Raw genomic sequence first — 72,089 nt, forward strand, 5'->3', positions numbered from 1 at the left:
ATAATGGGGAGGACACGAGTTATCGACGGAGGTCGAGAACCCCCCCAAGTGAAACATTTTCTTACGAGAAGGAACCACGCCCTGTACGAAAATATGAGAGCCCGTCCAGTAAGGGTTCGGGAAACGATGCTATGAATAGGGCACTAGACTAGATTTCAAAATCACCCTTCATGTACAGAATTGAAGGGGCTAAATTGCCTCGACGCTTTAATCAACCAGCGTTCACCATCTATAATGGCCGAGCAGACCCGGTGGAGCACATGAGTCAGTTTAACCAGAAAATGGCTATCTACTCGCAAAATGAAGCCCTGATGTGCAAAGTCTTCCCATCCAGCTTGGGACCAATGGCGATGAGGTGGTTCAACAACCTGAAGACAAATTCCATAGGCTCATACAAGCAGCTCACTCAGGCTTTCTGCTCCCGCTTTATTATAAATAGCAGAGTCCCTCGACCCCTCAGTTCGCTATTGTCTTTGTCCATGCACGAGGGAGAGACCCTGAAAGCATATTCGGATAGATATTGGGAGATGTATAACGAGTTAGACGAGAACCATGATGATGTTGCTATCAGCACAAAAGGGTGGAAAAAGATCAGCTACAAGGAAAGGGAAAGGAGAAGATCATTCCCCCCAAAGCGAATGATTTCAGGTCGGAACGATATAACCATAACCAGCCGAGGAGAGATTTTTTGAGACAGGCTGGACAGAGTAACATGCAAACGGTGAATGCTGTGTTCAAGGAGCCAGTACAACAAGTGCTGGAGAAAGTAAGAAACGAACCCTTCTTTAGATGGCCGGGAAAGATGGCTGGAGACCCTTCAAAACGTAACCAGAACCTGTACTGCCAGTATCATCAGGACCATGGGCATACCACTGAAGATTGTAGGAATCTATGGAATCACCTAGATCAGTTGGTACGAGAAAGGAAGTTACGTCACCTTTTGCACCCCTTGAGCGGCCATCCAGGTCAGGCAATGTAAGAGCCTCGAAAGGATATGTCATTAAGACCCCCCACCGGGACGATACACGCCATCCTCACCGAGCCAGGAAGAACTGGGCCATCTCTTTCCAGGGTACTGGCTGTTGGTCGGCTCCCCTCCGAGGACAGGCAGAGGGAACCTAAAAGATCTAAAAAGGGAAGCTCTTTGATACTAGGATTCTCGGACGAGGATAAGAGGGGAACTATCCAACCTCACGAAGACGCCTTAGTGGTTACTCTGAGAATCGGAGGTTTCGATGTGAGAAGGGTGTTGGTAGACCCAGGAAGCGCAGTAGAGGTAATGTACCCTGATCTATACAAGGGGCTAAACCTGAGCCCGGAGGATTTGACGGCTTATGACTCTCCCCTTATCAGTTTCGAAGGGAAGATTGTTACGCCAAAAGGGCAGATCAGACTACCCATACAGACTGGATCAGAGGTGGTGGAGGTGAACTTCATCGTGGTCGATGCCTACTCGCCCTACACAACGATAGTAGCCAGGCCATGGATCCATGCCCTAGAAGCTGTCTCCTCCACACTTCACCAAAAAGTAAAATACCCATCCAGAGGCCAAGTAGAAGAGATTCGTGGAGATCAGGCCATGGCCAGGCAGTGTATGGTGGCCGCCATCTCACATCGGTCCCATGCCGAGTCCTCGGCCTTTGAGAACTTATAGCAACCAGCCACCTCGGCAGGGCAAAACAATGAGCCAGCCGAGGAGATAAGGTGTGAAAGTTTAGAAAAGTTTATCATCGACAACGACCCGGAGAGATTTTTCCAGGTCGGCTCCGAGTTGCCTCCTCAAGAAAAAGAGGAATTGGTCGGATTTTTGAGAAGAAATGTCGATGTATTTGCATGGGATGCTTACAACGCCCCGGGGGTTGATCCTAGCCTTATTTGTCACCACCTGAACGTTAACCTATCTTCCATTCCAAAGAAAAAACCACCCCGACGCCCCTCAAAGGAACATGCTAGTGCCGTTAGAGACGAAGTGGCAAAACTGAAAAGGGCAGGGGCTATTAAAGAGGTCTTTTACCCCGAATGGCTGGCAAACACGGTGGTGGTAAGAAAGAAACCGGGAAGTGGCGAGTCTGCGTAGACTTCACAGACCTAAATAAGGCATGCCCGAAGGATCCATTCCCCTTACCGCGAATCAACCGATTGGTGGATGCAACTGTAGGCCACCCTCGAATGAGTTTCCTAGACGCCTTCCAGGGCTATCATCAGATACCCCTTGCATTAGAAGATCAGGAGAAGATGGCGTTCATGACACCCGTCGGAAACTATCACTATAAGGTGATGCCATTCGGACTAAAGAACGCAGGGTCAACCTACCAAAGGATGATAACCAGGATGTTCGAGCCACAACTAGGCAAAGTTATTGAGGTTTACATAGACGATATGGTTGTAAAAAGTAAAATGGTGTCCGAGCACGTGAAAGACCTTGAAATCATCTTTGCTATCTTAAGGGAGCACAAGTTGCGGCTCAATGCTTCCAAGTGTTCATTCAGGGTCGGATCTGGGAAATTCTTAGGTTATATGGTAACCCACAGGGGAATAGAAGTGAGTCCCGACCAAATCAAAACAATTAACAGCCTACAGGCTCCTCGGAATCCGAAAGAAGTACAGAAGCTCACTAGCATGATCGCAACATTAAACCGGTTCATATCACGATCTGCAGATCGATGTCGACCTTTCTACCTCTTGATAAATAAGTAGAAGGGGTTTGAATGGTCGGAGGATTGTGTCCGGGCCTTCCAGCAACTTAAGGAATACTTGTCGCGACCACCCATCATGTCTAGCCCTGAGGCAGACGAGGTATTGTTTGCATACATAGCCGTAGCCCCTCATGCTGTAAGCCTGGTACTGATACGAGATGACGACGGGGTACAACGATCAGTGTACTACGTGAGTAAATCATTACATGAGGCTGAAATGCGATACTTACCATTGGAGAAAGCAATTCTGGCAGTAGTGCACGCCACAAAGAAGCTCCCTCATTACTTTCAGGCACACACAGTCATCGTTCTAACCTAGCTCCCTCTTCGAGCGGTGCTTCGAAGTGCCGACTACACCAGAAGGATCACCATGTGGAGTGCACTTTTGGGAGCCTTCGATATTAAATATATGCCTAGATCCTCTGTTAAAGGTCAAGTCCTCACGGACTTAGTCGCAGAATTCGCTGAACCCTCTGTAGAAACGATAACCGAGAAGAAAGACATGGATGGAAAATCGGTTGGCACAATTTCAGCAGGGGAGACCTTGCGCTGGAGGGTCTACGTGAATGGCACGGCCAACCAAAGAGGATTCGGAATTGGGCTAGTTTTAATATCGCCCGACGGTATTACTATCAAGAAATCATTGAGACTCGGGTTCTCGGCTACAAACAACGAGGCCGAATACGAAGCCTTACTTCAAGGGATGACGGTGGTTCAAAAATTGGGCGGAAGGGTAATGGTAGCATTCTCAGACTCCAAATTGGTCGTTGGCCAGGTGATGGGTGAGTTGGAAGCTAGAGATGCTAGAATGCAAGAGTACCTCGGACGAGTCAAACGCCTACTGTCGAGTTTTGAATCCTTCAATCTGACGCATGTTTCCAGGAGTGCGAACACCCATGCAAACTTGCTGGCCACTCTCGCCACGTCCTCGGCGCATGATCTGCCGCGAATGATCCTTGTCGAAGATCTAGTCCAAGCGAGTCCCATTAGAAGAGACCCAGCTCAAGTCCATCAGATTAGAAAGAATCCTAGCTGGATGGATCCTATAAAGAACTTCCTCAAAGACGACACCCTACCAGAGGGAAAACTAGAGGCCGAGAAGATACGAAGGAATGCTCCTCGGTTCTGGTTATCGGAAGACCACAAACTATATCGTTGCTCCTACTCTGGGCCATACCTACTTTGTATACATCCAGAAGAATCCGAGTCCTTACTTGAAGAGTTACATGAGGGGATTTGTGGAAGTCACACCGGAGGGAGGTCGCTAGCGCACAGGGCGCTTACTCAAGGATACTGGTGGCTGAACATGCAAAGAGAGGCCCAAGAATACGCAAAGAAGTGTGATCAGTGCCAGAGATTCACCCCAAATATCCACCAACCCGGAGGGGTCCTCAACCCCCTCTCCAACCCCTGGCCGTTTGCTCAGTGGGGTCTTGATATTGTCGGTCTTTTCCCTAAAGCTGCAGGGAATAAGCGATATATAATAGTTGGAACCTATTACTTCACCAAATAGGTGGAGGCTGAACCTTTGGCCAACATTAGGGATGTGGATGCCCAGAAATTCATCTGGAAGAATATTATTACCCGCTTCGGAACTCCACACACACTCATCTCGGACAACGGTCTCCAATTTGATAGCAAGAACTTCAGGGAGTATTGCTGCGAGTTTGGGATCACTAACCGGTACTCCACTCCCGCCTACCCCCAAGGAAATGGAAAAGCCGAGGCCGTGAACGAGGTGATAGTGAATGGACTGAAAAAGAGGCTGGATGAGGCAAAGGGGAGATGGGTGGAAGAGCTCCCACACGTCTAATGGACCTATCGAACGACGCCGCGACGGTCAACCGGTGAAACCCCCTTTTCGATGACCTATGGGGCTGAGGCCGTGCTCCCAATCGAAAACAGCTTTCCCACACTGAGGTCTAACTTCTTTACCCCAAACAACAACGACGAGTTATTGGGGAGAAGTCTAGACTTAGCCGAGGAAAGAAGGGAAAAAACAATGATCCATATGGCCTATTATCATCAAAAGCTGAGACAAGGATATGATGCTAATGTTAAACTACGACCTTTAGGTCCAGGTGATCTCGTGATGAGAAAGATTCTCGGCAGCGCAAAAAACCCCTCTTGGGGTAAGCTGGGGCCCAATTGAGAAGGACCGTATCCCATCACATCTGTGGTTGGAATAGGTGCTTATTATCTAGAAGATTTGGATGAAAAAACTGTACATCACCCGTGGAATGTAAATAACCTAAGAATATATTATTATTAATGAAAACGGCTTTGCCCGTGTTTTGTTCCGTAATCATTGTGTACCCACCGATCCATTCCCATCTATACAAGTTTTAAACAGAACCTAAGTCCTGCATAGCTCCTCGGACCACAGACTTAGGGGAAATTAATACTTACGGCATTTATTCAAGTTTTAAATAGAACCTAAGTCCTACATGGCTCCTCGGACCACAGACTTAGGGAAAATTAATACTTACGGCAACTATTCAAAGTTTTAAACAGAACCTAAGTCCTGCATGGCTCCTCGAACCACAAACTTAGGGGAAATTAATACTTATGGCAACTATTCAAAGTTTTAAACAGAACCTAAGTCCTGCATGGCTCCTCGGACCACAGACTTAAGGGAAATTAATACTTATGGCAACTATTCAAAGTTTTAAACAGAACCTAAGTCCTGCATGGCTCCTCGGACTACAGACTTAGGGGAAATTAATACTTATGGCAACTATTCAAAGTTTTAAACAGAACCTAAGTCCTGCATGACTCCTCGGACCACAGACTTAGGGGAAATTAATACTTATGACAACTATTCAAAGTTTTAAACAGAACCTAAGTCCTGCATGGCTCCTCGGACCACAGACTTAGGGGAAATTAATACTTATGACATCTATTCAAGTTTTAAACAGAACCTAAGTCCTGCATGGCTCCTCGGACCACAAACTTAGGGGAAATTATTACTTAGAACTCTTGTGCAATTTCAAGGTACGTGCGCAGTATAGCATCATTACAACCATTATTCAAATTCGCTGCACGGCATTCTTCTTTCTTATTCGTTTATATTTATTTATATCATTGCGAACGTTAAATAGAGGGATAGTGTTAGTAAACATCCATAGAAAACGAAGAGAACATTCTATATTAATATTCCAAAGTCAATACAAAGAGAGGTCTTTACAAAAGAACAAAAATAAGACAACTCTCATTCCAAAAAAAAAAGAAGAATACAAAAATTAAAAACCTAAAAGCTAAGCCTCAGTAGGAGGATCCTTTTTCTGCTCTGATTGAGGAGGAGGAGCCTCGGAGATGGAGTCCTTGGCAGGATCCTTGGCTTTATCAAGCAGAGGGATGGCATCAAGCACAGCCAAGCCCTGCTCAGAAGCTGCTTGAGCGCCATCAGGATTCTCTCGGATCTCCTGAGGGTAGAAGACCTTCTCAGGCAATCTCAGCGCCGAATCTGTAGGAATTCCTGCATCATCAAGGGCATGAGCCCATGAGATGCTGCAGTAGTCCCTGCACACCTCGGGAATTTCCTCGGAGAGCCTGGCCTCTGTTTCTTGAATCCCGAGCTGATAAGCAGCTTTCTTTTCAGCCTCTGCAACCTCTCGGATTAGCTGAGCCTCTTCTTTAACCCGCCGTATCTCGTCCTCAGCTTTCTACAGAGCAGCCTTAAGATCCAGTACATTCTGCTTCTCAGTAGCAAGACTGGTCTCGGTTACGAACAACTTCTGGCGCCGATCCTCCGCTTGGGTTTCAGCACTCTTCAGGCCAGCCTCCGCGCTCCGGCACTGTTTCTCTAACTCTTTGAATTTCTTCGCAAGTTCAAGGTTCTCTTGCTTGAGGGACCCCACGGTCTTCTCCACCTCTATCCGAGACTGGACCTCAGCTTCAACCAGGCTGCGATTGCTGCGACAGAACTCCTTAGCCACAAACACCTGCTAAGTGATCTGCCAACAAAACAAAACCAAAATTGTGTTAGAATGCAACAATGTTTGATGACTTAATGAAAGGGTAGAAGAATGACTTACCATCGCAAGGTCCTTCTTAAGGGATAGAAAAAGCTCGGGCTGGGAGAATCGCCTGTAGACCTTCATGTCCCGAGGAAGGAGCACTAGCTGCTCCAGGGCCTCAACTATGTAACCTGCTCTGCCCCTGTTGTATTCTCGAACCGAGGCAGTATAGGAGATAGTGACCTCGTTTAACTCCAGCTTCGGACTCCATACGCGTGGATTAATGCGCACTTCAGCCCGATTCTCCTCATCTCGGCTTTCCACGAAATTAGCCCTTTTACTCCTTTGCCCCCGAGTGGTTTTTTGCTGCTTGGTCGGGCGGGGGGTCACTTCACCTTCCTCAGGAACGTCAACCGGCCTTTTCTTTTTTAGGTCCGGGTTAACCTTGAGGCCCAGGTCAGAAGGAACCTGAGGGGCGGTTGGAGGAGGGTCTTGGGCCTGCGACTTAGCAGGCACTTTCGAAGATTAACCCTTGCCTCGGTTGGACATCAATTCTCGTAAGGTTTTTCCCTTGCCAGCCATGTTATCTACTTCCTCGTCCGAAGAGTCGTCTGAGCAGGCTATAATAATCGGAGCACCAGCCACGGAGTTTCGATCTTGCTCTCCTTCAGGGTCCGAGAGCTCAATTAAGGGGGCTTTATCAACCTCCTCTTCAAAATAGAACTCGTCTTTTTGCTCCTCAAGGGAAAGACGAGATGATTCGGTCTCTCCTTCAACTGGCGCAGCAACTTCAAGGTTGTCTGGTGGAGGCAGTTGAGCGGCCGGTGGAGGATCCCGAACACCAGGTAGCACGACTGGCTTAAGATCTTCTCGGGCCAGAAACTTAGGCTTGGATACGTCAATCCTAGCCAACCTGGGACTACCAGCTCTGATGGCGTGGCCAATGGCTTGGAAAGAACGGGTTAGTGATCGATAGCCCAAAACTAAATGACACGCGCGTAGCTGCCCGTCCTCGGCAACGTAAATCTGAGGAGCTAAGCCCCTTCCCTAAAGGATTGGGCCTAAAGGCGCCGCACCTGGAATTCTTGCCCGAGTTAGACAATGAAAACCATCGCTCCATTCTCCTGAGGCAATAAGGAAGTCATCCTTCATAGTCTTATTGGATATGGGGAGACAGGAGATTAGCCTAACCACCTCGGATCGAGATTTAAGGTAATACCCTCCCTTCTCGACGTAGTGGCACTCGTACATGTGAACCACATCATGCCAGGTCAGGCCCAGACCCATTCGCTCGTTCAAGACATCTATGCAGCCCAATACCCTGAACATGTTTGGAGTGCATTGATGTGGTGTCAACCTATGGTGGAACAAGTAGTCTCGGGTAATCCTACGCATGGGAAGTGTCATTCCCCCTTGTATAAAGGCAATCATAGGAATGACCACTTCACCCACATCTCTATCTAACAGTACTCCTTCTGGGGGACAGTACCGCAGAACCACTCCCTGCGGGATATGGTATTTTGCCCTAAAGGCCTCCATGGCAGCCGGAGTGTCTACTAGGTCTTTGAATCTACCCATCTAGGCTGAACTGGAGGGACGGAAATAAAAACCGAGGAGAAAAGTAAAATCCGAGGAGAAATTCGAAGCGACGAAACGAACGGAACTTACAGGTATCTTCACAAATGACCGGTGAGATGCTTGAAAATCTCTTCTGGGAAGGACGCTTCGCGGAAACGATTATGGAAATTTGAAGAATGGAGGTGCTTGTGGACTTCTGGGCGCTGGAGTTCTCTGGAGTTCTCTAGACTTCTGATGTGCAGATAAAAAAGAAAAAATGAGCCTCTCTGGCGCTTTATATAGCAGGAGGGAGAGAGAAAATCCCTCCTGCTCAAAAATTCAAGGAACAATGCTGGCCGTCAGATCTACACCTCTCCGTTGGATAAAGGAGACATAAAGCTGCCTGGAGTAAATGGTCGCGCCTTGTAAATTGTGGCGCGTCAAAAGTAACCGCCCGCACGCACAGACCAAGACCTCATTAATTCCATCATTTGTAAATGTCAAAACCCCGCTTTTCTCTTCGAAAGGAGATCTAAACCGGAGTTTTGAGGGGCTATTGTGGGGACCGGCCCAGAATAACAGGTTGGCTGGGCCTTGGGCCGGTCTGAGGACCATTCTGTCCGAGGAGACGTCGCGGCCCAGAATCCTTGCTCAGGCCCATTGGAGCAATGAGAACACGTCCAAGAAGTAATTCCTCCTCGGACGTTCCAAAGTCCAGGTCAAAGATGCATCCCAGCTACTGTAGTCCTCACTCCAAGCACGTAAAAAGAAAGGAGACCCAAAATATCCCAGCAAAGGCTGTCACCACCATATTAAATGCACCACAGCTACTCTCCTGGCCACATTATTGAAGAGAAGACCCCTGAACAGTGCTACCTTGGTCACTGCAACTCACAAAGAACTGGTAAGGGTGTCTGATGAGACAAGTGCTCAAGTAGGGGTTTGGATGATCAACAAGTGTAAGACCCAGATGATAAAAGATGGCCTATATAATATGTAAGAGTCCCTCAAGAGAAAGGGACGGAGAGAAAGAAGAGAGCAGGAACAGAGGAGCAAAGGTTCATTGTATGAATGCATGCCCATGAATAAAATTCCACCCTTCACATCCACTTTCTTCATTCTTGTTTCTGTATCTCCTGAGCCCATGCAATGAACCGTTTAAACCAACTGGAATCAAGTTCTTCAGCCCACACTCTACAAAAATTCATTGTGTGGGACCTTTTGGGCCAAGGCCTGACCATCTAAGACCGGGTCAACTAAAATCGTGTCCCTACAAAATATATTTGAATCCCTGCAATTTCTTTATTATGGTTCATCTTTTGGTCCCCAAAGATAAAATGTTGATTCCATCCTTGCTTACAATATCTTTGCAACTATCAGTCTTCATCAGACAGTAATTTTAACTCCCTAGATGCATTGCATCCTATCTTTTGGTCCCAAAAAATCCATTGTTGTTGGAATCAAAATCTGTGTTACTTAAGTTTATAATTAATGCGTAATTTAGTTTAGAATTAGTCATAGAAATTTTTTGGGATTTCAAAAAGTATTGGATTTCATATTGATAAATGATTGAGTTAAAATGAAATGAGAAACAATTATTATGTTACTTTTCTTTTTTTCTTTTTTTTATGAAGAGGAAAAATTATGCATGATGGAGCTATCTGGACGGAGGTGGCACGGACAGACGTGGCATGTACAGACCGAACGGCCACATGGCATCCAGCCCATTATTATGTGGTCTCCAAGGAACCTTAAATGAAAAATAATTGCGACACACGATTAGCCCTGGTTTGTAGAATCCCAACATGAGTAGAATTCTAGAATATACACGCATTAATGAGTATCTTCCTCATAAGGAAAAGACTTGTTCCGCAAGCAAATGACTCTGGCCCTACGCGACTATAAAAACCCAAAGACCCTCAAGAAAAAGGTACGCACAATTTCTCTAAAGCTCATACTCTCTAACATTGTTGGAGCTCTCTTCTGACTTAACCTTCGGAGGGTCTTTGGCCGGTACCACACTGGTACCTTTTGTAAGGTCTTTTTGTGTGTTTGGCAGGTCTGGTATCGAGCGTGTTGGAACTGTGTGGCTCACTGGTGATTTTTGCGGCATCATCAATTTATATTTTATTAATAGATATAAACTAGTTTATATTTCATGCATTAATTTGGTCTTCATTATAGTATATTTTTATTTTTGGATCCCAGCATTTTTGTTGTTCATCTTTTGGTCCCCAAAGATGAAATGTTGATTCCATTCCCTGCTTACAATATCTTTGCAAACTGTCATCGGACGCTTAATTTTAACTCCTTACTAGATGCATTGCATCATATCTTTTTGGTCCCAAAAAATAATCTCTTCTTCGTTGTTGGAATCAAAATTGGTGTTAATTGACAGAAGAAAGAATGGGAATTAGTTTGACAGCACAATTTGTTAAGTACCAGCCCACACCACAGCGAAATCAAAATTTGATTGTCAATAGGGTACGAGATCGCTTCACACCTCGCGATACTTAAACCTCTAACCTATCAAGATTTTATGTATCTGAGAGTTTGGATAGAGGAAGATGAGGAGTCAAAGTATGTTATTTGTAAGGTTAGTTTTGTCCATTAGTTGGTGGGAAGGACAACCGTGCAGTTTAATTCCTAATTGTTACATGACTTGCACATAATAAACAACTTGAACCATCAATACGAGGGTAAGATGATATTTCTATTTGTCACGTTTATTATAATTGCATGCGGTGATGATTGCAAATTTTCATAGTTTAAGGTACAAGGAGTGAGTACCCCTGTAATTTTTTAAGGTGGTTTTTTGCAATTAATCTTAAAAAACCAATATGCAATATACTGTATCAAAAATCAAGAGTAATATTCTCCAAAATTAGACTGTATGTAATGTAATATTAAAATGAGAATTACAATTATGTATATTGTGTAAGAAGCCCAAAAATTCACACTCCTTTACCTAGTCACAAGTTTAAGAAGAAGACTAAAGCCGACACAATTCTGTATCAAGGTATGGTTTGAAAAACCATTAAGCTGGTTCCTAATTATTATACATCTATTATTGTGAAACTTTACAAACGCCTTACCTTATATATAACACCATAGAAGAAACCATATAATCTTAATTAGCATTAGTGGGTTACCCCTAGTTTTAAAGAATAATTACGTGTCACTTTCCAAGATAAGGCCTGCTTCAAATTTCCACAAGATTCACTGAACAAGCCAATTCCCTTTCACTTTCAAGAAAGTTACAAAACAAAATTGATTGAATCCAAGGAACAAATATTAAGATACCTTATTTAAAGACTGTCGATGAAGACACACACTATCCTTATCAAAACCCTGAAAGCATCTTTCACGTGATGACAAGTTCATGTTCATGGCCTTTGTTTGTGACCTCCTCAAGAAGGTATCTTTTGTCCAATTCTTATTTTCTTACCTCTCTCTCTCTCTCTCTCTCTCTCTCTCTCTCTCTCTCTCTCTTTTGGGTTGTCAAAGATGGAATCTTTTTAAATAATAGAGATAAGAGAATTAACAGTTTTTTGCAACTTTCTGAGGCTGGTCTTGTCATTTAGGGTTTGGTGTCTTTGTCTACTTTTAGGAGTTGTTGAGTGGCATTATTGTTGCTCTCTACCTTTGTCCTTGCAAGAATTCCACTTATTGGCCCTCACTCAAACCTACATCATCATTTTCTCTATTCTTTTCATCTTACCCTTCAAGTTTCAACTCTTTTGAGAGAGAGAGAGAGAGAGAGAGAGAGACAGAGATGAGTACTAGTTAAAAGGGCTTTTTTCTTTTTTCCAAATAATTACCAACTCTTTTTTTTCCCCATCTACAAAGTTAAAATGGTGATTATTCATTGTTCTCGAAATCTACTTATTCTGCTCAGTACTTAGAACTCCATCAATGTAATGTCATGATCTACAGTCATAGTGGCTTCAACTCCTTTAGTATCACATCGGTTCTTTTTAAAAAAAACCCTTTCATTTCTTTGAATTCAATTACATAGGAAATGTGCTCTAATTAATCATGAGTATACTGCATGTCCTCCCTTTTCCTACTTCATGCGCATCGATCGCCTACAGTATAATGATAAAACTATCATAAAAGTAATTCTTAGGGTTACATTCACGTTTGAGCTAGGACCAAAAAAGAATGTTACTTTGATATGACCAATTAAATGTAGCTGCTTGAGAGAGGGGTTGAAACATTGAGTTATTTTAAATGCTTTATGACCAAAATTCAACAGATACAAGAGCCAAAACAATGAAAACAAAATACTTTTTTACTGTAAAAAGCAATTTGCTTGATGCATTGAACACAACATCCCATCATTGAATTATGCATATTCTTTTATTTTCTTTTTAGAAGATAAATGATGCATATTCAAAATTATCATATCACACCACAGTACCATACTTATTTTGCATGGAAAATGTTGAGGTTGATTAGAATTTTTTTTTGAAACAGATGTTGATTAGAATTAATTTCTCATAACCCAGATTTTAGTTTTGTTTAGAAAAACAATAAAGCTAAGATCTTCAGTATTTCTAGAAGAAACATTTTGTAATCTTTGATTAGTTGATAACATTAATATTAGTAAACGCAATTAATTTGGAATGAAGAAGGGGTGGAATGCAACAATTGGTTTGACAATTTGACTTTCCTATATTTGCTTTAAATCATTTATGGTCACCTAATGTACAATAATGTTTCTCAAACCAAATCTTACAAGAATACCAACTACCCCACCAGCCTATCAGGCTATCACTAGCCTATTGACATCTTTTATTCAATAGATGATAGCAATCCTGTATAACTAAGATTTGTTTTGTATGCTTCTCAAAAAAAAAAAAAGATTTGTTTTGTATAGTATTTAAGTTAACCTTTAAAATTGTTTCTAAAAAAAAAAGTTAACCCTTAAAAAAATAGAGGAAAAACTTTGGCAACAAACTTGGATTTTCTTATTCTATCTTCTATGTTTATAAAATTTCCAAATAGAAGTTTTTATAGTCTAAAGTTATGCATAAAGAATAACTTTATAGATCGAATAATAAATAAAATTCAATTGACACTTATACATATGTGTTAAGAACATAAAGAATATACAATTCAACAATTTAAATTTTAAAATATGTAACTATTTTAATTATTTTTTAAAAGGAAGTTAAGGCTAAATCATGTTTGTAACCAAGCTTTGTAAAAATAATAATAATAATAATTAGTTTATATAGAAAATTTTAAAAACCATTTTCTAAATACAATTGTAATTGGAGAATATTTTTCTTCTTTAGTCTATTTATGAAATTGATCAGTACAATAATAGAGAATTTCCTTCCCATTCAAATATCCTCTCAAAAGCAAGAGAAGAAGATATATGCATATAAACAGCAAAAAAAAAAGCATAAAACTTAAGCAAAATTCTTGCAAATAGATACAACAAAACAAAAGATATATATTCCGACTTTGTTGAACAGAGAAATTGCATCTTTGAAGACCTTTTTTGAAATGAACAAAAAGCTTTTGTGGCAAATAGTTGAATAAAAAAAAAAGAAAAAAAACGTGGGACGGAAGTGTCAGAAGGGCGCGTGGGCATGACGTGTCAAAAAAAAGAAAGAAAGATGTGGGTGGAATCGGTTCGCCGCATATGAACGGCGGTGCTTTCAACAATTCGAATATTAGTGGATCCCACCCCCCCATAAGATTCTCTCTCTTTGACATTTTTCCACGAGATTATCTTATCTCTCTCCAATTTCTGGATCTGTCTCCTCCCATCTAATCTCTATTCTTATAGCTCGTTTTTCCAACCACTTTATTCATATCAACATTTCCACCCCAAGCCAAAAAAGTAAAAACGTGTGCCAATCCACAAAATCCAATCCACTATTCTTTTTTCTCAACTCATCTCTACCACTAGTGTAATCATAACCTTCCTTTACATTCAACCAACCTACACCCCTCAATAAAAGTCTCTCTTTCTCTCTCTCTCTCTCTTACTTGCAATGTTTTTGCATTTGGCTTTTAGCTATTACATAGTTTTACTTACATCCACTTTGCTTTGCTTGTGTTTACATCATTTGATTTTTGTGTATTTTTCCCTGTCATCTCAGTTGGGTCACTGATTGATTCTTATGTAAAAGAATAGAACATTTTATCAGCGTGCATATTCCTCATCCCAGGATGTCAAACCAATGGTTTAGACTTCAAGTGAAAATAACATTAAAAAATATGAGAAATTATTTGTGTATTTCCTGTGTCATCGTCATCTCAGTTGGGTCACTTATTGATTCTTATGTAAAAAGAATAGAACATTTAATCCGCATGCGTATTCCTCATCCCCATATCAAACCTATGGTTTAGATTTTAAGCCAAAAGAACAGTACAAAAATGAGAGAGGCCTATGTCCACAACATTTTCACTATATTTTCATAATAAATCCTAAATGACAGGTTGTTATTGGTTGTTGTTATCGATAAGCCAAAAAAGTAATTTTAGAAGTAAAATTTAAATTAGAATCAATAACAACTTACCATGTAAAATTTGTTATGAAAATGTTATGAATGTAGCATATTTCCAAAAAAAAAAACATTGTTTTTCACATGCCCTCTTAAGTTCACATCCTCTCACTCCCTCCGTACATAAATAACAAAAGCAGCTGAAGAAGAGAAAAGAACATAGTGGTAAAAACATCCAACGAATTGTACTAAGACCAAGGTGATAAACAGATTAAAATTAACACAGCAACGGGCATTAGTTTCTATTTTAATCTTTTTTCTTAGCTTTTAAAATTAAAAAAAAATTCCTGAAGGACTAGCACCCTGAATATTAAGCAATAAGGAATTTCCATTTTCCAATGAATTTGATACATGCAAAAGAGTTTCTCATGCTCTTGCTTGGAAAGCGTGTTTGATAAAATTGTTAACAAATAACTTGCTTGAAGACAACAAAGTTAAAATGAATATTTACTGAAAACCTGGTGTCATATAAAACAGGGAGTCATCCAAAAAGATGAACCATGCAATTGTCCAAAACATATAATCTTGTGATGCACAAGCACTTACCGTATTTGATGTTACAAGCTATCCTCTCTTACATGTTGGGGTGTGTGCAGTGTGCCCAACAATACTAGAGAAGCAGATTCTGTTGCAAAGGGATCAAACAAAGCATGGAGATTTCGTTGTTGATGCTGTGGTCCCTAAAAGAGGACAATAAGCTTAAAAACATGCTTTCCATGTGTGGCAACGTCTTCACTAAAATGGTCCCTGTACAATTCAAAGTGATGCTCCCCCAACCCTTCCCAAAAAAATAGGGAAGAAAAAAGAAAAAGAGGAAGTATATAATGCTACACGGGAACACCAGAAACATTGGCAGTAAGATTGTCAAATCCTATTTGCAATTTTTTGAGATGTTAGAAGCATTCAACTACAAGGCTAGGACGATTGTGGTAATAATAACTCGAGCAAAAATGCCCTCTTGGGCTCACATTATATACATACATACAAGCCACACTCACTGTTCTGTCTTGATGAAATGAGTAGTCAGAAGCTTTGAGACTGTGAAGCCATTGAAGGAATCAACCCCAAAAAGTTCTTTTAGCTTATCATCGCATAAAATTCTCCTCTTATCAGATGGGTCCTTCAGGAACAAGCAGAAAGCCATGTGTGAGAATAACAATTCAGGCACCAAATCTTGTGAGTTTCACAAAAAAAAAAAAAAAAAGACATTACTAAATTACAACCATTAATAAATTCATCTGTATCATACAACTCAAGATGGCACATCAAACATATCCATCATGTTGATGCCTTGAAGCCATAATTTAGACAAATACTTCAAGGAAAGCAAGTTACAATTGGACTAGGCAATAAGTTGACAAAGTTCAATCAAGCCTATCAAGGTATACTTGATTGGGCCAACAACACTTTAACAAACTGACCCATAGGCTATCTACTTAGCCCAGGCTCAAAAATAACAATATTACTAATAATAATAAATAAAGAAAACATGACACTGATGATAGCATTGCATAACAAGGTTTGGCATTAAATTCAAAATAATACTTAGAAGAGAACATTAATAATTGGACAAGGAAAGCTCCCCCCCAAAATTGCCATATAGAACATAAAATATTAAGGTAATTTGCCTTCAAGGAATCAACATGGATTTCCCTCAAAATTGACAAATAGAACATTAAGTATCTGTTTGTATACAACTTATTCGACAAGCTTTTATGTACAACTTTTTAAAACCTTTCTTTTTCTCACTTTTTCGAAGTACAAGCACACATCAGCACACATTCAGCAAAAAGCTAAATAAGTTGCCAAACGCACGCTAAAGGGCAGCTCAAGCTTCACAACTTGGATCAAGCTTTAGCCTCAAACCTGATTCAAGCTTGTAAAAAGTTCACACCCCAGCTCACCCACAAGCTCTAATTGAGCTTTGTTCTCAACTTAATCTGATGTTAAAACTGTCATTCATCAAACATCCCTATCCATCTATTACGTGTCAGCTTCTTTTTATTTTTATTTTATTTTTGTTATTGACCAAAATCCACAAAATAAAGTTATTATATGCTAATCTTAACCATTCAGAAGCCTATTCAAGCTGACCCTGATGTTGGCTTTTATTCTATCAAGCAACCAAAAGCAAGAGAATGAAGCTTGGCTTGTTTACACAGGCCGATGAGCTCCAAGGGAGCAAATAACATGCTGTGTATACAAAACCTTTTTAATTTACCCACCCTTTAACCTTTTGATATTTCAGTTGCTCAGCGGGCAGATTTTATATGCATGGAGGTCTTTTCACCAGCTGTTAAAAATGGTGAAACTATACCACAAATCGTCAATGGATCAAAAGGCATCTCCTCCACCAATAAACAAGGGGTACAGTGAGGTTAGGAGTTCAATCCGATATGGATGCATAAGTTGTAATTACATATCAAAAGGGGGAAAAAGAGAGTAACAGATCATTTTAGCATGGGTTTGACCAAGAAGGAACACCATACCTGCAGATCATTCTGTTTTATGTACTCCCACATTCTCTTTACAGCACCAGCCCGAGATAATGAATTTTCACCAGTGCCCAAGAATTTTACAAGAGCATCTGAAAGTGGAAGGCAAGCAAGAAGCCCAGAACTTCCTTTCTTCTGTCGTTTCCCTCTCCTATTTGGATCATCTGAATCTGAACAGTGATGGGTTAAAACAATATTACTAAGTCAGGACTGCAAATGCACTGATTTCTTTATCAATATTCTTACTTGGGTAGGTTGTTCCAGTACCCAACTTTTGCAGAATAGTGTAATATACACAAAGGAAACTATCCTGACCCATTGAGTTTATACCGCACAGACTTGAACTTTCTCACCTTCTTCTTCTTCTTCTTCTTCTTCTTCTTGTTTGCACTGCTTCTTTTTTTGTAAAGAGTCATCCAGAACTCCTAAAATGCAGAAAACCATTCATTCAACCATCAAATTAAGTTCTCAAACCTTGTGTTAAAGGTTCAACAAAAAGAATACTTATATTGTGAGTCCAAGCAAACATCATAGAGATAGTACAAAACATTGTTTAAGAGTATAATAGAATTGAATATCTTCCCAAGAAGACAATCTCTTGAATAATTTGACATATCTAAACCTGATAAAAATTCCAACCTTTATCTATATGCATGGACATTTCAGAACATGAACAACACCCATATCAGATTCATGCTAAAAGGGAATGCATAGAGAGAGAGATGCATGGACATTTTTATGAACATAAACTTAACAAATCTTTTGGAGACAGGATAAGCATAACAATCAACATTCCCAACATCTTTTGGTACCTAGAATACCTTCATTAATTTTCTCTTTGCTGCTTACTTGTTGCATTTTTTTTTTTTTTTTGAGCGGAGAAGCTCAGCATTTTATTAAATTTACAATATCTGTTAAACTCCTTTTAGCTTCATGCACAAATTCACAAGGTCTGCAAAACTTCTGGACAACAAAACATAAGAGGATAGAAAAATTTAAAGGAAATAACTATCTTTGGAAATTAACCCATGATCACACAAATCCCAAAAATTTTCTAATGTGTTAGATGTCTTTGCACAAAGTGTTAGTCACTAGACATTTATGAAACAAACAATAAGAGTTTTCGCAAATATTACATAATAGGCCCAGAGTTTATTCCATGTTTCAAATTAGTTCCCATGTTTTTAATTTTGTCAATTAAAGACCCAAACTTACAAAAAAAATCATTTCAATTTGAAGCATCTGTCCATTTTTGTTATTCATCCCCATTATTCCAGGCAGTAACGGAGAAAAGCAGAAAACCTTCTGAAAAAACTCTGCATTTCACCTAGGGCTTGTTGATAAACAATTTGACGGCCATTGAACAGAGAGGATGGAGAGAGAATGCTCCATTTAGAGAGAGAACTTCATTTAGAGTGAGAAAATGAAAATGAATCTTCTATGCCAATAAATCAAAGCTGGTTTCCAAGGAAAAACAAAAAGTTTTATCAATGGTTTCCCATTTTTCTATGATCTATTACTGCTTGGAATAACAAAAATAGACAGAAGCCTCAAATTGAAATTGTTTCATAAGTTTGGGATTTTAATTTCACAAAATTAAAAACCTATGACCTGATCTGAAACAGCATATAAACTTTGAGTCTTTTTTTTTATGTAATTTCCCCAAAGTTTTCCTAAAATCAGGTTTAGGAGAGGACTAGGTCACTCAAGACATTTTGCATCTGTAGTTTGTTTGGACTTCTCAAGCAGCAGAAGCCACATAATACCAGCAGGCTATATCAGTATGTCACGTGGAAACTTCAGTAAGCATAAAGAGTTCCCAATGAGCATGAAATACCTGTTTCCAACAAACACAACATAGGTATTGAATGGGACATGTTTTCGACACATAGCTGGTTACATTAACAAGAAGCCAGTCCAAGAAAGGAAGAGAGAACATCAAACATGTCTCCTGATTCATCATATAAGTTCTTGCATTTACTTTCTAAAGTAGCTTGTGTGCTGCACAAATATTATAATACAAGTAAAAGTGTCTATGTCAGATATTTCAAGTGTCTCCAACCTAAAAATCATGAGATTGGAAACTAGAAAATCTGTCCCTGGGCATGCATCCATATACCAGAGTCAACAGTGACAGTGAGGGATGGGTGATCTAAATCCTGGACGTCTCCGTTAGAAACATCAAGAGCTACTAGTTGAGCTACAAGGCTCAACTGACATATTTGATATTTCCTGCTCCCATACTTATCAAAACAGCCAAAAGCAGCGAGCCATATTCAAACAGACATATTTAAACAAACAGGTCTCTCACTCTATACTGTCGATCAATAAGTACCATAATGGATAAAGTAATGGCGCTCCTTTCCAAATCATAAGTGCTAATATGATGTATATCAAGGTATATGAATCCTTCTTTCGATCAAGGAACCAAACTGCCCCAAAAAAATAAAAATAAAAATAAAAAGCTTCTTTAGAAGTTACCGTCTTCCACATTTAATGGCCATATATGCTTGGTCAAGGCTTTGTTCATTTGAAACATGTTGATACAATCAACACGAAAGATGGCACGCAACGATTCATCGCATAGTATATTTTGCCTATTCTTGGGATCTTGCAAATTATTCTCTCGAATATAGGCCCAAAGTTTCTTGACAACCTGGATCCAAAACAGGAAATAAAACAAGAACAAAGAAAGAAATGCTATTAGAAAAAAAAATCATCATATAAAGTAACTGGAAACAAACTGGTAAGGGATTCTTATTAAAATCTTTGAACGTGCCTCTGTTCTTGCCAGGTTGGGAGCTCCAGTGAATGTTTGAAGTTGTGGAGAAAGGCTACATAATTTAGTAAAGCCACCTCCTCTTTTCTTGGTATCTTTAACCTTCTTAGCAGACCTCCTTTATAAGATCAAATAATTTAATTTAAAAAAATAACCAGCAACAAGTAAGCAGAGGTACAGACATTAACATGTACATAAGTTCCTAGCAATATATCCTAGCATTCCCATTCCCTCAAATATAACCAGTGATATTAGAGATCATCAAAAGGAATTTGGAACTATCGCAAGCCAAACTCCTCGCAATAACTTGAAAAAGTATACATATTAATGATTATCAAAATCTTAACCCAGGCAAAATACATGAGAAATTAACAGAAAATATACAGATGGTAAAAATTAAGGAGAGGATGGAGAGGTGGTGGCTTCACAATATGGGCGCCTTGAGGGTGATTGGACTTTGGATGTGACTAAGGAATCATATGGTGTGTCCCTCTGGAAGCATATTCAGAGAGGATGGGGAAGGATTTCACAATATGTCAAATGGGGGTGGATAATGGCAGTTGACTACAATTTTGGCTTGATCCTTGGTGTGGGGATACTATCTTGAAGGGTGCTTTTCCGATGTTCTGTATAGCCCAGAATAAAGAGGCCCTTGTCGCAGATAATGTGAATTGGCATGATGGGGTTCTTAATTGGGATGCAATGTTTACTAAACTTCTTAAAAATTAGGAGGTGGGGGAGTTTGCAGTTGTTCCTAGATATTCTTTATTCTAGTAAAGTAAATCAAGGGGAGGAGAACAGATTGGTTTGGACCCATGCTAGGAGAGGTGTATTTGCAGTACAGGCTTATCATTGGATCCTTAATGCGGGTCCTTCCATGTATTTTCCATGGAAAAGAATCTGTAAGGTTAAGATTCTTTCTAAAGTAGCTTTTTTCTCATGGACTGCGGCTTGGGGAAATACACTCACTGTGGGGAATCTTCAGCAGCAGAATATATGTATTGTTAATTGGTTATGCATGTGCAAACATAGCAGGATTGACCATATATTACTTCATTGTGAGTCTGTGTATGATTTATGGTCTATCGTGTTGTCTTTTTGGCATGCACGGGGTCATGCTAAAAAGGGTGGAGGAACTGCTAGAATGTTGGCAAGGGAACTTTGGAAAACACTAAGCTGATGATATCGGGGCCATACTTCATTGTGTTATGTGGATCATTTAATGGGAGATATATCTTCATACTTTTGATGGGATCAAGCATTTGGCTGTGGAGATTAAATATGTATTTCACGTACCATGTTTGATTGGATGGCTTCCCTAAGTGCCAATTCTTCCTTACATGAATTTTAGAGCTATGTAATTTTGTTTGATTTTTCCTTAGTATACTGCCTGTGTACTAAGGGATCTTTGCACTTTTCCTTTTTTGGTTGAATGAAGCACTATTACTTAGTATGCTAATGGTTGTTTCCCATTTTCACTAACAGCTATCAAATCATAAAGGGTCTTCAACATTATAATCAACGAGACAACTACGCATGCAATAAAATGAAGTAGTAATTCCTACAAGCCCAAATGCATGATTCATGTAAAAGCCTAAAAGTAAACAAAAACTAGTCAAATCCACATCTTTTTTTTTTTTTTTTTTGGTTGATAAGCAGTCAAATCCCACATCTTTGCAGGTACTTCAAATAATAACTTTTCTTTAAAACAACAGATAACGTTTTAGAGAGAAAGAAAATAACAAAGAAACATGCAAAAATCTACATGAAAAGGAAAAATAATCAAAATAAAACTCACTCTCTTTTCTTGCTTCCTCGTCCATTTCTTTCTTCTTTAAGCCCCTCTTCTTCTTCTTCTTCTTCCCCGTCTACTTCCTCTTCGATTTTTTCTTCCTTCTCTTTTTCTTCCTCCTCTTTTTCTTCTTCCTCTTCTTTTTCTTCTTCTTTCTCTTCTTCATCGTCTTCCTCTTGTTCTTCTGCATTGCTGACATCTTCTGATACAGAACCAGCACTCTCTTCAGCTGTTACCTTTTGCTTCACATCTCCTGATTGTAAATGGTAAAGGTCACTGTTATATTCAGTTTACATGACTGAAGTGGCTCACATATTACACGAGTAAATCATATTCTGAGTAAGCTCAAAACACCATTGAAAACAAACACAAGTGCAAGATGGATGTTTTCAAATAAGACAAGATTATGATGGATCAACTGGTTAGCTATACTTCTTGAAAATGAAAATCCACAGAATTCTAAACTGTTCCAACCCCCCCTCCCCCCCTTTTTTTTTTACTTTTTCAAGTAAAAAAGCTAAATAATTTGAACTTCAAGGAACAATCTAACTGAAACTCTAGTCAATTGGCCCAATTTCATGGAATGAAAACAACATGATAATTTACTTGGCAAATGACACCAATTTAAACAAGGCGTAATTTAAGAGATATATGGGACCAGCTGGCCTCAATTGGAAATTGTGCCAGTTAAGAGAGGTTTTGAATGTGGAGGAATTGGCAAGTAACCTAGAATGCCGTGTTTCGTCCCTTCCTATGAAGTACACAGGTATGGCTTCGGAGCTCATTATAAGGCAAGAAATATATGGGATCCCATCATAGAGAGAATGCTAAAAAGATTAATTGGATGGAAGAAATTGTACTTATCAAAATGGGGAAGGCTCACTCTTATCAAAAGTACATTGTCTAGCTTATAAACTTCTTTTTTACCTTTATTCCCCTAGTTACAGGTGTTGCAAATCGGTTTGAAATATTCAGAGGGATTTTCCTAGGGATTGTGTGGGAGAAGAGTTTACAGATCACTTAGTGTCTGTTTGGGAATAGCTTATTTAGCTTTTTGCTGAAATTTTTTTGCTGAAAGTGTGCTAAAATATACTTGTATCTTGAAAAAATTTGAAAAAAAAAAGAGAAAATGTAGGAAAAAGTGAAGTTTTAAAAAGCTGTACATAAAACCTAAAAGCAGAGCTTATAAGCTAATGTCAAACACACTCTTAGTCAACTGGAAAAATTTTGTGCATCGATCCATGATGACAGTTTGGGGATTAAGAGGTCAATGCTTTTTAATCATGTTTTACTAGGGAAATAGTTGTGGTGTTAGGCTGGTGCTTGAATGAGGTTAAAGCCCTATGGTGTGAGATTGTGGAAGAATATCAAAAGAAAATAGGATAGCGTTTCATCTTTAATTAGATACAATGTTGGGGATGGCACCAAAATTCATTTTTGGCACGAACTATGGAAGACTACTCTAAAGGAGCGATATCCTGACATTTTACTAATTACCAGAGAAAGAGATGCTAAAGTAATAGATTATCTAGAGTATAAAAAATAAAAATAAAAATAAAAATGATAAGTATCTAGGGTATAAAAATTGCTCTTTTTATTGGAATCCTTTGTTCATTAAACAGTTGAATGAATGGGAATTAGAATTGATGGCTTCCGCTTTGGATGACATTTATGCCCTTAAGTTACACAATGGACTGAATGGAGGGTAGATAATCTCATCAAGTTTCCTTCAAAATCTAAAGGCGTTCAATTGGAGACACTACAAGGTATTAAGAGGATGCCAAAAGTCTTTACCTTGGCAAAACATTTGGAAACTTCAATTACCTCCAATGGTGGCTTTCTTTTTGTGGGGTGTGGCGTTAGAAAAGAAGTTGTCTATTGATAATCTAGGGAGACAAAGGTTGATGATTATGAGTCAAGGAAAGAGTGGCTCATCTTTTTCTTCATTATGCAATGGCTTGGAAGTTGTGATCTTTGATTTTCTATCTGCTTGGAGTCTCCTTTTTTTTTTTTTTTTTTTTTTTTTTTGAAGAGCTGTTTGGAGTCTCTTGGGTAATGCCTTATTTAGTTTTTCAATGGTTGTACATATCCAAAAAAAAAGTCTTATTCTTGAAGATTCTTTAATGATTGACCTTGATTCCTCATACATACTAATATACCATTGACTTTTTAGAGTTTCTAGACACTTTAAGCTTCCATTAAACAATTTTTGTACGTTTACTTCTTCTGCCTCTTCTTTTTTTTAGTTTGGCCTTTCATTTGTATTCTCCTTGTGTACAAGGATTCTGCCCCTTTTGAACTTCTTTTAGAGTCACTAGCAATCTACTAGTACTTCCCATCAGAATACTCCCCCACCACAACTTGTAATATTGATTAGTCAACAAACCATTGAAGAACAAAAGAACTAAGGTTATCCAACATTATCCGTTCTCACTAAATAACATGAGATGGAATCAGAGAAATATGATACATGCCAATTGCAAGAATCCCCATTGAATTTCATTAAGCATACCATAACGTTTTCACATTGAAATTTAGATTGTGGAGTGCAAAGGACAATGCAGACACCAAGAACCAGATTCATCAAATTAAGACGCCACTTGCAACAAATAAACTTAGATCTATATACAAGCCGAAGACACACATCCACAATAAGCTCAAAAACATAAGGTTCTAAATTAACAAAAACAAGCTAACATCATGAATGAAGCACAGAAGTCACATATCTAGTCTCAACATAAAAAACATATTGAAAAATAACTTCTCAAAATTACCATTTTCCAACGGCCATATATGCTTGGACAAGGCTTTATTCATTTGAAACATATTAATAGTCTTAACACGAAAAAGGGTATGCAATGATTCGTCACATCTTATGTTTCGCCTATTCTTTGGATCCTGCAAATTATTCTCCCGGATATAGGCCCAAACTTTCTTCACAACCTAATACCAAAAAGGAGGAGAAAAACATTAGTGTGAATTTACGGTTCCAATAGGTCCAATTCTAAACAACATGAAGTAACAAGAAAACGAAAAGGAAGGTTTTAATATACCTGAGTTCTGGCCAATTCAGGCTCTCCAACAAATTCTTGAAGTTTTGGAGAAAGGCTACATAATTTATTGAAGCCACCTCCCCTTTTCTTGACTTCTTTATCTACCTTGTTTGACCTACCGCAGTACAATAAAATGTGTTTAGGAAAACAAAATTACAGCAAACATGCAGCCAGAACGGACTCTTTACTTTTTAATTATTATTGTAAGTTACACACGCACCCAATACATCTTATAAAAATTGCTTAAGCATTCGGAAGTGATGGATTTGATTCGTTGTCTAAGATAAAATTGCTTCAATAATACACATGGTTGATTCAATTACTCTGGTGAAAATCCATAGCCAACACCAAAAGTTTTGGGACTTAAAAAAACTGTTGCTCCAACAAATCCTAAGATAATTGAATTTGAACAATGAAATACCACCTTCCACCTAATCACCTAATCATGACACACCCAGATATTAACAAAGGCTCCAATTCATCCATAAATTTAAATTAAGTGAATTTAAAAATTAAGGCTCCGATTCTTTTCTCATTTGCTATTAAAACTAAAGTTAATTTTAAATCCCTATTAATGTATTTAAATTTTTAATTTTTCACAATTACTTCCAAAACCACTTAACAATATCTTAAAATTTCTAAAAACAGTAAATAAATATAAACAAATAATTACTTCACAACAATTTAATGTTCATTTTCAGTAAATGTAAAGGGTAAAAATTAAACAACAACAATTACTAATATCTTAAAACAATAAGTAAATAAATAAAACAAAAAAGAAAAATTCTTTTTTTTTTTCCCGGCAACCAAACAAGAAATAGGAAAAAAAAATTTGTAGCAAAGAGAAAACTCACCCTCCTTTCTTTCTACCTTTCGCTTCACTCACTTCCTCTTCTTCTTCTTCTTCTTCTTCTCCTTCCTCTTCCTCCTCTACGACGTCGTTTTCTTCCTTCACATTCTCCGATTCTTCACCAACCTCTTCTTCTTCTTCCTCTTCTTGTTCTTGCTTCGGCGGTAGGGTTTCAAGGAAAATGTCGATTTGGTCCCTAACGAAGGTTTTCCGGTCCGATAAATCGACGCCGAAATCCTTCTCGAGTTGCCGGCGAATACTGCCGGCGGTGGCCGTGTCGAGGTCCGAGCTCCGGAGTATTTCTCGGAGCCGGTTCACGAGGTCCGAGTCCGATACCATTTTCTCCTCCTTCTAATTTCTCGGTTGCGATATATCGCCGGGATTGAGATTCTCCCGGAGAGAGAGAGAGTGTATGTGTGTTTTTTCGAAAATGGCGTCTCATGCAAGTGATAAATGAAAACGAAGTGACGAAGTAACGGGCACAACTGCACAAAGTACACACAAGGATTTGGATACGAGGGTATTTTTGGAATTTCGCGCTTCGTCGTGGCGGTTTTTTTCGTGCGTCTGTTGAATTAGGTTACTGACTTCACTGCTTCAGTACCTCGCTGGACTGTTTTGCCCTTGCGTGTTGTCTTTTGTTTAACCGAATCTCATATATCCCAATTTAGCCCAAATAATGTCAGCTGCTTAGGGACATTTTTTTTTTTTTAATGAAAATTTTGATACTATTTTTATAGAAATATAAAAAAAAATATAAAAAAATATATGTTATTTCTTTCATTAATATTTCCTAAAATATCTGTTAACAAAATCTATACAGCAATCAGGCATCTGAAAATAAAAACCCTAATTTATTTATTAAAAAAATTGTTATTTTTTTTTAATGTAGCCTTGATAAGTAGTGACAACCTAAATTCTCGGTTCATATCCATTAAAAATCACTAAAAGAGAACGTATTAGTAAAACAATGTTGTTTTGATATAGTATGTGATGATGAGTTGAATCAAACTCCATTCATCCATGGTGATCATTCATGACCAAACCATGTCCAAATCAATTCATGAGAGAAGGAGTCGTATAAAAGGTATCACAAGTAATGAATAGGCTTTGTCCATAACATTTATGATCGTCCAAAGTAATTTCATCGTCCATGTCACAAGAGAGCATGGACAACCAAATAACACTTAGTAAATTTTAGAGGATTTTCTACAAATACCAAATAATCGAATCACGTTCTATTATTCTGAGACGTGAGGGGGATTCATCGAAATCTGCTCCATCTTCTCCACTAACCCCACACATCTCCCATGACAGTAGTAGATCCAAACAAGTAGACCTATTAAAAATTCCCTATAAAAGGGACCTAACTCCATCAGCCGAAGATATGTATTCACTATTGATCTACTTAGAATACTTAAGATATAAAGAAAACTGACTTAATCGTCGGAGTGTCCTTGGCCAATTCACCTCAGTCACCTTCGATAGTTTCTTTCTTCCTTTTTAGGTCATCTAACAACCGTTGAAGCCTATATCACTCAGCCTATTGATTTTCAAACATTATCAATATGAATCCATCAAAGTTTTCTTTATAAGTTGGTCATTTCATAGTTTTTAATAGGACATGAACAAAATATTCAAATTGTCATAGTTTAATATATTTATAATTTTTTTCTTTAAAAAATATATATTTATGATTTACTGAACTAGTTTGGGTTTAGCGTTCATGTGCACTAGACCCAAGCCTTGCTTATGATTTAATATTACAACATTTAAATAAATAAAAATAGAGTTAAATTTGTCCCAGAACAAACTCTATGGTTTTTTTCCTCTCTTTTCTAGTTAGTTTATGCTGTAGAATCTATAATATATATCCCTAAGCTAGGACACGAAATTCTTTTTCACTTTTTTTTGTTATATAGACAATTATGTGTAATGTACCATTTTAATTTTTATGACTAAATAGAATATAGGAGCAATTCCATAAAAATATATAGGCTAAAATGCAAAACACATCCTCTATATTTCACCAAAATTCATTTTAATTCTCTAAGTTTTAAGTTTATTCAATTAAGGCATTTTCATAAACTTTTATTTAATGTTGCAATTAATTGTTCAAATTTTTAATTCTTTTCTCCAATTTATTTTTTTAAAATTCAATTAATGATTGAAAACTATTTTTCAAAATTTTTGTTAAAAAAAATTAATGGAAGTTGACAGAAAGACTTTAATTGAATAAACTTGAAATTTAAAAGACTTAAATAAATGAAAATAAAGTTACAAGACTAAAATGAATTATGGTAAAACTTAAAAGATGTGTTTTACATTTTAGCCAAATATATATAAGCATTGATTTTTTTTTTTTAATTTTTTTTTTTTGTGTGTATAAAATAGGAGGATTGAGTTGGTACAGAAGATATTCTTGAGGATAGTTGGTGAAACTATAATTTTTATAGTTTTGACGAAACAAAACGTGTGGAATTTCTTTTAAAAAAGTATAATAATAAAACGTGTAGAATGTCAAAGGCCCCATAGACATTTTGATCAATATCGATGACCCAATAATTTTGACCTCTACTTTTCTCAATCATTTTGATCAATATCGATGACCCTATAATTTTGACCTCTTCTTTTCTCATTCTTGTTCAACGGGTTTTCAACTTTTTGTGCCGGCTTCTAACCCTCGGTAGAATCAACACGCTTCATGGGCTATACTCGATATTTGAATATGATTTAAAAAAATATTTAAAAAAAATAGACTACTTGCTAGTGGCCAAATTTTGAGCAATTTTCATCGTCACAACTCCAAAGCCTTATAACTCAGTAGCATTACCCAGTCTTTGCTTTTAAAAAAACCCGGATTCAAATCCTTCTTCCCTTGTTGAAAAGGAAAAATAAATATTCACACAAAGCCAGAGTTAAATTGCAACCAAGAATTAGGTACGGGATAAACCATCCTGTCAAGAAGGTTGCAAAACTGTTGGGACAATGGTCCCTATACTGACCACTCAATTCTCATGCATAAGCCAGTGCTAAATCCAAATGTATCTTTTTCAGTACGCCTTTTCGGATCCTTTGACAAGTCAGTACGTCTTTTGGATCCTTTGACAAGAAGACAAATGGATTTGTTGTGGGCCTTCAGGCGCAGATTCTATGGTCAACTGGCCTTCCCTTTTAGCCCATAGCCACACAAAAATATCAAGATAACGTACATAACGAAAGGGAGAGAGGAGGGATAGAACATTAAAATAAACAAAAATGAATTCAGTTGCCTTGGTTTGGATTTTAGGAAAAACAAGGGAGAGGAGAGGGAGTTTGTGGAGATGAATGCAAAAGGGAGTTAAATTCTTAAGCAATCTGATTTTCCTTTCCTTTCCTTTCCTTTTCCTCATAATTTCTATAAAAGATAATCCAAAATAAAAAAAGAGTCGCATCCAGTGTACAAAACTCCCACTTTTACGGGGTCTGAGGGAGGTCATGTCAATAAAATAGCATATGATAACACTATAAAAAATCTCTATTCACTAGTTAGATAATAAGTTTAGTTTATCTCTAATTCTCTATGCATTTGAATATGTACAACAGTGCAGGTTGCCCCAGGAAGATGCCATGACTAGGTTGATGAGCCTCTAAGCTTCATGAAGTAGTCGTGCTCAAAAAAAAAAAGAAAAGCTTCATGAAGTAGCCGATCTGATACGCAGTTTTTGAGCAGCCTGTGAAAAAATCCACAGGATGTAGCAATCTACCATATCATAACAAAGAACAGAACTGGTATAGAAGCCCTACAAATTGCCATCACTGGAATTAGAGAGCATTTCATCAGATTCAAACCCACTATCATAACTATTGTCTTGAGTCTCTGGCAAATTGTTTTCTGAAATTGCAAGACCAGCTTTTAGAACATCTTTCAAGTCATCTAAAACATAAGGTTCAATCAATTTCCAGAACCATGAGGAATTGCTTCCCAGAAAACCAATCCAAAACACTCTTCCCCTCTGCTTTACCCTGCAGTCTAAGGATTTTGCCTTCAATGCTTTGACAACCTTCTCGGCACCCTCAGGATTTCCCTTCAGCTTTAACAAAATATCCCCCGAAGAAGTTCTGTGGCCCCCATACATATACCAGTATGCAAGAGCACGTGGCGACAGCCACCGATGGATTAGCTTTGGGATCATGGGCCTGCCTTTTGGCCAAAATTGGTCAGCATAGAAACCAAAATAAGAGTGCGAGATGGTAGAAAATCTATATGGTATATCCCCGCTGTCTTCACTTTGCCTACACGAAGGATGTAACCACTCATGGTACTCGTCATGTATATGTCTCTTCAAAACAGAATGTGTGCTGGAATTCTCACTAAGTTCAAAACGAAGCATGTGATTCTTCCTCTCTTCATCTGATTCAATCCGCAAACCACCTAACAGCAAACCCACTAAAACCTCTCGCTGTTCTTTGCTTAGCTTCAAGCTTACTGGTTTCTTAACCTCTTTCCTGCTCAAACTCAGGACATAATCAAGCTTTTCCATCAATGGGGAATCAATATCATATTTCTTCTGGCACATCAGATCATATATCTTCTCTGCCTTCACATATTCTCCAGAAGATAGGTATCCCCTTAAAATGGTGTTGCATGATCGAGTGTGAACATTGATTGCCCCATCACTTAGCATTTGATTAAAGATCTCCTCAGCTTTGTCAAGATTTCCAACATTCACCAAAGAATCCAAGTATATACTGTAAATGGTACGGTTAGGTCGACATTTCTCAAGGCACTGAGAGAAGGCTAACTCCAACTTATCATGGAGGCTCAAGTTGAAATACATACTCATCATATCAATATAAGATGGTGTTAGTGGCTTCAAATTACTGTTTATGAATTCTATCATGAGGGATTCAGCAAGTTCAACTTCTTGAGCTTTACATAAAATCTCTATGATTTTATGATGTGCTGCAACATTGGTGGAACCCAATTGTTCCTGCATCTCTCTGAATATCTCCAAAGATTTCATAGGTTCTCCAATCTTTGAATAGGCTTCCATTTTATACACAAAAGCCTGAGACGGGATACCACCTTCAGAATGGAGCAGTTTGAGCCATGCTTTTTCTGTATCCTCCACATCCCCCTCCTTTGAGCAGGCTCTCAAGATAGACACGAGCACTTCTCTACCCTCCTCAATTCCTGCATCTCGCATTTCCTTCCTTAATGATGCAATCCTTTTTTTATCAATGGTGTCCTGATAGCTGTGTAGCCAAATAAGACCACCGTAGATATCCTTATGTATCTCCAGTCCACTTGTTACCACGTTGTGAAAAATAAACTCAGCCTGTTTTAGATAATGCTTTGAAGAGGCTCCTGGCTTGCTTACAAGAGCTCTAAATAGGGAATTATGCAAGCTAAGTCTAGGCCGGTAACCTCCCAACTGAATCATACGATTGTAAATGCTACATGCTTCCTCCAAACATCCTTGAATGGATGAACTAAGATAGGCAACAATTAATACATGGAATGTAGATTCACAAGGGACACGTCCCTGGTTGATTATATCATCGAATATCTCACGACATTTTGAGAATTTTCGCTCCTTACCCATGTAATCAGCTAGCTTGGTAGCAAGAGCAAAATCAAATCTATACCAATGTTGTTGCATCATCCATTTGTATACCTTGGGAAGAAAGAAAAAGACAAGGAAAAAAAAGGTTTAGAAGACAAATCTAGTTTAGGATGCCAATCTAGGAAGCATTAAAAAAATAAATAAATAAATAAAAAGCATTTTTATTCTTAATAAAACCATGAAAAAGAAAAACACAATCATTTTATTAAAAAAAAAAACACAAACTTCTGGGGTTGAAACTAGATGGTAGACAGGCTCCAAATTTTTTTTCCCCATAAGCACTTCAAACTAAATATGTTGGCCATAAAATTGAGTAGATTGGCTCCAAACTCACAAACAGCATGTCTTACTAATTTAAACATTAAATGAGAAATAACTTGATGTATATGATAATATGTCAATGAATTCTTTTACAAACAAGATAGCTAAGACAAGAGGCAACAGATGGGGCATATCCTTTTTCTATTCTCTTTAATCCTATATTGGTGATTACTCTTTTGGACATGAAAATCATTCCTGTATACATAAAAGAATAAACCTACTACAGATTTTAAATGTTTGATTACCCCCCAAAAAAATAGAGTAAAACAGGAACAGCTTAGCATCCAGCATCAGAAGAACGAGCAAAACTAATTCTGTAATTCTCTGTAACTCCATAAACTTAAGCAATCAATCCAAATGTAACTAATCAAAAGTTTCAAATTGAATCCAGTCTACGACCTCCTAGAGCAGTGTAGTTAAAAAGGCGTGCTTAAACTCAAAGCTTGAAGCAAGCTCTCAACATTTTGCTAGGCAAAAAAGAAGCCCATTTAATGAAGCGTGCTTTTTAGGAGCTTTTTGAAGAAGCACAAAGCACACCTAGGAACGCTCTTTGGAGCTTTTTGAAGAAGCACAAAGCACGCCTAGGCACGCTTTTTTATTTTATTGCTAAAAAAGATATGGATAGTCAAAATTAATTGCTTGATCTTAAAAGAAATGACATGGACCAATGATTTACTACACGAATCACTATCCTTAGGGTATTGTATTACCAAAAAAAAATTACATGTCATAAGACACGAACAAGGTTAATTTAAAATTCTTGTGCTTTTGGTCTTTGACTTTTAGATGCATGTTGATTGACCCATATACATCATTTGATCATAATTATCATAGTTATGTACTTTTATAAAGCGCAATAGAATTATATAAAATATTATGTTTAAACTTTCTATAACTAAATTATTATGATATTGACCATTGATAATTGTTTTCAATTTACTATATAAAAATTTTAAGAATTGAAATAGCTTAGGTAAAATTTGAAATTACAAATATTATACAATTGCACATACCTAATAGGTAAAATATACAAATTTTGAGTTACTAATTTTTTACATATTATATGTTACTAATATTTCTATTAGAAGTTATGAGATATTATATTTGAAACTGTGAGCTTTATTCAATCAGTCGAGCATTTGCACCTTGAGCTTTGCACCTAGACTCCAAGAGGCCTATGCACTTAAGTGCACTTTTACCAACATTGTCCAAGAGCAGTTATTCAAAATTTCAAACCCAACAATGATTAGGAATCTGCCAGCCCCACTTGTTCATTAAATTTCAGTTTAGTGATTGAGGCCAGAATGCATTTAAAGTTACTATAGATCAATAATCATTATAAAAAAATTTATATTATTAAAAAAAAAAATCCTAAAATACAATTCAATTTTCTCAATCATCCTCACAGAAAACTTTATGATTCCAACTACCCAAAATAGGTCTGCATTTTCATCAAAATCTTCTGCAATTAAACATAAATCCATCAAATTGACAAAGACCCAGAATCACATCCCTGAGCAGTTATTATAATCTAAACTAAACAATTACCACAATAAAGAATTAACATGAATCAGCGATGAATTCAACCCCAAAATGACAAACATAAAGTTGAGAAATTCACCTTAAACCCAGCCTCATTCTCGCGAATCCGCATACAATGCACGGCAACATAAGTAGCATCTGCTTGCCTCATCCACTTCCTTTGCGCATTGAGTATCCGAACAAGTGTTCCGGCCTTATGTGCCGGCAGTTCCTTACAAAGCCACGCCAGCTTCGACCGCCTCCACTGCTCCGGTAGCTCATCCAGCTCCTTCACATCCAGAGACAGCGCCGGCAAATGCTTCAAATCCAAAGACCCATCATTCTTATCAAAATCAAAAGCTGCCTCGCTCTCACTACTGTTATTAAAATCCCAACTCTCATTGGTTTCCGGTTCGCACGCCAAGTGTTCGACGAAAGTACTGTGAGAAGAAGAGGCAGATGCAGCAGCAAGGAGAGGAAAATATTTCTGGGGTTTTGGAGAAGAAGAGGAAAGTGGGGTTGAAATTGCGCGAAAGAAAAAGTGGCGGTGGAAGTGGTGGGGTTGGTGGTGAGAGAGGGAGAGAGAGAGGGAGCGCAGGAAGGAAAGAGAGGAGCGCATGGGGAAGTAGAGAAATGGGTTTGAGGAGCAGAGTGTTGAGAGGAAATTACAGGAAGAAGTGAGAGTGAGAGTGGAAGAGGAGCAGGGCGAGAGCTCTTGAGCTCTGCTCACAAGCATGTCTTGCTCTTTGGTTACTGAGTTCAAACTTCAAAGGGTTTGGAGATATTGAAGGGTTTATCTATCTTATCTTAATTTGCAAGAATGTTTGATTGAGGAACAAGAATTTTTGTCCAAATGGCCTCACTTTGGAACTCTAGGCCCAAAAGGTGGAAATGATAGGATGGACATAAGACAGTGAGCCCAATATTGGGACAGTGAGACAATATTTTGGAGTTGACCCCGCGAAAAATGCTACGTGTCAAGTTACAAAATTTCCAAACTAGGCCTTGGTTTTTGTTATATGAGATTGAAAATTTTAGTAAACATCTATTTTTGATTACTCAGCATTCACATTAGTGCATGTAAAATGGTATAAAATGGTATAGGGTGATAATTTTGAATATTTAAGTCAAAATATTATCCACATTAGTCAATCTTAAATATACATCGTTATTATTTATATGCAAATCTATTTTTTAATACTTCTTTACTTGTATGCACACAAAAAAATGAGAGATAATTTGGAAGAGTAATAAAAATTGACAACATTTAAATGAATTGTAGTTTAAATTGGATAATCTGATATGGGTATTTAAAAAAAATAATTGTGTGGAAAAAAAAAGGGTAAGTTTTTATGTTAAAATGCACAAAAGTCATGTATCACGTATGCTCTTTACGTGGATATAGAAAGCCATGTATCATGTATTCACGTATGCAAAATCTTTTATTTGCTAGTGCTTGCAAATGTGTGCATGCTGGATCAGAACTGAATAGGAACATGGGTTCTCCAACATATATATATATATATATATATATTTTTTTTTGAGAAATGGTTCTCCAACATATATAGAAGTACGAAGTTATCAAGTTTGACTTTTATCAAGTTTCTAATTTTATGATTTTATCCTTACCTTCCTCCTTATTAGAAGTATGATGTTATCAATTGATCACAAATGCATTCTCAAAAAAAAAAAAAAAAAAAAATTACCACAAATGGCCGTTGATAAATAAATACTAGACTTACTTGTCATGTTATGTAAATTGTAAAGCTCTTTGGTCTATGTCTACAATGACTCAAAACTTTTTTTTTCCCACAACAAATAATTTGGCTAAAGTATGGGCAGTTTTTTTTTTTTGGAGAAACTAGTATGGGCAGTTAGATATGGGTTAAACGTAGCATGACATCTAGCTGCCTCTAGGATATAAATTCATTTGTCTGAAAATTGATTTCCAACTAATACTTAATTTGGCTAACCTTTAATGGTGTCTTCGTTCTGAATATTGCTATTTTTTATGATTGCAGGAATTTGGTTGACTAGGATTAGAACGTCCACCTATGACATGGGTTCCGTGAGGCCAACACGTGTGTGGATGACCTGGCAAAAAAGGGAAGAGATCAAGTGAGCAGTGTAAGAGCATCCAAAGCAACTGTGGCATAATTTATGTCATTTTGCCACATCAAAGGCTTACTTTATTATTTTACCACATCATTTTACAACATTTCATTTATCAGATGTTTTATCATTCAATTCTATATATTAAAATAATATTTATTACACATTAAAATAATATTTACAACTCATCAAATAAAATCAACAGCCACTACGCCAACAACCAATAGCCACCACCACACAACCACCACATCCTCCACAACCAAAAACACAACTTAAAGCAAACCCAAACAAATCTAGCCAAATTCCACAACAAACAACCATAACCCCAACCCAAACAACCCATCAAATCCTAGCTAAATCCTTCACGACCCAAACAAATCCCAGCCAAACCCCAACCCAAACAAATCTAGCCAAACCCCAGCCAAATCCTCCGCGACCCATCAATTGCCTTAACCAATCACTGACCTAAAACCCCAACCCAACCAACCCATCAACAAACAAACTCAAGTAACCACCAGACCAAAACCCACAACGCTGCCGCAACCAACCAAAACCCACAATGCCGCTGACCCAAAACCTTGACCCACAACCCACAAAAGCTTCAATGACCAACACAACAGACCCATACCCACCCACCGTCGACCCATCCATTGGAACCCATAGCCTAGCCCATCCGAACCCACCCACCTTCCTCGGAACCGAACCCAACTAATAAGCTCAAAGGAAAGATACCCACTGAAGAACGTGTCTTTAGCATCCAACTCGTTGTCAAGTTCGATCCTAGACTCGATTGTCGGCGTTGACGTGGAAGAGCAGTGAGGGTTAGGGTTTGAGAGGAGAGGATTGGGGTGAGAGAGAGAGAGAGAGGATTGGGGTTTGAGGGTGAGACTGACGAAGAGATGAGAGAGAAAGAGGAATAAAAAAATAATAAAAGCATATGCCACACCTGTCCATACCGTGGCAAATTTGTGAGATACTGTGGCATGTTACATAATTTATGAGATTTTGAATATCTGATAAATGGGGTTTTTTGGTGTTTGATGTGCCAAATGTGCGAAATATTTGGCATTTGACACATTTACCATATCTAGTATGGATGCTCTAATAGAATGTGACAAATATCTCTCTTTGTGTGTGTGTGTGTGTATTATCGTTTTGTTAAGAGACATGATGAATCTAGGCACCTCACGCAAGTGCCCAATGAATGATCCTCTTGTATAAAACTTTTTTCCCTTTTTTGACCAAATGCTTTTTTAAAAAAGGATTTATCTATATAAAAACAACTAGTCGCTAACCCGTGCGATGCACGGAAAAACTATTGTGTACAAAGATGTAAACTATTCTTTTTCTCTTCCTCATTTATTGTACATTAGGATTCCAATTTCATAGTTTTCTATCCTTGATATGAAACAATAAATAACGTAATGAAAAATAGAAATCAAACTTAAGTTTAAATTAAAATGAAAAATCAAATCCTTTGCATCTTCAATTATCCATTAAATGAATGAAACCCAAATTTAAAGAACTACTTAATCAATATTTCAAATAAATTGAAAGACAATTTTAATGTGTTTTTTTGTATCTTCTTCCTTTGTTACTTCGTAGTAGTCACTGAATATGTCCTTTTGGGATAAGTTGGTGTGAGTTGCTCATCGCTTTGAACATCAACTTTTTGAAACTTTGTAGAATCATCATCTTGTTCACTTGATAAGTTGCTGTTATATTCATTTGAAGTATCACCAATATAAGTCTAGCAATAGAACAGGTGGAGAAATGTATTACAATATATAGAAGTTAAAAATCAAATTTGTAATTTCGCTATATTAAAGAACACGTACTTTTGTTGTTTTATCAAAATGCCCATGACTAAAAAAAGGTTTTGGCAAATACACGATATAGCATCCACATACTAACTTCAGAATAAAAATATGCAATATAGAAATTAAAAAAACCTGATTCTTTGATAGAACACAAATTGTACATAGAGGTAGTAAAAACAATGGCAATCTTGAAATGAAACAATAAAACCAAACATAAAACCAAGTTTGAGATAACCAAGAAACTTAAATATGCAATCACATTCCAATTTCAAATTATTTCTAGAAACATATTACCAATAAATATGAAAGAAACAGTACAGAATAAAGGAGAGACTGGTAAATACTTGATTGTCCTTGTCTTGTAGTTGTATTACCAAATAACCTAAATAACAAAATGCCAGATCCCTACTAACAAAACAATAAGAATTTGATTTTTAGCTAACATTCAAGAAACATTAATAAAAGAGAAATAGTGCACTATAGAAAGTTTGAAACAGTGTAGTGTAGTGCAGATTTTTATGAAACTCATTGCATCAATTAGCTGACAAACCACTGGGCGCTGTTGAACCACTAAGCTGTCCTTAGCAATGGGTTTGAAATTATGACCATGATACCCAAGAGTCTTCCAATATATATTAAAAAGATAGCTTTATTTATGATCACAATTAAGCTCTTTAAGATACATGATGCACAAATTATTCTGGATAGTGACAATAATAAGTTCTTAATTTTTTTTGTTCATAATAATAATAATAAACATGTGTAATATGTTTACCTTGATGAAAAGGTTGTATCTTTGACCCCAACTTTGCTATTCCTGATGCAGCTTAGTATTGGGAATTTAGCAATTTTCAAGGTCTCAGCCCTCTGCAAGCCAGGAAAACATGATGTGAAATTAGTTGTAATGCAGATATGGTCACATACACCTTAACCTCAACACAATATAAATTGTAACAAAAGAAACAAATAAATGATTTTAAAAAATAATAAAAAAATAAACAGAACAAAGCAATACAAAGGTAGGACTAATATAACCAAAGAGAAGAAATTTACTATGAAATTCTGCATTGATGATGAGAAAGTTAAATATTTCAATTACCTCAATAAGATAAGGAAAGTCAAGAGAGCCCCATTCAAACTATATATATGCTAGTGATAGTACAGCCTCGCATGTGGAGCATTTTCACACATAATTATACATGTTCATTTAAGAAATCTTCAATTGTTTTGCAGAAGATTTACATATTGACTTTTTTATTCATTTAATTTTTATGTAAGTATGTTACCATGTGATTTTGCTAGCAGATCTCCATAATATAAAATCTATGAATATTAATCTGTTGACAAACTATGGAAAATATATTAATCTGTTGAAACCATTATCAATAGTAGTTGTTTCACTTCATAAACAATTGACATACACACTTGATCAAAATTAAGAGAGTTTTATGAACTTGATCTCATGGCTTCCATCAAATTTAAGAGGGAATCATCTTTTTAAGTAAAATAATAAAACTTTCTAAAAGCTTTGATTCCTTTGAAGTTATTAAGGGTAAAAAACTCTAATCTTAATGCACAAACACACCATGAAATAAATCATTAAAAAAATCAAATCTACTTCTCAAATGGAATCATATCAAAATCTCTTCCAAGACTCCACCAAACCCACATATCTGTCATGCTCAGAATTGGGACCATAGGCACTACTTGAAACACCGACTTGTATTGATCTAAACTTACATAAACTAAATAATTTCCCACAGTCCCATCAAATTTCTCTACTACGCTTCTAGTCCACAGCAATAGCAACAGAGGCCCCTAAAGCTCCAAAGTGACACCAGTCCAGAGACTAATAATCAATATGGTAAATCATTGTTACAATAATGCAGCCAAAAAAAAAAAACATTTGTACAATAATATCAACTATTACCAAAACTATCTAAATGTTGTTTTCTACTATATAAACCTATCTCACCATCAATACCAATCCCAATATCTAACATATGAATCATAAATTTTTGGTGATATGAATTGCAGTTTTGTCTTCAAGAAGACTTCCAAGTTCTACCAGAGCATTGTTTTCCATGGGAGACTATTCATCTCAGGGTGTGAGTACTGGAAAGGCCTTTTCCTTGATAGTGTTACTTTCATTGCACACATAAGAGGCCCCAACATAATGGTATACTGTTATTGGTATTCCATAAAAATTATTGCATTCATGGACCATAAGAATTGAAACAGGCATGAGAAATATGAATTTATTCTGCACTGTCTAGTGCTCAGCTCAAATGAAATAGCTTAGCCTAACACTACAATTGCCCAGATCACTAAGAACCTCATTTCATATATATAATTAAGAAAGGAAAACACGAAATAAGTTTTTCTTTACAATACATTTGTTTCGTGTCAAATTTATTTAGTTGGGAACCAAGCTTATTGGAGTTCCCGTGAAGGAAAAAAAAAGGTTCCTGAATATTTTACTCCATTTAAATGTCGAATCATAAAAAAATTTCAAATACACAATCTCAAAGAATTAGAATTTAAAATTCCTTATGAATTTTGAATTTAAATCCACAAACTATACACTAAAATCAAGTTTTTAAGCAATAGCCGCATGAACCCAGATAAAAATTCACAAAATTAAATTCAAAAAAACTAAATAGAAAAAAAAATTTCAGAAGAGAGAATGAAAAATACAAATTTTCAGCCGTGAGTTGCATTGTAACAAATAATCCCAAAAAAAATATTCTTTATAATATAATATAGGGTTATGGATTCCTAATCAAATTTGGTTAGGGTTATGGATTCCTAATCAAAATATGATATAGGGTTATGAATTCCTAATCAATTTTGGTTACCTTTGCTGACTGACATAATTGAAATATACAATGGGATGAATAAGCTGGAGTATAAGGGGCCAATTTTGATGGCTGTCGTCAGCACTCAAAGGTGGAGATCGGTCCTTGTGAGTAGCACCATGGAAAGATCGGTGATGCCTTCTTTCAATTTCGGACCTGACAGTGTGGGTATGGCTTCTGGGTGAGATTTATTTTCAGTGTTGGGTTTTGGGGAAGGAGAGGGTAGAGAAATAGAGAAGAAAGAGGAACTGCAGAGCATGGGTCTGCGTTTTGGAGGAAGAAGAAGGCTGGTTGCATTTATCGGGTTTTGGAAAAGATTTTTTGTGCGTTTATGGTTTTTTTTTTTTTTTTTTTCACATTTATCTGGTTTTGGAAAAGTTTTTTTTTTTTTTTTGGGTTTCAGAAAAGTTTTTCTTTTTGTGTTTATTTATTTATTTTAAATATTATGCTGACGTGGAGATTTGTGGGAGCTTCAAAATCTTCGGTTTTATATATATATATATATATATATAGATAAGAACGTATTAGAGGGTTTTCAAAAATATTGTTATATCTCCTACTTATATAAAACTAGTCGCTAACCCGTGCGATGCACGGGATTGTTTAAAAAGAAAAAAACAATATTGCAATTATCATTTGCTGGACTAAATCAGAATGTCTTAAGACTCACTAATCAAATAATACAACTAAATGGCAAAGAGCCAAGCATAACATAAAATCTTCAATAATTCAAATATTAAACATTGTCAAACCTAGTACACAATATGCTTGTGCCCAATAAAAGAAATCCTGTATATTAGCTCCATAAAAATACATACATGCCGAAAAGATTAATACCACTACCATAGATCCATTGGCAATGAAGATATTTTCATAGTTACATATATTCTATGAATAAACAAATAAAAAAATTGCAATAATGATCACAATCTTATTTTCATAATAAATAAATAGAATATAGTTACTAATGTCAAATTCTTTTGCTATGACTCAAAAAGAGTAGAGAAAGAATATAATACAACAAATCTGCATTATATAGAAGAGTACATCATATATTTATTTAACATAAAACATTGAGTTCTATAAATTGTTATTTAGAACAGAGAAAGCAAATATTTGACCTCACGCCACATGGAGAGAGAAAGAGAGTAAGGAAGCTTTTATGAATTTGAATCAAAAGAGGACGTCCACAGCATCTTGATTTTGCTCCCTTCAATCCCAATTCTGCAAAGCTCACAAAAAACCAATAGGAAATCGGTTGTCAATTGAACTGAAGGTGAAACAAAGAGAAAACAAATCTCTTCATTTATTTTTAATCGCTTACCATCATTAGGAGCAGAGACAAAGGAGAAGGTGCACTAAAGGCGAAGCATAGAGATTGGAGAGAGAAATGGATGAGAAGCTATTGTTTTCCTTCTTCTTCTTCTTTTTTTCTTTTTTGATAGGAAGGGGCTATGGTTTTTGATTTGGGGGTTTCCTGCATATTATTGTTATCATGGGAAATTTTAGCACGGCTCCAAAATAAGTTTTAATAAACCATCTCTTTTAACTGATTTTTTTTTTTTAAACCAAAAAAGGCCAAGAATGATTGAAATAAACAGAGTATTTACAGGAAGATTTATAAATAGTAAACAAATGTAGGACATGACTAATCTAATCCTGAACAAAAATTAAAGCATGATGGTATTAAAGTTAGATAAGTTTGACCTATATAAAGAGAACAGGAATCTTCACATTCCCAACCACGTCTCTTTTGCTAAGATACCATAGATATTGCTTTTTCAAAATTATGAACAGACTTTGCCAATAAAACCATCTCCAAGTTAAACCCTTTTGCTTTGCCTTGAAATAGTTCTTAGAAGTTAAGTAGACATTAAACATAAGTTATTCCCAATTAAAAAATTAAGCATAAGTTATTACACTTAAATGGTGGCCAACACAATTCAAAGCATACCACATCAATGATTATGTTTGTTCAACATTAAAACAATGCTAGAATGGAGGGGCATAAAGCATTTGAACCAAAATAGATAGAAGATTGAAAGCAATCACCAACCTTATTAGATCTTAGAATATCTATCAGTCCAACAGTGAACTTTTGACCAATGGCCATGTGATAAGGAAAGGACCTTGTAGCCTCCTCTAAGTCAAATGGATTGTCTATGCACATGGTAGCTGTAAGCGATGTATTCTCTCCAGCTTCTGCCAAGTACTTCGTCAACATGTTTGCACCATATTCCCAGCCAATGACCATCAATGTAATCCATGGCCTTGCCTTATTGATGAACTGTATAGCTGTGGAGATATAATCGCTGTCAGGAGCTATAAATAACCTACAGAAAATAGAATAGTAAAGAAGCTCCTACTATTAGCACATTTAAAAGAAACCTGTATTAGACGATTCTCCTATCCATGTACCTGAGTATGAGATTGATTAAAATTTACCATGAAAACAACTACTTTGAAGTAAAAGCGGCAAGGTTTCCTCCCATGCCCACACCACTGAATTTAAAAAAAAAAATATTAAAAAAAATGGTCAGTCCTAATTCACCTCACACATCTAGAATGCGATCCCCCATTGCTTGTTGTGGTGAAATGAAAAACCATGTAAAGTATGTCATGGTAAGAACATGGAAACACATACTTACAAAGATGCCCTTAAATCAATGTCATAGTAGTGAAGCTAAAATTTTCTTAACAGTTCCTTATGAACAATTATGAAGCATATATAAATCATTAAACAAACTTTTCTAAAAGTCAATTACATAGATAACAAATACTCACAAAGCCTTGGCAGCTTCTCAAAATTATCAAAGGAAATAGAAACTCAACCACAAAGCCTTGGCTATATTTGTCCATTTTCACCACCCTTTCTTCTACCAAAGTTCCAGACTTGTCCTGTAAATTCGCCTACTTGGCTGCCCTGTTTTCAATTGATACAATGGTGGTTAGGATGTTGATATAAGGCTTTGAAATTAGGCATTGGCGACTTAAGGTCACCTTTTGCTTTTGATTACAATAGTCCAAACCGTGGTGAAAGGAGGCAGAATATCCACAATTTATAACCAAGGATAAACACTCAAACAGGGTATAATCAAGCCAAGTATCACATGTGTATGAGATACAAATTGCAATGCATGACAACTCTGTGTAATGTCAAGCAATATAAAGTTTGCATTAACATAGATTTGACATGATACAGATGAACACACCAGCAAGAAATGAAAATACAATTATACCAATATAACCAAGTATTTTACTCTCGTGAACACTAAGCATGCGTTTAGTATCACCATTCCGTGTCTCAAATATGGAGTCCTATTTTAATATAAACAGACAAATCGCTATGCATTTTCCTAATGCTTTTGATTCCAAGCTGTTGAATGAATCCCCAAAATTTAAGGCACTCTTCAGAGAGCTGTCATATGTGGCTTACTTTCTTGTTGCATATAAAAAATGTCAAAGGGTCATGTACCCTGTCCAATTATCGTGGGGGTCTTAATACAAAGAATAAAACTTTCACTCTACAGCGACACATTAAATAAACTCCCTTAAGATCCATCATTCCCTCCCCTCTCCAAATCACCTGTGGAAATGATGTAAGTGCCACTCATAAAGCCACCAAAAGTTTCTAATAAACGCATGAAACATACATACATCTAGGCTGTTAACATTTCCTCCAATCGAACAGCTGGGTAACTAAAACATAATTGTAAGTCCAATTATTTCATACTATTTTATGAAACCTTTCATTCTAATTATAAGCACTCCAATTTATCTCTTTTAACTTAAAACAAAACCTGAAGTTGTTAGGCTATTCAATTATCCTAACGCTATCTAAATATGACAGTACATATGCATATTTTGTTAGTTATAACAGAAACAATCAGCAAGAAAACTAACCCCTCTATTGGTTACTGAGGAAAGCTTTTTCACATCTATGTTTCTAAGAAATAAAGCCAAATAAAATGAATTACAAAACCCATTTTGTAGTTTCACATCTCAAGCAATCAATCAAGAGTCTAAGATTCTCATTTCCTTCCACAGCTTTTCTCTCCCAAACCCAAAACAAAAAAGCCCACTAATCTTCCATTAAAATGACCCTTAATCAATCCCAAAACCAAAAAAAAAAATGTAAATTGAAATGAACAGTGGCAAAATAGTATAGATAAGAAGGGTGGGTGTGTTTGAAGATTGAAAAAGAGAGAGAAAGAAACTCACATCCATCTTTAAGATTTTCTTCCCTGAACTTCTTGGGAATGTGGTCCAAAGACTGGGCAAATGGGGACCTGAAGCATAGCTCTTTTGCATAAATCAACACATAATGAATGACTCTAAAGGGTTTTCTAGCAAAATCCTGCTGATGGCATTAGCATGAAGCAGCGTAGTAACCGTAACAAACAGAAATTAAACTTCCTCAGCCTAAATTGCTCAATTTTGTTCTAGATAATAGAAAACAAATAAAAAATTGTTGTAATTATGTCAAATTACCCATGACTGGATTAGACTATAACTGAATCAAGCGAAGAATGAACTTTGCCCATACACAGATTGTCATCCAAAAATCTCTACTTAAATCTCAAATCATGAACCTAGAATCATAGAAATCACAAGTCCTCTCCCTCGGCTTGCTCTTGCTCTTGCTAAAATTTGATATATTGAAAGGAACCAAAATTGAGGGAGAACCCATATTAGGGTTTCGAGAATTGATAAAAACCAATTCTAAATCAAAACAAAATCTGAACCAATTTCGTAAATCAAAACCAAACAAAATAGCTGAACCTAAATCCTATTAAACACCCAAAATTAATATAAAAGATTATACCTGTAGCCGTTGGTTGTGAGGCAAAGCGTTTGTAGCTTAGTTGAATTCGTTTACCGTCGCAGGGGAAGAGAGACAGAGACAGCGTTTAAAGGAGATAGAGATTTGTTTAGGGGTTGAATTTGCATTTGAAGGAGAGACAGAGACAGAGAGATGGAGACAGCGTTTGAAGGAGATAGAGATTTGTTTAGGGGTTGAAATAGGTTTCGTATTGAGTTTACTCTGTTGAGTTTGCATTTTTGTATTGGGTTTTGTTTAGGGGTTGAACTGAGTAAATTTTACCGGGTTTGTTTTGGGGATAAATAGTTACGGTGTTTAGAATTTTTTTTTTTTTTTAATAATTTTTTTTTAAATAATGTTGATGTGGAAAAATGTGGGAGTTTTTTTTTTAATAATTTTTTTTTTAAATAATGCTGATGTGGAAAAATGTGGGAGCTTGAAAAGCTTCGGTTTTATATATATATATATATAGATTAGTTAGTAACTTGTACAGTGTACAGAATAGTTTAAAAAAATATGATTTTTTTCTCTATTTTATTTTTTTTTGTCTAAATTTAATATTTAATAATTATGGTAATTATTAATTGGACATTCATTGATTTTATTTGTATATGGAAGTATGGAATTATCTATTCTACAATTAAATATATATATATATATATATGATATGACAAGATTAAATTAATATAGAAAATGACTTTAAAATATAATTTTTTTTAAATATATTAAAATAATGACCTATTAAATTGTGAGGCATTCAAAACTTATATGACAAAATACTAAGAGGTCAACCAAAAATCAAACTATTTTGGTTTTATATACATTATTTTTATAGATTTAATTGCAAAAACTTGGGTATAGTAAGTGCTATATTTTAAGTTCACCAAAAAAAAAAGAGTCACCAATTGAAATCAGCCACATTATCGTCTTTCTTCTATCATTCAATGTGGTAAAAATCGCATTATCTTTTTTTTTTTTTTAAATTAAACTCAACCATATGATTTATTAGTCAATACAACCATATATAATTAGATTTAATTGAACCTAAGGTACAACCCTTAAGTAACTATAACTAAGACTCTTTTTTTTTTTTTTTTTTAAAAAAAATTTTAATTCCAGTTGGCTCAACTGGTAAACTCTTTAAACAAGAGATTTATGATTCAAATCTCACCTATACAAAAAACTAATTAGTGTCCACAGACCTCACCCTAACCCCATGAGAGAGTTAGTAAATCAGGGGCTAACTGCAAGAGGCAATCCCACTCCCCACTAGGGTTCGAATGTGGGACCTCAAGACAGCAATCACACACCTTGACCATTAGGCCACCTCTCTTGGTGGTAACTCTTTGACAATTCAAGTGACTCAATTTTCTAAGCTATATTGATCCCCCCTCCCTCCCCCCCTCAACAAAAAAAAAAAAAAACTTCTAAGCTATTACCAAACCTATTTCACAAAGCTAAGGGAATTATGTCTGACAATATAACTTTGATTTTCTTTTTCTTTTTCCATTTTAACTTACATGTTTGGTTTTTTTCTTATTCTAATAAGATATATATATATATATATATATATATATATATATATTTAAATTATTTATTAGGAACATGAGAGTAAATTTATACAATCCACATTTTCTATTATTTTCCATCTCTTCAATTTTACATCTTCCTAACCAAACACATATGAGAGAAAATAAAATCTTTTATATCATCCTACTTTTCTATCATTTTCTCATTTTCTATCTTTCTACTTTTCTCTCTCTCCAATTAAACAGACCTTTAATGGAGTTAATATTCTCCTTGGTTATGCTTTTTGGGGTGTGGAAGAATGGAGAAAAAACTTTTACACTTTCTTTGCAATGGAGGATTCTTTGGTTTGAAATTTGTAAATGTCAATTTGAAACTATTCCTTTTGTTTCTGTTGTGTATGACCTTTTCAAGTGATGTACCTTGAATTTGTATTTTTATGCTTTGCCACTTTCCAAGTTGAATGTGTATGTCAGTGTGTACCACTCCTAAGAAAGCAACATATCAATATACACCAATTCATGAGAGAGAGGGGAAATTTTTATTGTATTTTATTTTATTTTATTTCAGAAAGAGAGAGAGGAGAGAGTAAATACTCTATTTCAAATTTTTTTTATTCTTTGTAAAAATTTTAATATATTTATGTTTAAAAAAGCTCATTAGATGGCATTATTATGTATAAACTATGAATTAGTACTGTCAATATAAACATCAAATTGGGCAATATGATGTTATCTTAAAACTTTCTCCCCTCTCCCCTTGTGTGTGTGTTTTAAAATACTTAGAATTCTCATAAAAAAAAAAAAAATTGAGATCTCGAATTTATTTTGTAAGTGAAGTCAAACAAACAAAAATTAACTATAACATTAAAAATAAATAATAAATAAATGGGAATCGATAAACCATATTCATCATAGGAGGCAAGGTGAAAAAATTGACTCAAAGATCAAGTTTAACCGTAGTGATTACCGATTATCAAAAACCATAGTGCTCCCCCCCCCCCCCCCCCCAAAAATATCAAGGAAATGAACGTCATGGTAAAGGCCAAGACTCACCCTAATAGGGGTATTTTAGAAAGAGATTTAATTCCCCTGGACACGTCACGCAAGGAAGCTAACAGCACCCACAGGTCTGTCAGCTCCATTGAAACAAATGGAAGACCCAGGGTGACGGCAACATAAACGATGACCTCGCAATGACAACCTGACGGGCGCTTTTGTAAACTGACGAGGGACCCTTGGACGAGGTGAAGAGGCTGACGAGGTAGAGAGGTTAATCGGTCTAGCGTGGCTTGGCTTGATCCCCACAAATACCTATACATGGAAACATCTTGCGTGACACGTAAGATAAAGCCCATTACTCACCCATATCGCTTTCATATGGAAATGTACCCTAAAATCTTGAAAACCCTAAGTACCAAACCTTCCCAGCAAGGAAAGATCCCTACTTTGAAGGGATTTTGATTCACCACTCACTACTATATAAGCACCAGACCCCCACTTTTCTCAGGTACATAGAAAATCCCTAGCTCTCTCACTATAGAGTTCTTAGAAATTTCTTATTTGCTAACTTGACATTCGGAGGGTTCTTGGTTGGTACCACACTAGTGCCTTCTGTTTAGTCCATTTGTTCTTACTCCACAAGTATCCATTGAAGTGATTTGGAGCTTACAACTCACTGACGATTTCAACACATCATCACACCCTAAACTTTGTCCTTAACTTCCATCGTAGACCATTCTACTTATTTCAAAAAAATATCAGTCACACTCATATTATAGAAGAACATAGAAACAGAGATAAAGTTCATTACAGTAAGGGGACCTTTGGTTCTCTTGATGTTACATCAAGGTCTAATGTTACATTATTGTATCTTAGATTCATGTAATTGCATTAAAAAGAAGTGTGACATTAAGGTATTTGGTTCATTAAATTACATTTCAATCATAATCCAAGAATGTAACATTCATATAATTTTTTTTTTGGAGATAATTTCAACTTATGGCGTTTTCTCCTAATGATAGTTCTTTATCATCAAATTATTGAAAATAGCCTCAACACCAAAAAAAATACCAAAATTACCCTTGAACCAAAAAAATACCCTTGGAAGACCTAAAATGACCAAATTACCCCTAAAATGTAAAAAAAGAAAAAAAAAAAGCACATGAAATCTAAAAAATGACCAAAATAGTCCTGAAATTTTGAAAATGACCAAAATATCCCTAAAATGACTAAAATAACCATATACCTCCAAAAATCTCTAAAAAGACCAAAATACCCTCGAAACCTCAAAACAACCAAAAATGCCCTGAAATCTCTTCAATGAGCAAAATAGCCCCGAAATCTCTAAATTGACTAACATACCCCTAAAACTGCTAGAATAAGCAAACCCCTCACCACCCCTCCCCCCCCAAAAAAAACCCCCTCGAAAATGACTAAAATACCCTAAAACATTTAAATGATTAAAATACACCCCGAAATCGCTAAAATGACCAAAATGCCCTCAAATCCTCTAGAATGAGCAAAAAAAAAAAAAACTTGAAACCTCTAAAATGACCCAAATACCGCCAAAATCTCAAAAATGACCGTAATACCCCTATAACCTTAAAATGAACAAAATACCCCCCTAAAACCTCAAAATAACCAAAAATGCCCATGAAATCTCAAAAATGACCAAAAATACACTAAAACCTCAAAAATGACCAAAATATACCCAAACCTCTAAAATGATCAAAATTTCATTGAAATCTCAAAAATAACCAAAATATTCTAAGATATTTAAAATGGCCAAAATACTCTTTAACTTCTAAAATGACCAAAAAATATTCTGGAACCTAAAAATGACCAAAATACCCTTGAAAACACTAAATGACGTAAAAAAAAAAAAAAAAATTGAAACTTTTGTTTATTTCGAAGGTTTCGGGTATTTTAGACCAGTTTAAAAGTTTTGAAATAGTTTAGTCATTTAGACGGTTTTGGGGGTTTTTTTTTTTAATTTTTTATATCATTTTATAGGTTTTGAGGAATTTTTGATCATTTTAGAGGTTTCAGGGTTATTTTGGTTGTTCAAGAGGTTTCAATGTATTTTGGGTTTTTTTTTTTTTTTTGGTGTGGATATTTTGGTCATTTTAATGGTTTCAAAGGTATTTTGGTCATTCTAGTGATTTCGAGAGTATTTTGGTTATTATAGTGGTTTCAAGATTATTCTCGTTTGTAAGGACCTGTTTTGCAGCCCAAACCCAAGGTGTATGATCCTGGCTCAATGAGCCCAGGACAATGAATTTGTAGAGAGTGGGTTAAAGAACTAGGTCTTAATGAGTTGAACAACGTCTAGTCTTGAGTTAAATGATAATCAAACACAAATAAGAGATTTTGATATCAATGGATTTACAGTCCGAGGAGGTCCCACTTCTATAAATTGGTCACAATTGGGTACAAGTAAAATTTAGATTGCTACAATATTCTTTCTCTATTCTTCTGATCCCTTCCTCATGGAGAATCTCTTTCATTATATAGCTCCTTTTGATCCATCCTAACCCTACACTTGTTGATCATTTGAGACCTTCCTTGAGTGCATGTCCCATCAGAAAAGTAGCTGCAGTGCATTCAATGCAGTGGTAGCAGCTTTTTCTTAAATATTTCTAAGTTCCTATTATCCTTATACGTGTATGATGCACATCCTTATCACTGGAGTTTCCTGAAATGTCACCTTGATTGTTGGAATACAGATTTGAGTTGTATTATCATGTCCGAGGAGATATTCCTCCTCGGACAACCCTCCCATTCCTATTTTACTCATTAAGTCCTGGTTCTGAACCATTCATTACCATTTATTCATACCCGGACTACTCATGCTCTCAGCCAAAGTTTAAGACCCAATATGTGATTTGAGCCCTTAACCCTACATCGTTATTTTAGAGGTTTTAGAGGAACTTTCGTCATTTCAAATGTTTCGAAGGTATTTTGGCCATTCTAGTTGTTTCGGGGTATTTTTAGTCATTTTATATATTTTTGGGGTATTTTGGTCATTCTAGTGGCTTCGAGAGTATTTTGGTCATTTTAAAAGTTTCGAGGTACTTCTTTTTTTTGTGTCATTTTTTAGGTTTCAGGGTATTTTTTGTCATTTTCGAGGTTTTAAGGTATTTTTGCTTATTTTAGAGGTATTGGGGGTATTTTGGTTGTAAGGACCTGATTTAGACTCCTAACCCAACAGGTATATGGACTTAAACCCAAAACAATAAATTTGTAGAGAATAGGTTGGAAAAATGGGTTTTCGTGAACCAGATAACAAAGAAACAGGTTTTGATGCTAAAAAGAGAAGGATACGGAAGTTTGTTAAGGAATAACATTCTCGGATTGTTCCGAGGACACTGATTGGTCCGAGGACACTGATTCTTAAATATTTACTCTTAAAGCTTTATTACAGATTTGTTTACAGTTTTTCTTTCTCAGACCAGCTGGTCTGAGAAGGGAAGCTGAAACAGCTGTTGCACCATTCCAATGGCTAGGAGGGCTAAACAAATTTAGAACCCAGGAGGGATAATTCTTCAAGACCGCCCTTGGGAACGATCAATGTCAACTTCGCTGCTCCCGGTAGGATCGGTTCTTGTCCCTCTAGAGTGATGTTTGTAACTCAGTTTCTAGTCGAGAGTAATAATTCAGAGCCTAAAAGAGCCAGAGTGGAAATTTGACTAGTTCTAGGCTTCTCGAACGAGGACAAGATAGGAACCATCCAACCCCACGATGATGCTCTGGTGGTCACACTCAGGATAAGAAGGTATGATGTGAAGAGAGTGTTAGTGGACCAGGGTAGCGCTGTCGAGATCATGTACCCTGACTTGTACAAGGGGCTGAGGTTAAAACCCGAGGACCTGACAACCTACAATTCCCCTCTGATTAGTTTCGAGGGGAAGACTGTTATTCCAAAAGGTCAGATCAGACTACCCATATAGACTGGTTCGAAAGTGGTGGAGGTAGACTTCATCGTGGTGGATGCCTATTCTCCCTACACGGCTATTGTGGCCAAACCTTGGCTTCATGCTCTGGAAGTCGTTTCATCCACCCTGCACTAGAAAGTGAAATACCCTTCGGGGGGTCGCGTCGAAGAAATTGTGGGGAACTAACTTGTTTCTTGGCAATGCCTTGTGGCTGCCATCTCACATCGACATGAAACTAGCTTCTCGGCCACTGCCGAAAGGGACTTATAGCAATCAAAGACTCCGGAGTCGCCATCCCATGGACTAACCGAAGAGCCAGAATGCAAGGATTTGGAAAAATTTGTCATAGGTGGTGATCCGGAGAAGTTCTTCCAAGTCGGAGCTCAGCTACCTCCTCAAGAAAAGGAAGAGTTATTGGTGTTCCTTAAAAGAAACATTGATGTGTTTGCATGGGACGCTTATGAGGCCCCAAGGGTGGACCTGAATTTCATCTGCCATCATCTGAACATTAACCCATCCATCACTCCTAAGAAGCAACTGCCTCGACGCCCATCTAAAGAACATGCAGACACTGTCAGGGAAGAGGTGATGAAGCTTAAAAAGGCAAGGGCTATCAAGGAGGTCTTCTACCCCAAATGGTTGGCCAACATCGTAGTAGTGAAGAAGAAGAGTAGGAAGTGGTGAGTGTGCGTGGACTTCACGGATTTGAATAAGGCCTACCCAAAAGACCCCTTCCCTATGCCTCGAATAGACCAATTGGTGGATGCAACGGTGGGCCATCCTCGGATGAATTTCTTAGACGCCTTTCAAGGGTATCATCAAATACCACTTGCTTTGGACGACTAAGAAAAGACAAGATTCATCACTCCCACTGGAAACTACCATTATAAGGTGATGATATTTGGTTTAAAAAACGCAGGGTCAACCTATCAAAGGATGATAACAAGAATGTTTGAACCCCAATTGGGCAAAAGTATTGAGGTCTACATAGACGACATGGTGGTAAAGAGTAAGGTGGTGTCTAAGCACGTTAAAAACCTTGGAAACATCTTTGAAATCCTGAGGAAACATAGGTTGCGCCTAAACACTTCCAAGTGCTCATTTGGTGTCAGATTAGGCAAGTTCCTGGGATACATGGTGACTCACAGGGGTATTGACGTCAACCCTGATCAAATCAAAGTCATTAACAGTTTACAACTACCTCGGAATCCCAAAGAGGTCCAGAAGCTTACCGGAATGGTTGCCGCCCTGAACTAGTTTATTTCTCGGTTGACGGATAGGTGCAGACCTTTCTTCCTCTTGATCAAAAGGTTGAAAAGATTTGAATGGGTCGAAGAGTGTGCGTTGGCTTTCCAACAATTTAAAGAATATCTATCGCGGTCACCTATCATGTCTAGTCCTGAGGTAGATGAGGTCCTATTTGCATACATCGTCGTGGCCCCTCACACTGTAAGTTTGGTGTTGCTATGAGTTGACAATGGCGTACAACAGCTAGTTTACTATGTAAGCAAATCACTACATAAGGTCGAGGTTCAGTATCTACCACTAGAAAAGGCTGTCTTGGCGGTGGTGCTTGGTACATGAAAGCTTCCTCATTACTTCCAAGCATATACAGTTGTCGTCCTGACTCAGCTCCCACTTAAAGCTATACTTTGAAGTGCTGATTACACGGGAAGGATTGCTAAATAGGGCACGATCCTTGGGGCTTTTGATATTAAGTGCATGCCTTGTACCTCTGTCAAGGGCCAGGTCCTCACGGACTTGGTGGCCAAGTTTATTGAACCCCCCATTAGAAGAAGTGACAGAAGCACAACACATGGATGGAAAATCAGTTGGCATGATCTTCCAATAGGACCCCCTATCATGGAAAGTGTACGTCAATGGCGTAGCAAACCAAAAGGGGCCCAGGGTGGGGATAGTATTAATATCCCCCGAGAAAATCACTATTGAGAAGTCGCTAAGACTGGGGCTTCTCGACCACAAATAACGAGGCTGAATATGAGGCCCTGCTAATAGGAATGACCATGGTTCAAAAAATGGGCGGGAAGACGATAAAGATGTTCTCGGACTCAAGATTAGTCATTGGCCAAGTAAAAGGAGAATTTGAGGCGAAGGACAAAAGAATGCAGAGGTACTTAAGTCAGGTGGGACACCTACGGTCGGGATTCGAATCTTTCAACTTGTTGCACATCCTTAGAAGTGGAAACACCCATGCTAACTCCCTAGCCACTCTTGCTACCTCCTTGGCACAAGGTCTTCCTCGGGTCATCCTTGTGGAAGATTTGTACAAACTCGTAGGGGTGGAGAAAGAAATGGTCCATGTTCACCAAGTCAGGGTAGGGCCTAGCTGGATGGACCCCATAATATCATTCTTGAAGGACGACATCCTGCCTGAGGAAAAATCAGAAGCAGTAAAGGTGCATAGGAAGGTTCCTCGATTTTGGTTGTCCGAGGACCAAAAGTTATATAAACGCTCATTTTTTGGGCCCTACTTGCTGTGCATACACCCTGAGGCAACAGAATTACTGCTGGAGGAGTTACACGAGTGGATTTGTGGGAGCCACACCGGAGGTAGATCTTTGGCACACAGGGCCATCACTCAAGGCTACTGGTGGCCAAAAATGCAAAAAGAAACACAGAAAAAACTGTAAACATATTTGTAATAAAGTTTTAAGAGTAAATATTTAAGAATCAGTGTCCTCGAACCAATCCAAGAACGTTATTCCTTAACAAACTTCTGTTATCCTTCTCTTTTTAGTATCAAAACCTGTTTCTCTGTTATCTGGTTCACGAAAGGCCAGTTTTCCAACCTATTCTCTACAAATTTATTGTTTTGGGCTTAAGTCCATATACCATTGGGCTAGGAGTCTAAATCAGGTCCTTACATTGGTCATTTGAAAGGTTTCAGGGTTATTTTTATTTTTATAGATTTTGGGGTATTTTGGTCATTTTTGAGGTTTCAGGTATATTTTGGTCTTTTTTTTTTTTTTTTTTTTTTTTTTTTTGTTTCAAGGGTATTTTGGTTATTTTAGGGGTTCGAGAGTATTTTGGTCATTTTTTAAGTTTAAGGTTATTTTGGTCATTTTTTAGGTTTCAGGGTATTTTAGTAATTTTAGAGATTTCTAAAGTATTTTCGTCATTTTGAAGGTTTGGGGGGGAAGGGGGGCATTTTGGTCATTTTTAAGGTTTTTGGGATATTTTGGACATTCGTTGTGCATTTTAGTCATTTTAGAGGTTTTGAGGTATTTTAGAGGTTTTTTGATATTTTAATAATTCTCTTGAGTAAAATATATATATATATATATATATATATATTTTTAGTATGGATAATTTTGTGAATTCAGTAAAGAGAGGTGCTACGTCCATAACATTTTTACAATATTTTCACAACAAATTATAGGTGGTTAGTTGTTATTGGTTCAAATTTGGACCTAACAGTAAGATTACTTTTTTGCCCTAACAATAACAACCAGTAACAATATACTACCTATGATTTGTTGTAAAAATGTTATAAAAATGTTGTGGATATATAATTTCTCTTCAATAAATTATCACATCCCACTACTAAGTAATGTAAGATTACCCCCATTTAAGAAGGTGATGTGATTATGGTAATATGATATATTTTGTAATCTTACATTACAGTAATGTTAGAAAAAACTAAATGAATTATACATCTTAATGTTATATTAAGGTAATGTGCATCATATTAATGGCCTGTTTGGAAGTTTAAAGAGGAAGTGGAGGGGAGGAGAGTAGTGGGGAGGAGAGTAGAGGGGAATGGTTATCTTCTATCTTGTTTGGATGTTTTTAAAATTAGAATAGAGGAAGGGAGTAATTAGCCATTTCTCTTCTTTGAATGTTTTTAAAATTAAGATGGAAATAAGAGGAAATGATTTAAATAGACAAATTTACTCCTATTTAAAAATGAACTTGCAACATTGGTCTATGATTAATTTGTTAGATTAAATAATTATTTAATCAACATTCTCATTCTATCAAATAACACTAATAAAATATAAAACTATTATTAACTATTATAAAATAATTTTTATTACCTTAAAAAAATTATAATAAAAATAAAAATCCAATGTATGAATCAATTTTTTCATTTTCGTGGCTTCCGAATTGGACTGGAAATGATCAGTGACAGTAGTGTTGGGTTCGAGAAGCTTGAAATTGAGAGAGGGTTTGTTGAGTTTGGAGAAAAAGGTGGAGTTGGAGAAGTGGCGAGCGGGGAGGATTTGTGCGGCGAAGATTGGGTCGTGATGGTGGTGGTCGGAGGTGCAGCGGAGGATTTGAAAAGGTAGAGTAGAGAGGGGAGAAGGAGTGGGTGAAGTTGGAGGTGAAGGTGAAAGCAAAGGTTTGGGTTTGGGGTTTGGGATTGGGATTGGTGGTGACTTCGCCAACCACGTTGTCGCCATCCAAGCCGCCGTCACCACAGCCAGCGTCTGCCCATGTGAGACTGACCTCATTGTGATTGACTCACGCCCACTAAGCAGCCGATCAACCTAGTGAGGCAGAGACTGACTTAGAGTTCACGCACCTCCAGTCACGGCGTTTGCTTGGTCTGCCCACCTCCGACGCCGGCCGCTGCAGCCTCTAACCTCCAGTCGCTGCTGCCGCTGCCTGCTTGATCTGCCTACTAACTATTTTTTCATTTTCGTGGTCTTTCAATGGTTTTTAGCGAAAATGACATGGTTGTTTAGCTTCATTATCAATCAAACAGTGAGATTCAATTTATTTTTTCATTCACCTTAAATTTTCTCAGGAAACAAACAAAGATTATTTATATAATTAGTTTGTAATTAATTTAGAAAGGATTAATTGGGAAATTTATTTGGTCAATAATTTATCTACTCTACTCTCTCTCCAAATCTCTCCAATTTGGGGGAATTAAAAATGAGGGGTTAGAGGTAGTTGAAACCCCTCCAAACCCTTCTCCCTTTTTCCTTAAAAACTTCCAAACAAGGTAATTAAATTACGCCCCCTCACTTTACTCTACTCCCCCTCCTTTTTTAAACTTTCAAACAGGCCATAAGGGCACATCATATGGAATTAAATACCCCTAAGGCTTTGTTTCAAGAAAACCATCATATGTCACGACCTTTATTGCTTAAAGATCAACCTGATCAACAAAAATACTAAACAAGAAACAGGTCAAACTTGCAATTGAATTCTACCATTGATACACCAAACACCCCTACACGGAAAAACTCTTGGATGACAATCCCATAATTCTGGGGCTCAAATCAACAACACCAGTAAAGTATTGCCAATGAAAATTAGATAACCAACACAAAAACCAGCTTGTGATAAACTAATCAAAATATCAGCAAAGAATCTATCAGTTGAGCCAAAAATAGTGAAACCCAAATCGCCAAAAGAAGCAAATCTTTAGAACCTATTTGAAGATTCAAGCTTGCAGCGAGTGTAAACCAGGTGAGATGGCAATTCGTGTCATGCCAACTCATGGGCTTTTGATTGTATAGGTCAACATAAACACTACACATTTATTAATCATGTCAAGATCTTTTGGCCGGACAAAATGGCCTTATGCCCTTTTCACCCAAATAATATAGCCTTATGCCCTCATTCCCAAACTAATTAGAGAAATGCCCCTCTTTTGTAATTCGATTTTCTCAAAATCGAGTTAAAAAAAAAATTCTGGACCCCTATAGTGATGTTTTTTAAGGACCTATAGTGACGTTTTAAGGACCTATAGTGACATTTTGTAACTTGAGCTCCATGAAATCGAGTTATAGTTAAGTTATAGGGAAATTTTATTGCCTATAACTCGATTTCATGGAGCTCGAGTTACAAACGCCACTATAGATTCTTCAAAACATCACTATAGGGCTTAACTCGATTTTGAGAAAGTCGAGCTTCAAAACAGGGACATTTCTCTAATTAGTTTGGGAAGGGGGGCATAAGGCTATATAATTTGGGTGAAAAGGGCATAAGGCAATTTTGTCCTCTTTTGGCCTTAACATAACCTATTTATTAAAGAAGTTGACATGATACAAATTGCCCAACTTCTAATAAATGGGTCGTTGTTGGGTAGGCACACAATCCATGTAATGATAAGTAACATTGTTGCCAATTTTGATGTTTTATGTTAAGAACATACATCATTCAATATATAAATTACTAGATTCCAAACAAACCAACCAAAAACTAAAAATCAAGAAGTAACAACAAAAGCTAATAAAGGCTTTTCCATAAAATGAAAATGCAATCCCAGCTCCATATTACAAGCTCAATTTCCACAATAATAATTGTAACAATAGTTCATATGTTTGGAAAAATGCAAAGAGTTCTACAACCAAAAAAAAAAAAAAAAAAATTGTCAAAATAAAAGCCCACAAAATCCTAACGTCAATTGGTGAAATATCAACCAAGGTCCATCCGGTTGGCTGGCGAGTTCTGCATCAAACATGAGTTTAAACAACAATTATACATGAAAAAAAAAATTTAAAAATGTACATTTGGACGTTTATAATAAAGACAAAGTAAAAAACACTATCTATCTATCTATTTATCTATTTATAACATATCTATCTATCTATCTATTTATAATATATATTATAAAAGTTAAATCCCACAGCTTGTGAATGCAAACAACAATGACAAGTAGTACAATTTTCTATCTATTTAGAATGATGTAGACAAATAATGTCACATGGCAAATAGATATTTGTCCATAACATATCACATCTGACATGTGACAATGCATTTAATTCTAAATTAATGGTATATTATCAATATTTCATATTTAATACTTTTAAAGGTGATAGTGCATGTAAATATTATTGCTATTTACTAAATAATGAACAATGTATGAATGTAATTATAAAGTAGAATAATTATCTATATTATATATATATAACCCTAACTTCTGAATCTCTCACAATTTTCCACGTCAGCATAATATTTAAATAAAATTATCATTTTATTTATATTAATTATTTTTGTTTAGTCTAAACTTAATAAGGAGTGAAATTCTATCTTTTTACAATTCCAATATAAACTCAAACTCAACTTTGTTAAAAAAAAAAAGAAAAAAAAAAAAAGAGAACGCTTATAGCATCACCTACAAACTCAATTCTATTTTATAGCCGTGACCTAAAATAAAAACTCACCATTAATTTTACCACCAATCTAAAACCATCCATCCCTAATGGCATCATCACCCCACCACTCCAACCACAAAGCAAAATACCCATTGCAACCTAAATATCCAGGATCTGATCTATTGCCGCCAAGCAAAATTGGCACCCACGTTGGTCCAGGAAAAGACTTGCTTATCCAAACACATCCATCTTCATACAAACCTCCATTGCCACCTCCTCAAAGTTGTCATCACAAATTTGACCACCGGATGAAACTCCCAATACCCCCAGTTGTTGCCATTAAGCCCAATCAACCCTAGGACCCCATAACACACCCATACAAAAAAAAGGCCGCATCCTTGCCTATTATCCATTAAACGCTGCATTGTGATCATCACCCACCATCAAGCTGCCATCAATTGGTAGCCTCGATAGCACATCATGAATACATTGCAATTATGATTTTCTCATCCCTTTGTTACTGCTTTCATCCCCCTGTCTCCATGTACTGCTTCATCACTCAAGTCACACCAAAATTATGTTAGAAGACTCACTCACTAGCTTTGTTATGAGCTCTTCTTATGTTATTTTCTTCTCCTCTACTTTGTTAAAAATGTATATTGTGGGGCCCAACAATTTTTGGGCCAGCTCCATTTATTCGTTGGGGCCCAAAGGCCCAAGCCGAGGAAGATCTTGGCCCAGACACTGTAATGCAAGTACAAAATAGCATTAGGGATACAGCCGAGGACGACTCAGTCCTCGGCCAGTCCAAAGTCTCCACGGAAGAAAGGGCAAACATGGTATAGAAACAACTTAGGAAAAAATCTAAGATACCTGTGCCAATAGAAAAGGGTATGCTGGAAAGTGTAAACAACCGGGGAAAGCTGCCCTTACTGCCATTCAATACTCTGCACCGGACAGAGCCATACTCTCCAGCTTTTTCAGCCACCCCCAACCACTCCGGGTATGGGTTGATGGGACAAGTATCAGTCTTAGAATGTCGATCCTACACGTGGACGAAGGATAGAAAAACACCGGCTAGTATAAAGGGAAAAGAAAGTAATTCATAAAAGGGGCTGGAAAAAATGGCCAAAAACCAGAGCCTCCCAGCCCGCCTCCAGGAGAAAGACTCCTGGGGCGAAAACGACTTAATCGTGTATGAACACCACGAGAAACCCACCGTCTGGTGACTGAGGCCTAGCCTTTTAAACCCACACTCTACAAATGATATTGTTTGGGCCTTTTTACGTACGAACCCAATACTATTGCGGTTCGATATGAATCGTGTCCTTACAATTGGCGCCGTCTGTGGGGAAGGGCTTGTGTGTTGGCATAGACGGTAGGTCGAGACAGTTCCTTTGTCATTTCTAACAGCTGGTTATAGAGTTTTAGTGTAGAGTTCCACTAGGGGCTATGATCCTTGACTAGGGGCTGTGCTTTGTAGCATCAATCGCATGGATGGTTCTAGGGGCTCGGCCGAGGAGCCAATCCCCCTAAAACCAAGGTCCCGCGCCATAGCTGAGGGGTTACTTCCCATGCCATAACTGGGTTTTGGACAGAATCAAGGTATTGTATGGTTCTCGGACTCAAACCTATGGGGAAACCAACTACTTGGATGAGAAAACTGGGTTTTGGACAGAACCAAGGTATTGTATAAACCTATGGGGAAACCAACTACTTGGATGAAAAAACTGGGTTTTGGACAGAACCAAGGTATTGTATGGTCCTCGGACTCAAACCTATGGGGAAACCAACTACTTGGATGAGAAAACTGGGTTTTGGATAGAACCAAGGTATTGTATGGTCCTCCGACTCAAACCTATGGGGAAACCAACTACTTGGATGAGAAAACTGGGTTTTGGATAGAACCAAGGTATTGTATGATCCTCGGACTCAAACCTATTGGGAAACCAACTACTTGGATGAGAAAACTGGGTTTTGGATAGAACCAAGGTATTGTATGGTCCTTGGACTCAAACCTATGGGGAAACCAACTACTTGGATGAGAAAACTGGGTTTTGGACAGAACCAAGGTATTGTATGGTCCTCGGACTCAAACCTATGGGGAAACCAACTACTTGGATGAGAAAACTGGGTTTTGGACAGAACCAAGGTATTGTATGGTCCTCGGATTCAAACCTATGGGGAAACCAACTACTTGGATGAGAAAACTGAGTTTTGGACAGAACCAAGGTATTGTATGGTCCTCGGACTCAAACCTATGGGGAAACCAACTACTTAGATAAGAAAACTGAGTTTCGTAAGGTCGGCTACTTAATAGAAATTCTAAGTCACTCAGTCCTCGGCTTAAATACTATAAAAGGTTAAAGCTATTAAAAGTACAAAGAAGATGGTGAAACGGCCCACTATTCAGCAACCTACACGGGCTGTTCGTTTTGCGAGTGGTATGTCTTCGGAGGGTTACTTCATACACCGTATCGAGCATTCAGTTGTCGTCTTGGCTATTTTTGGGGTAAGTGTTGTTTTCGCAGGTCGACGTTATTATGCCAAACAATTCTATTAAAATTATGATAATATCTTTTCCTTAGCAAATATTTTGACCCTAGATGTCATTAATTCAATGCTATATTAATGTGCCGAACAACACTTGCAAGTTCATAATAGTGCTTTTCTCTTCGATAAGGGATTACGGCCCCAGGTATTGTACTCTAACGTCGGCGGTATTGTGCCAGGCCGACTCAGTAAGCTCATCATAATGTTCTTTCTTTTTCTGCTTAATAGGAGTTTCAGCTCTAAGTATCACTTATTCGATTCAGTGTTATTAAGCCGGATTGTTTCTATAAACACAGAGCAAGATCTTTTTATTAACTAGGACTTTGGTCATAGACGTCGGTCAAAGTTTAAAAATAAAAAGAATTCACAAAATTGTACGTCTATTCATCGCGTTATCATTTCAGAAATATAGAGATAGAACATGCGAAGTAAGGTAATAACAATTTTTATTAATATGAAGATGTATTACAACGTACAAAGAGGGGCTTAAACAAGCCTATACAAAAAGTGGATCACCAAAACAATAAAAAAAAAAAAAAAACAACAGCAATGCAGACAAATAAGCAGTTAGATGTCTTTTTAAACTCGTCTCCGAAATCCTTTCAAACTTTGCCTCAATAGCGCCCATATTGAGAGAAGGACCTTCTTCAGAAGAAGATGGAGTAGATGAATGAAAAGAAGGAGGAGAAGAAGAGAGAGGAAATGAAAGGAAAGAAAGAGGAGCAAAAGAGGGAGAAGGAAAAGCACCAGGATGGATCTGGTGGTGGAAAGAAGAAGAAAGAGAGGCAAAAGGAGACACCAGTGAACGAAGAGAGGAAGAAGCAGGGGCACATAGTCCCTGCCTCAGTCCTGACTCCTAACACACTGGTGCCATGTTAGTTATGCTCGTGAGAGAGCGGCTGGTACTGATGATGGGTGACCCCAGCTCAGTTACGCCAAATGTTTGACGTGACGAGCCCCTGCTTCGGATTTTGGCTGAGAGGAGGGTAAAAAGGATTTTGAGTTTCCGCCATCCTTGCCCTGACCGAACCATTTTAAGTTTTGTAAGAATGTGGAGTTTTTGGGAGGGGTATGGTTTTTTCATTATTTGCTTTTATCTCAAGTGTATCACGAGCCAGGATACAACTAGTGAATGAAGTAAACTCTAGAGGAAGCTAAAGGTTTTAGACTTCAGAGGGATTGAAAGGGTCTCTGTACGGGAGAAATATCCTCCTGCCTCCCTTCTTATATGAAGGGTGGAACGGAAGGTATTCAATTCGTCCAAGTTTCCAAGAAAATTGGTAAACGAGAATGTATCCATTCCACTTCCCCGCATCGTCAACAAGCCGTCGAAATTAAATGGACTCGTAAATATAAGTCATTAAAGGCGCGTTCTGGATAACCAAACGACAGGAATGCGTGGTGAATGAATTCAGGGGAATGTCCCGTAGACTGGTACATTTCCTGGGCAGATGGAGAACTGCCAGTATTAATGAAAGGCTGAATTAAATGAGCCATAATAAAGGCGTGGTATTACCAAAACCCTCCTCTCCAACCAAGAGGTCGGACAGCAGGGTTTTGAGGGGCTATTGTGGGGCCCAACAATTTTTGGGCCAGCTCCATTTATTCGTTGGGGCCTAAAGGCCCAAGCCGAGGAAGATCTTGGCCCAGATACTGTAATGCAAGTACAAAATAGCATTAGGGATACAGCCGAGGACGACTCAGTCCTCGGCCAGTCCAAAGTCTCCACAGAAGAAAGGGCAAACATGGTATAGAAACAACTTAGGAAAAAATCTAAGATACCTGTGCCAATAGAAAAGGGTATGCTGGAAAGTGTAAACAACCGGGGAAAGCTGCCCTTACTGCCATTCAATACTCTGCACCTGACAGAGCCATACTCTCCAGCTTTTTCAGCCACCCCCAACCACTCCGAGTATGGGCTGATGGGACAAATATCAGTCTTAGAATGTCGATCCTACACGTGGACGAAGGATAGAAAAACACCGGCTAGTATAAAGGGAAAAGAAAGTAATTCATAAAAGGGGCTGGAAAAAATGGCAAAAAACCAGAGCCTCCCAGCCCGCCTCCAGGAGAAAGACTCCTGGGGCGAAAACGACTTAATCGTGTATGAACACCATGAGAAATCCACCGTCTGGTGACTGAGGCCTAGCCTTTTAAACCCACGCTCTACAAATGATATTGTTTGAGCTTTTTTATGTACGAACCCAATACTGTTGCGGTTCAATACGAATCGTGTCCTTACACACACACACACACACATATATATATATATATATATATATATATTTTATAGTTTTTCATGTATTTTTTAAAAAGTAATTTTCATACGTGAACCATCAAACTCTTTTTACCCCTTTTTACAAGATAAAAAAACTTGCAATAATTAAAATTATTCTTTCGAATGTAACTCATATTTCTCTTATATTTCTCTATTTTTTAGTAATATATATTTTGTTTTGTTTCAATAATTTCTAAGTTAATATTTTTTAGTCTTTCAGAAGTCTTAATATCTGAATTTTTTAGTTATTTTTTTTATAGTATTTGAAACTATCTGAAAATTTTTTTGTAAGTCACTGCACGTTCAAGCAATGATTTCTTCATCAAATTGTAACACAAATTAAAGTCACATAAAAGCAAATTATGCAATAGTGTAGTTTCTTAAATTTTTTATAAAATTATTTTAGTCTATCTCACAAATAGGAGAAATTATAAGGTTCTCATGGTGAACAAGTGACGTGGTCCACTATTCCAGTAAAAGACTCCTACTTGTTTAAAATTGTGGAGTTTTAAATAAAAACTAAATATTGACTCAGCAATTTTAAATAAATGAGTCTTTTACTGGAATGGTGGACAAATGACGTGGTCCACCATGAGGATGGTATAATTTCTCCACAAATAGATAGGTTCCCATGCATAGCATGGGTTAGCGACTAGTTTATAAAAAAAAAAAAATTATTTACATTTGAAGCCCTATAAACACTGCATGATTTTTTTTTTTTTTTTTTTAACGTTTTATAATGATCTAATTATTTATGCTTTTAAAAAAAAATAAAAATAGAACATGTAATTATATATACGAATTAAAAGAAAGAGACTACTTTCTAAAATGATGGGCTAGCCAAAAAAGAAAGAAATGTTAAGATTAAATTTTATATCTAATTATATATATATTTTTTAAATTATGCACTTAAATGTTCACTATTACCAATAAACCCTCAAATAGTTAAATGTTCACTAATTATTATGAATTTTATATACCTAAAACAATTCACCAAATATGGAAGTTATCAGTCACTATAAGTATAGAAGTTTGGTAGCTTTAAAACCAAGGATGTCAATACCGTATCGGAGGCTGTACCGGTTTGGCCACCGGTACGATATATTTCGGATATCGGTCAATACCGGTGTACTGTTTCGGGTTTATCGCTATTTTTTATATTTATAAATATATATATATATATATATTTATTTATGTATGTATGTGTCTATGTATATATATATATATATATATATATATTATAATAAATATAAAAGTTTAACATAAAACATTTCCTCAATTTAGAACTAATTATTCATGGTTTTAGACTTTAGTATCAATTAAAAGGGAAAAAGAAATAAAAAAATAAAATAGAAACCTTAAAAGTTACCATTGCATACTAAGAAAACAAATAATACTAATAAGTTAATACAAATAAGTTACCATTTTGTCCTAACAAAAATTCAAAAATTACAAAACTTAAAAAATAAAATAAAATAAAATAAAAAAATAAAAAAAACTTTTTCTGTACCGGCCGGTACGCCCGGTACCGACCGATATTGCCCGAAATTGGCCAGTACGACCAGTACGGCTGGTATTTTTTCCGGTACGAAACAGGGGGGTTGAGTGTACCGGATTGCTGGCCGGTACGGTATATTCCGGCCGGTACGTCCGGTACAGTACGGAATTGATAACCTTGTTTAAAACACCATTTTTGTTTTTCTATATACGGTTGTCCAATCCTAGTTTCTTTATTTTTGTTTTTCTTTTTTACATCTGTTTAGTCATTGCATTCGTGCATGTTACAACCATCTATCTATTATATTATTTAGGGTCATGTTAACAACTACTTTTAGCGCAATTGTTATAAACTATTTTAAGAAAGTTTTGACATTACTTTTATGAAAAATATAAAAAGCTATTAACAAAATTAATTATTTTATAATTTTCTCATAAAATATTTCTAAAAATAACTCCTAAACCAATGCCCTTAGGATATTTTTTAACATTTCCCTATTATCTGTTATAAAAGTTGAATCTCCAAAATGGATGCATGCTGCAATGACAAATGTCCTATTGTCCGATTATATATGCTTTTTTTTTTTAATCTAAAAAAAAAAAGGAAAGAGACTACTTTCTAAAATGATGGTCTAGCCAAAAAAAGAAATGTTATGATTATATTTTATATATAATTATATTTTTAAAAATTATACATTTAAACGTTTATTATTACCAATAATCCCTTAAATGTTCACTAATTATTGTAAATTTTATTCACATTAAAAAAAAAAAAAAAAAAACCCGATCACCAAATATGGAATTTATCGGTCCTTATAAATATAGAAATTATCAGTAGCTTTAAAACACCATTTGTGCTCTTCTATATTCGGTTGTCCAATCCTAGTTTCTTTTTATTTATTTATTTAATTTTTTATTATTATTATTTTTTTAAATTTAGTCATTGCATTCATACATGAATCTATCATTATTAAAGTTCAATCCCTAAAACAGATGCATGCTGCGATGACACATGTCCTTTTGTCTAATTATATATGCCCTTTTTTTTTAAGAAACATCTAATTATATATACTTCTTTTAATCCTAATTATACATACTTTTTTTTAGAAGAATCCTAATTATATATACTAATTAAAAGAAAAGAGACTACTTTCTAAAATGATAGGCTAGCCAAAAAAAGAAATGTTAAGATTAAATTTTAGAGTTCGAATTTGGAAGAATTGAGCATAAAACTCATGTTTTACATCATCCAATGAAAGATTATGGTATTTTACACCATCCTACCACAGTTAATAACACCACATTAGTCTTTTAATTAAAATGTGAAATATGGTATTTTATTGAGGAAATTAAATTCAATAAGGATGTAGTGTAAAATCCAAGTTTTATCCCTCCAATTCTAACATGCCATATCATCATATTACATATTAAAGAATAAGAACAACCACACTTAATCAATTTTAATACCCATTTGAAAATCTAACTTAACTGGGAGTTTATTGAGATGTTATTATATGTGTTATGATATATTAAGTTTTAAGTAAAAAACTAATGTAAAAATCTTTTATTGAATGGTGTAAAACATGAGTTTTACACCCTATCCTTACAAAATTTGAACTCTTGATTGAAATGGTATCTTGTATGATCAAATGAATTTAATCTCTAAATCATTAGTATCTTTTAAAACAAGTGTGGACTTCTTCTTTTTTAGAAACCAACAATTATGGACTTAAATGTTCACTATTACTAATAAGCCCTTAAATGATCACTAATTATTATGAATTTTATTCACTTTAAACCTCTCACCAAATATGGAAGTCATCATTCACTTTATATATAGAAGTTGATAGTAGCTTTAAAACACCATTTTTGTTTTTTATATACGGTTGTCCAATCCTAGGTTATATTTGGTAACAGTTTTTGTTTTCTATTTTCAAAATTTTGTTTTGGTGAATATAAAGAAAAAATAATTTTCTTATTTTTAAATCAAAAACATGTTTAGTTAGTTGAAATTAAAAAGATAGTTTTTTGAAGAAAAAAATAGAAAATACAAATATATTGTTACTAGGATTTGAACTCTAATGCTAACTCATTAAATGAGACAAATTCATTAAATTAAATGCGTGTTTTCATTGACTTTTGTAAATTAGAAATTGAAAACAGCTTTTTGCATGTTTTTAATTTCCTTCACAAATTGAATTTTGAGAACAGTTTTTGTTTTCTGTCCATTTTGAATTGTCAAACAAGTTTTTTAGTCTCAAAAATAGAAAATTGTTTTTGAAAACAAAAAATAAGGGAAAAAAGCAGTTACCAAACATATCTCTAATTTCTTTGTTTTTGTTTTGTTTTCTTTTTCTTTTTTCCATATGTTTAGTCATTGCATTCATACATGATACAACCATCTATCTATTATATTATCTAGGGTAAATTGCAAATTACACCACTAAAATTTGAGAGTGCTTGAAATTTACACCCTAAAGTTTCAAAATTTGAATTTTACACCTTAAAATTTCAAAATTTGGATTTTACACCTTGACATTTCCAAATTTAGATTTTGCACCATAAATTTTAAGAGTGTTGAAATTTTACTCCCCAAAGTTTAGGGATGTTTGAATTTCACCCTAAAGTTTCAGAATTTGGGGGTGTAAAATTCAAACACCCCCAAACTTTAGGGGATAAAATCCAAATTCAAAAACTTCAACGTATAAAATTCAAATACTTTCAAATTTTAGTGGGTAAAATCCAAAATTTAAATTGTTAAGATGTAAAATTCAAACACCTCTAAAATTTAAGAGTGTAACTAAAAACAATTTTTTCCATGTTTTTAGTTTCTTTCACAAATTGAATTTTCAAAACAATTTTCGTTTTCTGTCTATTTTGGATTGCCAAATAAATTTTTTAGTTTTAAAAATAGAAAATTATTTTTGGAAACAAAAAAATAAGGAGGTAAAGTGACGTGTAATTTGCAATTTACCCTATTATTATCTATTACAAAAGTTGAATCCATAAAATTGATGCATGCTACAATGACGTGCCCTTTTGTCGAAGTGCATAACAATGATGTGTCAACACACCTATTTATTTTCATTCTCATTTGAGTTCTAGAGGGAAAAAAAAAAACTAAATAATTACCATTCTCATTAAGTGAGTATTACATAGACCTATTTATTATCATTGTCATTTAAGTTTTAGGGGAAAGGGATGAATAGATAATCAATACAATAAAGTGATTTGCATTTTTTGTCTTACACGTGAAAACAAAAAATTGCCTATATGCAAATTAAACATGCACACACATCATTTTGTGTTACACAATTTTTTTAATGATCTTTTGTGTTACACATGGAAAAATAAATAGAACTCCAATTTAATGGGTTGTATTTTCTCTAATAATAATAATAATAATAATAATAATAATAATAATAGGGTGTTATATCATCCTTTGTAACTCACAACTCCTCATTTTCTTTTGCATTTGTGTAACTCATGCCTACTCTTCTACTCCAAAAACCGAAAAATGAAAACCATTTGTAATTAACATGTAACACTATGAATTCCATTAACTTCTCATTCTTTTTCAAGTTATTTAATCTTTTCATTTCCACACTTTATCAAATTTCTTTTCCTTTTTGATGTTATTTTCTATTTTATTTGATGTTTTTCATAAATAGAAAGTCACCGAGAAATTCAACAAATTTTTGAAGCAAAGAGAGAGAGAGATGGAATCCACAACCGCGAATTTCCCTTCTCTTGATGCTAATGGAGTTCTATTTGGAAACTTCCTTTTTAATTAGCAATAAAAAAGTACAAACTAAAAAGCTCCTCACTTCATTTACCTTAATGCTGATGTAATTCAATTGTTGTTGATGTTCTCCATAGATTAGCTTACAATCACCTTTTTTTTTTTTTGGTTATATAGCAAATAATGTCATTTTTGGTGTGTAGACTTTTTTTGTTGAAAGGATTCATTTATTTATTTTGACATAATCGTTACAATTTGTTTGAGCATTTAACATATATATAAAAGTAATGTTTTTAAAGGAAAAAATAATTCTAATAAAATGCAGACACAAATTAATAGATGATCACGTAAAATAACAACAAAAAACTTTAATACATAATAATTATAACACATTTTTCACTCAAATAAATAGTGTTTTTTTTAATAAAAATAACATGTCTACTTATAAGTAGCCATCAAAAAGCGGGAGAGCAACAAGTCATTAAACATCAGATTATATGTCATTAAGTATAAGATTATGGGTCTGTTTGGGATCCATTTATTTTGCTGAAACTAAATTTTTTTTTGCTGAAAGTACTGTAGATAAAAGTAAAAATTAGCTGAAATAGTACCGTGAGACTCATGAATAATATCAAAAAGTGCAATAGGACCTATGAATAGTAGCAAAAATAAGCTAAATAGTAAAATAAGTTGGCAAAAATAATTTTTGCCAAATGCACACTAAACCCACCTATATTTTGGCCCAATTCATTTTACCTACTTGTGGTTTAAAAAATTTCACTTTGCTCACTTAAGGTTAACTTTGTTTGTCTATTGTAACCTACTTCTATTAAAAACGGAGTAAAGATGTAATTTTCTCACCTTTTATGTGTCTCTCCTCAAAAAAAAAAAAAAAAAAAAAAAGGATCAAAATGTTCTATTGGAAGATTATTTATAGAACAAAGCAGTTGTTCTTGGCAAAGACAATGCAATCCATCACAAGAATTTGCCTAAAAACTTCTAAGGCTTCTTGATCAAACCCATTTGAAGAATAACTAGCAATCAAATGCATTCCAAAACCCATGGATTAGACACCAACACATCCACACATACCAATCCATCAAAACCAAATTTTTCATTGGAAACCCACAAATCAGATTTTGGTCTTCAGTTTTGGATAGAGACCAACACCCAGCAATTAATCGCTATACAACAGATTTTGCATAGACACAAACACCAACACACATCAAAATACAAACCAATGAATCAATTAGAATACAACCCCAAAACCTATGGGTGGCAATTTGTATTTGCGGGTTGGGTTTGTGTTGTGTCAAGTCATGAGTATTTAGCTATATGAGTTAACCCAAACCCGACCTGTTTAGTAAACATGCAAAGAATCATCAACCCTAACTTGACTTGTTTATTAAAAAAGTCGATCTAACACGACACGTTTAACCTGTTTAATTAACAAGTTATGTAAATGTCAATACAAATGACCCATTTAATTAATAGGTCATACCTAACCTGAATAACCTATTATTAATTCTCATATATCTAAAATTAGAATGCAATTACAACCATAAATATAGTAATAAACATATAATTACAACAAAAAATTAAGCAATAATAACAAAAGTTAATACTTTTATAAGCTAAACAGGTTCACATATCGAACATGAACACAATTCGTTTATTAAACGGACCAATTTATCAACCTGAATATGACTTGAACCCATTTAACCTCAACCCATAACCTATTTATAAATGAGTTAGTTATGTTGGGTTCGCGGGTCATGTCAAGATTTTGACACCCCTACCAAAACCCAAATCAAAATTCAAAAACCAACACACCCACACAAATCCAAATCCACAAATCTATCAATAACCATACCCCAAATTCCATTTTTCAAACCCTGACAACTAGAAGAAACCCAATCCCTAAATCAAACAAACAAGGACGAGGAAAAATATACACCAATTAATACTCCTGGGCAAATTGTAGCTCAGGCAAAGTGAATTTGAGTCTAGCAGGTTTACTGTAATTACCCGTTTATATAATCTCATAATTACAAACATTGATAACAAATCTAATTTTAGTTTAGTGTGGCATTAAAAATGTGGGATTTCTGTCCTTTACCATTAAAAAAAAGGGGATTTTGTTCCTTTGGTGAGAAAATCTAAAATGTCATTATAATGTAGAAATAAGTTGTAACCAACCGATATAAGTTGTAAAACCAACATAGGACGCATAGGATAAAATCAAAGTGTTAAAATATTTCTACTTACCCTCGTTGTCTCTGTCTGCAACACAAATTTGTCGCCCATACATTTAATATTGATATCTGTAATAAATTTAAACTATCATTAATAAAAAGCATGCAAAACATTATTAAAACTCATCATATATTCTAAAAATGGTGTGCTAACCTGTAGGGTTCCACGGTAAAAGGATATGGCTTAGTGATGAAATACTGAGCCAAACTACGGTAGAAACTTCGCCATCGATTAGGATTAGGAGGAATATATTGCCAATCATGGTGGAAGCTTCGAATTTGCTCATCAACAATCACTTCGCAGACACCGGGAAAAGCTCCATGTAACAAACTATCAATCACCTCGTGTGTGGGGTGCTATTAAATAAAAGAGAGTTACTATATTGTAATTGCCAAATATAAAGAGTACTGTAACAAAATAATTTTTAAATGTGTGAATAATATGGTAGGACTCATTTTTATTTATTTATTTATTTATTTATTTTTAATAACGTACTTATAGGTCCCGTGAACAGTGCACATAACCCACTGTATATTGCATAATGTCTCTTTAAATGCATGCATAAAAAATAAAAAAATAAAAGCCAAAACGCCCAGACACTGGCGTAATCCAAACGCACAATAAAAATATTACTTCTGGTATATTAATCATTTCCTTAATGTTAGCCATCTGTTTAAGTTTTTTTTCTTTGTTAAAATTCAACAGGACTAGTTTTTCTTTTTTGAAAATAAGCTACCAAAAAATAATTCTTTTATCTCTCTAATAATTCTAAGAAAATGCAATCTACAAAATACAATTGCTAATCTAAAATACAATTTGTTTTATAGTAATAAGCGATATAAATAGAAAAAAAAAAAAAAAATCAAAATAGACAAAAACAGAAAACATTACCATTTGACCATGCTCCGCGAAGTGATGATGCATATTCCTTATAAAGAGGGGTAGTGTGCTGCTCTGTACTTTATATACACGTAAATGATTTTTGTTAAATTTATACACCTTATCAAAAATATGCCTAAACCTCGTGGGAAAGTTATTCCACCACTGTTGAAAAAAACGATCAAGACGTCGAAGTCCGTTCTTGGCTTTGGGGTTTTCCTTTAAATAATCCTGAATAAGTTGTAGAAAACTCATTCTATCACTGGCATCAAAGAAGATAGGATGAAGAAGTTGAAAAATCGAATACTTATCCGAGTGATGGATATAAATCTCTGAAAAGAACAATTTGAAGGTGTCTGAGAGCATCTGGTGATCATAGTTGGGGAGGGAAGTGACTATTACTCTAGCCACCATCCACCTAAAATGAATGAGATCTGTTAATATTCCCCGGTCTAAGGTTGTCTCAGCGTTTGGATTCATATTAGGGAAAGGAAATTTGACGGATTGATCTCCAAAAATTCTAATTCTGTCTATCAGATTCCCAGCAAATTGACCTCTCTTATGAATCCCCGCAACTATT

General features: G+C 36.1%; 3 protein-coding genes and 1 long non-coding RNA gene across 9 annotated transcripts in view; all 4 read right to left on the reverse strand.

Annotated features, from left to right (window-relative positions):
• Positions 1-15,183: 15,183 nt before the first annotated feature.
• On the reverse strand, positions 15,184-26,178 carry LOC115966819 (ABC transporter F family member 4). The gene is made up of 10 exons (XM_031085973.1): positions 25,710-26,178; positions 24,856-24,970; positions 24,577-24,745; positions 21,883-22,055; positions 21,809-21,852; positions 20,011-20,128; positions 19,713-19,887; positions 17,585-17,656; positions 17,226-17,401; positions 15,184-15,856 (listed from the first exon to the last, which is right to left on the reverse strand). Exons 1-10 carry the CDS (start codon positions 26,042-26,044, stop codon positions 15,731-15,733), a joined length of 1,503 nt encoding a protein of 500 aa, XP_030941833.1. The 5' UTR covers positions 26,045-26,178; the 3' UTR covers positions 15,184-15,730.
• Positions 26,179-29,201: 3,023 nt separating this feature from the next.
• On the reverse strand, positions 29,202-33,946 carry LOC115967562 (pentatricopeptide repeat-containing protein At2g15820, chloroplastic). The gene is made up of 2 exons (XM_031086681.1): positions 33,257-33,946; positions 29,202-31,365 (listed from the first exon to the last, which is right to left on the reverse strand). The coding sequence occupies exons 1-2, from the start codon at positions 33,890-33,892 to the stop codon at positions 29,488-29,490; spliced, it is 2,514 nt and encodes an 837-aa protein (XP_030942541.1). The 5' UTR covers positions 33,893-33,946; the 3' UTR covers positions 29,202-29,487.
• A 6,758-nt stretch (positions 33,947-40,704) lies between these two features.
• Positions 40,705-45,056, reverse strand: LOC115967563. Of its 6 annotated transcripts, none has more exons than XR_004086485.1 (7): positions 44,772-45,056; positions 44,168-44,235; positions 42,731-42,869; positions 42,335-42,364; positions 42,003-42,241; positions 41,271-41,423; positions 40,705-41,170 (listed from the first exon to the last, which is right to left on the reverse strand). It is a non-coding gene; the product is annotated as an uncharacterized LOC115967563 (long non-coding RNA). The 6 variants fall into 6 exon arrangements; XR_004086483.1 differs by having other exon boundaries at positions 42,335-42,448; XR_004086482.1 differs by lacking the exon at positions 42,335-42,364.
• A 12,426-nt stretch (positions 45,057-57,482) lies between these two features.
• Positions 57,483-72,089, reverse strand: part of LOC115967564 — a 15,046-nt gene continuing 439 nt past the window's right edge. Inside the window, exons 2-5 of the mRNA XM_031086682.1 lie at positions 71,522-72,089; positions 70,784-70,986; positions 70,643-70,698; positions 57,483-57,657 (exon numbers count right to left, since the gene is read on the reverse strand). The exon at positions 71,522-72,089 is cut by the window's right edge and continues 122 nt beyond it. Of these exons, the coding sequence (XP_030942542.1) occupies positions 70,686-70,698; positions 70,784-70,986; positions 71,522-72,089 (784 nt within the window). The 3' untranslated portion in view covers positions 57,483-57,657; positions 70,643-70,685. The remainder of the gene's footprint in view (positions 57,658-70,642; positions 70,699-70,783; positions 70,987-71,521) is intronic.

This window comes from Quercus lobata, chromosome 11 (assembly GCF_001633185.2).
Source record: "Quercus lobata isolate SW786 chromosome 11, ValleyOak3.0 Primary Assembly, whole genome shotgun sequence".
NCBI lineage: Eukaryota > Viridiplantae > Streptophyta > Magnoliopsida > Fagales > Fagaceae > Quercus > Quercus lobata.

Excerpts from the sequence above, each read along its gene's own strand:
- LOC115966819 (XM_031085973.1), bottom strand. The coding sequence starts at position 26,044 with ATGGTATCGGACTCGGACCTCGTGAACCGGCTCCGAGAAATACTCCGG. Across the intron at positions 24,971-25,709 it reads AAAGGTAGAAAGAAAGGAGG|GTCAAACAAGGTAGATAAAG; the intron begins GTGAGTTTTCTC and ends GTACTGCGGTAG. Across the intron at positions 20,129-21,808 it reads CGAGGAAGCAAGAAAAGAGA|GAGGTCTGCTAAGAAGGTTA; the intron begins GTGAGTTTTATT and ends GATCTTATAAAG.
- LOC115967562 (XM_031086681.1), bottom strand. The coding sequence starts at position 33,892 with ATGCTTGTGAGCAGAGCTCAAGAGCTCTCGCCCTGCTCCTCTTCCACT. Across the intron at positions 31,366-33,256 it reads AGAATGAGGCTGGGTTTAAG|GTATACAAATGGATGATGCA; the intron begins GTGAATTTCTCA and ends TTTCTTCCCAAG.